Source organism: Chrysoperla carnea, chromosome 5 (genome assembly GCF_905475395.1).
Source record: "Chrysoperla carnea chromosome 5, inChrCarn1.1, whole genome shotgun sequence".
In the NCBI taxonomy this organism is placed as follows: Eukaryota; Metazoa; Arthropoda; class Insecta; order Neuroptera; family Chrysopidae; genus Chrysoperla; species Chrysoperla carnea.
The window spans coordinates 64,582,873-64,643,820 of NC_058341.1; the positions used below are offsets into that span (position 1 = coordinate 64,582,873).

General features: G+C 30.4%; 1 protein-coding gene across 1 annotated transcript; it reads left to right on the forward strand.

Annotated features, from left to right (window-relative positions):
• Positions 1 to 2,146: 2,146 nt before the first annotated feature.
• LOC123301299 lies at positions 2,147 to 39,684 on the forward strand. Its single transcript, XM_044884035.1, has 5 exons — positions 2,147 to 2,260; positions 15,626 to 15,704; positions 16,368 to 16,497; positions 16,756 to 17,072; positions 39,239 to 39,684. The coding sequence occupies exons 1-5, from the start codon at positions 2,210 to 2,212 to the stop codon at positions 39,640 to 39,642; spliced, it is 981 nt and encodes a 326-aa protein (XP_044739970.1). The 5' UTR covers positions 2,147 to 2,209; the 3' UTR covers positions 39,643 to 39,684.
• Positions 39,685 to 60,948: the final 21,264 nt, after the last annotated feature.

The following is a 60,948-nucleotide window of genomic DNA, read 5'->3' on the forward strand; positions in this document are numbered from 1 at the left end:
TTTATAAAAAAAAAAAAAAAAAAAACATACACACACACACACATTTAAAAATCATTCTGAATCGATTAACGAGGATTACCACTCCAGCATTCAAAGCAAATCCTCTCATCACAAATAATAACGCAATCCACATTGAGCCATTTGGAGTAGATACTGGATCTCTAGAAATGCAACTGATCGACTTAAAAAGTAAAGCTTTGTGGAGTGGAAAATTTAAATAGTTGAAAAGCAAGTTATTGAAATTAATACTACGATACTTGAAATAATACCATAATATTCGAAATTCTCACCATTTTAATCCTCAGCACAAAGAAGAAAGGGCAGGGGGTAATAAAAATTAAAAAAAAAAAATATGGCTTAAAAGAAGAAAGTTTAAGTTTTCGAATGAAATGAAAAAAATGCCAGTGCGATAATTATTTCAGATGATACAGGGTTTTAAATCCAAAGTGTCAATTTTGTTTAGAAAGCGAATATCATAGTCCAAAATGCTCCTACGGGAATTTTTATAGCTCATTTTCAAGAAAAACTAAACATTATAAACATCTTTCGACTGAAATTAACAAAGTTGTAAAATAATTTTTTCAAATTTTGGTACCAATCTGTTCTTCATATAAAATTTAGGGATAACATTTTTCACCCTTTCAACCCTTTTTGCAAAGCAGCAAGGGGTGATAAAAATTTTTGAGCAATAGATTCCAAAACTAGAAACTGCAAATTTCAAATAAGCTGTTGAGGATCCAAATTCGGTGCTTTTTCACGGAGGTATCAGGTTGAAATTTAGGTAAAATTTTGTGTAAAATTTTGTGTAAAAATGTGGTACCTTTATTAATTTTAGAGAATAGTTCGCATGAAAAATTTTTGTGGCTCTTTAAGAACTTTGAAATTTTGTTAATTGTAATTTTTGATTCTTCTGACTCAAAAGGTTGCCAACCCCTGCTCTAGGGAGTAAGAAACGCCTGCAGTGGCGGATCCACCTATACGGGCATGATGGGCATGCCCATAACCTGAAAAGATTTATGATTTAATAAAATGGAAAAAAAAAACAACAATGAATCGCTTTAAATAGTTAATCTTTTGTTCCTAATTTCAAACTAAACTCCTATCTGATAGTTTGTAGGGGAAACCTTTTGGGAGGGGGCATCTTAGCAAAATCGGTACAAGAGTACTTTCAGAAATCAATTTACATATCCCTATTTAGATTCTGTTAACAATGAACAAAATGTTGGTGGGGCAAGTACTTGAATATCGATATCCATAGAGTGAAAAAGTGGATGTATCGACGATTCACGAATGATAGTGAATTAACTATTTTTAATGAATGGCCAAATAGAAAACGGAATGAGAAAAGAAATCCGCCATACCAGAGTCGGTAGCTCATCTCATTGAAGCATGCAACCAAGATTTGTAGCGTAACACTTCTGGGCAGCGTAACTACTGCAGAAAGATCTTTTTCTACACTTCACGGAGTAAAATCTTGGTTGCGTGCCTTAATGGGACTGGAAAGATTACTCGAGCTTGCCCTCCTAAACATATGAAAATCGATGATATTATCAACTCTTCCCGAAAAAAACCAAAGCTTGACTTCGTTATTTAAGTTAAGAAACTAAATAAAATTATTTAATATAAAATTTATACTGGCGTTTAATTTAATTTGAAGTTAAAAATAGTTTAGAGTCTAAATGTGACACTGCGATGTGTAAACAATCTCACATTAACTTTTGTAATTTTTGTGAGCGAACAAACCAACATTTTACATGTTTATTAATTTATAAAAATACTGTACAAAATCTTGGTCAGGGCGTCATTTTGTAAGCATCTCCTTTGTAGGAATGCACTAGATCGATCATGAGCGAGTTCATACTCTGATTCGCATTTGGCCGATTTTCGAGTGCTGTTCCGTGCCCTTGATTGATGCTTTTGACACAAAATGATTGATGCTTTTGACACAATATGATTGATACAAAACAAGGAATCGCTGAATTCGAAAATTAAAATGCTAGTATAAAATAGCAAGTTAAATAACGAGTTCTAAAACCAAAATGATTGTGGTAATATTGTAAAATCGTTTTATATTTTTATATAAATATATTTATACAATGTTCATTTACGCTTAAGCGTTTAGTACAGAACAGCGTACAGTACGTGTGGTGGTTGTTTGTTTGTATGTAAAATAGTGAGTTGAGAACAGCAGCAGAGCAAGCGAAGAAACATGATCTGTATTAATAATTTGGGATTAGTTCTCATTTACACTTACATCATGGTGAATTTTTTTTTTTTTTTTTGTTATTCATTCTGCTTGCTTTTTTTTTAAGTTAAGAAAATATTAATTTCCTTATAAAATTGAATCTTTAATGAAAAGTTATTTTCGTTTTGTTTATTTTTAATTTATTTGTGAAAGTGGTTTTATTATGGTTTTTGTGCTTTTCTTTTGCAAAAATATTATATACAAGAAGGACTTGAGCTATTTATCTATACCGCCTTCTTCAGCAATATGATAAATTTAAAATTATTAGTTGGTACCTAAGTTGATACCTATTTTATTAAATTTAATGAGTTATTTTACAAAATCATTCTTGTTAATTCATGCTTAACTTTTGAAGTAAATTTACAAAATTATTAAATATGGTCTAAAATGGAAATCGACTGCTTGCATACTAGTTTGCAACTAAGAGTTGCGTCTGTGTTTTGGTTTTCATCTTGGTTATCGGGTATCGATAATTACCGGGGAGACAAGCATTATTGTATCCGGAAATTATTTCTGATATTCACGGTGACCCGTGAACCATTTAAATTCTTATTTTTGTTCGAAAATAGGGTTTGTGTCGGGCCGCCCTGCAACACGACCAAAGATAAATCAAGTTAAAATTTTTATAGCGTTGGTACTCAGGACGTCAAAAGTGAGATTGAGTACGTAATTGAGCAGCACAGGCCAAGGTCTTGGGTCCGGTAAACTCATCTTGTTTACCGTTCGTAAATTTTCGTTATACAAAAATTAACAACTTTTGTTTAAAACATTTTTTCGTAATCATCAATGTTTACACCTGAAGGTGTAAATTAGGACCAAACTGTGGCGCCCATGTTCTCAAAAACTTTTAAAGATAGAGAGTTGAAAATTTGTAGATAGCTTCAACTAGTGGTCTTGTAAAACGTGCTCGAAAAAAAATAGAAAACAATTTCGAAAATTATTGAAATTTCCCAAAATCAAATAATTGTGTTGGTTTTTTAAACTCTTCTACTTTTATAAAAAATAATGCAAGCACTGGCATTCAACAATTTCTATACAGGATATTTCCAAAATCAACTTCGTCAATTGTTTGTTTTCCCTTTTTTTTTATAAGTTTATTAACCAAAAGCTTTTCAGTGCAATTTAAATATAATATTTTTAGCTTTGGAGTTTTACTATGGTGGGCCATTTTAATCTCTGCATCTAAATATCTCGCCAGATTCACCACCTATTAAAAACTTACTTGAAAAAAAATTATAGAGTTTGATGGGAGGCATCATGTTCTGAGATTGAATTAAATTTAGCTCTGCAGGTTACTTTAATAGTCAATTTAGATTCTAAACGGAAAGAGATAGAATAAACCTTTAAATTAAGTTGTTTCTCATAAAAAAACAAATAATTTTTGTGATTTTTTCGAAAAATTGATAATTGTATGTCAAAGCCATGGACACAGATGAATGTCTTCTATTGCCCTTGGCCACAGCACTTTTCCGTAATTAGCGAGTTTTCTTTCGATTTAATGTAACAATGACATATTTTTAAGTCGGATTTCCTCCGAACGCTGACGATTTTTAAAAAAGATCGTTTATATGAAAAATATTAGTTTTTCTTATGATATCAGCTTTCTAATTTAAAGTATTATTCTATCTCTTACCGTTTAGGATCTAAATTGGCTATTGAAGAAACCCGAAGAACGTGGTCCAATCTGATGTCAGAACATTATGTCTCAAATCAAACTCAAACTTTATCAATATCCTCCTTCAAACTCTACAATTTTTTTTTTTTAGTTACCTTTTAATATGTGGAGCTTCTGGCGTGATACATAGATTATAAAAAAAACTTTTGACAAAAAAAACCGACTTCAAAAAAACAATTCAAAAACAAATTAATATGCACTAAAAAGTAAAAAATAACGAAAATATCATGTAGTTACACTCATTATTATTTTTGGAGTCGGCGTCATCCAAGGAAACAATTCTGACAGAACTGTTTGCTACATTTACTTGGCTGACACCGACTCCAAAAAATAACAATAATTGTAACTACATTATATTTTCGTTATTTTTACTTTTTAGTGCATATTAATTTTTTTGAATTGTTTTTTTTTTTTTTAAGTCGGTTTTTTTTTGTCAAAAGTTTTTTTATTTTATGATTTTTAGTGAATCTGATGTACATTAACTAATTTTTCACTAAAAAAAATAATCATCGAAATCGGTTGCGGTGATACTGAGTTATTCGTCGATTTGTCGCGCACATACTTAATGCAAATTTAAGACTTATATGGTTTTCATATGGATACCATTGTCAGAACTAGACCAAATTGAAATGGGACCACACGGGAAGCACGAGCTTTCCAATGGATCAAAATCGGTTCGCTCAGTCAAAAGTTCTGAGGTAACAAACATAAAAAAAAAATAAAGTTGAATTGAGAACCTCTTTCTTTTTGGTTTGAAGTCGGTTAAAAATGACCCACCCTGTATAATACAAAGACAATAAGCAGTCAATTTTTTGGTGAATTACTTTCTGAGAGCATATTTTTGGTTGATTTTATTATTATATAATATAGAAACATATAAATTTAAGAAATAATTATGTTTTACTAAATACCGGAAACGAAAAAACCACAGGAATGCGAAAACCCTAGTCTGTGTACGGAGGCCCTTAGTATGATTGGTATTAAAATAATTTGTACACTTATAGTCAGTGATTTTTAAAAATTAAGCATATTTTATATTTTATGTAAAAAAATTACATAGGTATTTTACTAAAAAATAAAACATTTTTAAATAAAACAAAATATATAGATATATATAGATAAAGCGTTAGTCTAGTGTGTCCAACATTTAAATAAAAAAAACAAACATAAGTTTTAAAAATATGTTGAACAACTTTTCAACTGAAAAACAATAAATTACCTACTAATGTTAATTTATCCACGTCCATGTCCATCTTACTACAACACTCCATGTAATGTATGTGTTACAGTCAAAACTCGTAATTAGTCAAAACTACTTGTAACTGGCAAAATCAATCAACAGTACTTTTGACTGCACAGGTTGGGCAATAGTAATTTTGGCTGAACTAACAGTAAAAAGTACTTTTGCCCAATGAAGTTGCTCAAAAGTTGTTTTAAATAGCGGGTTTTTGCTTACTTTTTTTCAATTACTTTAACTTCAAATAAAGTGAATACTCATTAAGAAAAACTGTAACGTAATTGTTTTTTTTTCGTCATATTAGTGTCAATTTTTTTAGTACTTGTTACTTTTTCTGCGCATCAGCTTTAATACCAAACCTTTGTAATAAACCATTTCGCAATATTAAATAAATAAAAAATTTAATTGCCATTCCAAACAATTAAAACTAAATTTGGTTGGCTCCTTAGCGAGGTTACATTCCAAAACAACTCGATTATTACAACTTTGGTAAAAACAACTCGGTACAAAAAAAAAACTCATTACATTATATTACGATTCCCAGATAGGTTAGTGAATGAAACAATCACAGGGTTAACCAAAAAGCCAAAAAACCCATAGACTCGTGCTAACTCGATCTCCTTAAAGATCTCCAACTTGTGGATCAGTGATTGAACGCAATCACAGGGTTAACCCATGGCCATCCTGACTCCAAGTTAACTCCATTAAAGGCATGCCATCCCGTGGATCAGTGAGTGAAGGCGGTCACAGAGTTGACGCAAGTTCTTTTGTACCGAATTGTTTTGACCAGAGTTGTTTTGGTATCGGGTCGTTTTTACCATAGTTGTAATGACCAAGTTGTTTAAATCATAAATATTAAATATCGAGTTATTCATAACGGTTACCCTCTAGTGATTACAACTAGTTTGGACCAGAAGCGTCAGTCAAAACCACTTTTGACCGCAAATTTACAGTCAAAAGCACTATTAACCAATGATTTTCAGGCAAAACTACTATTGACAAACCTGTGCAGTCGAAGGTACTTTTGCTTGTTATTTCAATCAACAGTACTTTTGACTGGCGAAGAGTTTTAACTGTGACATATGTATTTGATAAAAAAATTAAAAAGTGTAAAGTCAACAAAAATAAAAACACATAGCATTTAGAATAAATTTACATTAGTTACAAATTTTATGTTGTACTTGCGTATGTACCTACTAACTATACTACATAAAAGTGTATTACACTAATGAATAGAGGATTTTAACTTTCACTTAATCTTCCACAGCTAAAAGATCTTGGCTAAAAGATCCTCTGGGCTTAACTCTGGGATAAACTTATCTTGAGTACGGCGTATTACGGGTTATCAGAGTTTTCGGGGGCAAGAAGTATTTTATATAGGGTATAATTAATTTCCGATGATAACATGCATTTCTAGATGATAATGCGAATGATAACAGAATGATTCAATTCAAGACTTGTGGATAAAAATTCCCGATTTCATTAAGAAACTACTATGTTCCATTTTGTGGCCGAAATATTCGTCTTGGACTAAATTATTAAACATTGGACTCCCAGAGAACAAAAACAAAATTAATTTTTTGAGCTATTCCCAAACAGTGCAAAAAATATTACATTTCCAGAAAAATAATTAAAAATCAGTATGCCTATTTTAATCCTAAATATAACAATTTCACCAATTTTCTATTTCAAGTTAAAAGCTTGTCTTTTAGAGATATCAAAATGAAACATCAAACAATTGTTTTTGTTGTTTTCTGAAAATTTGTTATTTTGATAATTCAGTACAAAATGAAAATTTCGACTAGAAAATTGGAAAAATTGACAGATAGTTAAAAAAGCCATCCTAAATAGTATTGTCCATTTTTGGAAAAATTTTTTGTAGAATATGAAGAGACTTCAGACATATGCTTTTCCTCCAGCTTTCTGATTCATCGAGAAATTGCGAAAAATAAAATTAAAGCAAGAAAAAAAACTTAATTTCCATAATTACGTCTTAGTCTATATTCGTTTTATACTCATTAACGTTGCCGTCTTATACTCATTAACACACGTTTCGCTTTCCTAGCCATTCACTCAAAATGTTCACTCCACATTTACCTATCATTACTGAATACATTTACACCCAAATACTGAAAATTACGAACATTTTGAACCATGCAATCCGTGTACCACCATACTTCATTTGCCCTAGTCTCGCAATTAAAATTTTTGTTTTCTTTACATTCAAGAAATGTTTCCACTGATCACAATAAGACAGAGATCTTCGCACACCACCAACAGTCTTTGATATTGTTATCACATCATCTGCATGCATACAATAAAACCTTGATTTCCTTTCCTGTATTTTTTTTGTAAAATAACGAATTTGAAAACTTATCACCCTGTCAAACCTTTTTTCAACGATTAAAAAAAAACATATTTCTGCCAACATGCAAACAAAATTTAATTTAATTGTTTTTTGTTTATTGGAAATTATTACGCATTTCAAGTTAACATTTCAAGATATATAACGATACAATGTAAATATTGTTATTATTATGATCATGATTAGGTCATTAAATGTAATTTATAAAAGTTTAGGCATTTTTGTACGCCAAGAAAAGTAAGCCCTGTGTATATAGTGAAATAATCGTTATTTTAATATCTTTTTTTATAGATTCTTTGTAATTAATGGTACAATAATTGCTATACTCTTTTATAAACTTTTGTTTTGGTAATACGTGGTTGCCCATATTAATACATCAGGACCCTTTCAAATGGTATATAACGTTAAAACAATGTGCTTTTCTCAATACACTTAAAGTAGGGAAAGCACTCTCCTCTATATAGATGGTGTTTAGATAGGATAATTTTGTAAATTTCTGCCAAAATGCCTGCTTAGATACTTGATGGTATGAGCTTATATCCTTATCCTTCATGATTTCAGACTTTGATAAATTACAAAAACCAGCGGTATGATGTTACATGCTTCAATCATTGTTTATCATATTTCCAACTTTTCTAAGTAGCCTTTTTAGCAGTATTCCCAATAACAATAATATTTCCAGTCTTTTAACACATAGTACACTGAAACAAAATTAAAATAACTACAACCTCATCCCGAAGTTGGCCGTTTCATATTGAAAAAAAGTAAAAATACTTTTCAACAATTGCCTAACGATTGGAACAAGTACAGCTAAATATTTTTAAATACAATAGAATGGGATTGAATTTAAAATATGAATTCATTGATACAAAGTCACAAAAGTTAAATAAACAAAATCATTAATTCTATGAAAGAGATTGATTTTAGATTAAAGTCATGCATTTTATTGATGGAAAATTGTACTTAGTTGGATTATATAATCGTGTAAATAAAGCGAACGATGAGTTAAAATGTAATTTCTTTGCGCTTTACAGAAAGTTTGAAATAAACTTATTGATCATTTTTATAATATACACCATGTTTGTGTAACAACCCTTTTTATAATATCGCTGGTTCAAATCAGACTCGAAAAATCAAATTTTTTTGAAATAACCAATTAGCAGGTATACACTTTTTATTTTTTACCTGGTCATATAGTTGTGACAATCACATCAATACTTTGTTACAATATTTATAAGTGGTAGAATCAATAAAAAAAAAGATTGTTTAAAACTATGTTGCATTTCAAAACAACAATATTTGAAATTTTTTAGACAGTATATTACATTCATACAAAAAACTCATGCGTTTGTGTCAAATACACCACTCAATCCCGTACGGTAGTTGTATCACATTCGTGGCATCATTCGTCATATTTGATCTAGCGATGCCGTTGAAAAAACCTCTTAGCGGTTGGTATTAACTACTTTTTTTCCAGTGTATCTAAAAAAGTCCGGCTATAAGTGGCTATAACTTGGATCACCCTGTATACAAATATTTTAATAATCTTGAAAAAATACAAAATAATGAAATATGTAAGTTTTAACAATAAATAATCGAAACAGTGTGGTGAAGAATATAAAATACAGTATAACAAGTGAAAAAATTAAAAGATATATAGATATTTTACTACACATTTAAAAACAATCAGAAACAAATAATTAAAATAGTTTTTTTTTAAACAATAGTAAAATGAAATATCACGCATGGCACACACATATCACAGATAGAAACTAACTATTTATCACATATGATGGGGGCATAATGAAGCAGATGTTCGGGCCTTCCAATAACTGTGTGCGAAAATAGACTCACGGTCTAAAAATATGTTACAAATTTAAATAATTGTATTAGGAAAACATGTTTCGAAGGTTTTATATACTAGTTTTATATAAACTATTTAAGTAAAATGTTTGATCACCCCTTTTCTACGAAATTTGTTATTGACGGTGCGGAATTCCGCACGGGTTGCGCTCGTGGACACCTATTTGTTAACGATTTACAACAACTTTTATACATGAGCAAATACAGAAATATTTTTTCCTCACCTGTGTGCAGAAAGTGTCAACTTTCGTCTCACTGTACAAAACGAAGTCGTTGCTTTCTGCCTCCGTCCGTCAGAAAAATAGTATACACACCACTTGAGCAAATAAATAATGTCTCAAATATCACGTTCATTGTCGCCCGAGGCCAAGGCGACATCCTTGCATTTGTTCCCTAAATGTGTTATATACTATTAAACTAGGGTACTACCTTCAACCGCGGATCCAGTCATCAAAAATGGTGTTGGTTACGGCATCGCACTCGAAAATCGGCCAAATTCGAATCGAAGTACGAACTATGATCACTCATGATCTATATATTGTATTCCTACAAAGGAAATGTTATGACGACAAAATGACAAAATATATGACGCCCCGACCAAAATTTTGTACAGTGTATTTGTAAATTAATACACCTGTTAAATGTTAATTTGTTCGCTCACAAAAATTAAACAAGATTAAACAATTAAACAAAAGTAAATGTGCGTTCGTTATTTACACATCACAGTGTCACATTTAGACTCTAAACTACTGAATCAATTTGGATGAAATTTTTACAAATTCAAATGAAATTAAACGCCATGCCAGTATACATTTTACATTAAATAATTTTATTTAGGTTCTTTACTTAAATAAAAAGTTCAAGCTTTTTTTCCGCGAAAGCGTTGATAATATCATCGACTTCCAGATGTTTAGGAAAGGAAGCCCGAATAATCTTTCCCGTCCCATTGAGGCATGCAACCAAGCTTTTACCCCGTGAAGTGTAGAAAACTCTCTTCGAAAGCTACGCTGGCCGAAAGAGTTACGCTAAAAATCTTGGTCGCATGCTTCAATGAGATGAGCTACCGACTCTGGTATGGCGGAATTATTTTTCACATTATGTTTTCCATTTGGCCTTCCAGAGTCGGTGTTCATCTATAATAGTTGATTCAATATCATTAATGAATGGCCGGTACATCTGAACCACTTTTTTCCCTGCCTGGATATCGATATTCAAGTACTTGACACCAACATTCGGTTCATGGATAACGGAATCTTACATAGGGGTTTGCAAATTGATTTCCGAAAGTACTCTTTTATCGATTTTGCTAGGAATTTTTTTTTTCGATTATTGGAATCTACATGCTTTGAAACGAATTTTTAAAAAAAATATAAATGTTGCCCCCAAAAATTATCAGATGGGGGTTAAGTAGGAAATTAGGAACAATAGACTAACTATTTAAAGCCATTCATTGATGTTTTTAAAATTTTAGTAAATCATATGTCTATTTAGATGATGGGCATGCCCATCTTTGGGTGGATCCGCTACTGACTACCTTAATAAAATCTCCCAATTTATCAATCTTTGTTTTTTTTGTTATATTTTAATTGCATAACGCATTTTAATAATGGTACTTTATTGTTATATAAGTGTCAAATTTTAAATTTAAAGGTTATTTTATTGAATCGTAAGATAAATGGTATTAATTCTTGTGTTTATTAGTTTTTTATTTAACTCTGGAGAGAACTGGACCAGTGGCAGCTGGTGGGTAATGGAACTGGTGTTGCACTTTATTAGCTCACTATGCATTATTTATTGATTTGCATTCTTGGTTTGCAAATGTTTTGGAACAATTTTATTATTGTTCTTAAAACAGTTAATGCTTATTTTCACAACTATTAATAGTAGTATATTAAATAATTTCTAATTATTATTCATTTTTAATTAAATATTAATTTTTTTTTTGCTTTCGTTTTCGAAGAACATAAATTACTAATCGACGATAATTTCTGAACGATTTAATGTGCAATAAGTGTGAGAAAAAAACATCATTTTCCATTGTCATCAAGTGAAAACAAACAATAAACTGAGTTAATTGTTGAAATACCACGTATGGACAATGTTGATGACGCAATCGTTTGTTTTTTGACGTCGCATAAGTAAAGAAATATGCTCACTCTTAGATAGCCACACATTCATAGCTGATATTCCCATAGAATAAATACTATAAAATTTGCTCCTAATTTGCGACCTCGTAGGTAAACAGTGATGTTTACAAAAAAATTTTGCAAACAAAAGTTGTTAATTTTTTTATAAGGAACATTTTATACATCTAAACTTTTGTTGATTTGACTAGTAAGGTGATTTTATGAGCATCAACTATGCCAAAATTTTGTTGGTAGCATCAATATTTTTGAGCGTTGCAAACTTGGGACTAAACTAAATATACTATGAAATATTTCATATATATATATATATATACATGGTATACAAATTATAAGGAAAACACTGCGCTTGCATTTTTTAAACTTAGCCTAGCTTAGCATTTAGTTAAACATGTCTGTAAAGTAAAGTTGCTCTGTTTTGGTACTGATATGCTTTTGAATTTGCAATTCTGAAATCGTTTTACTTACATAACTTTAGAACGGATCGCGCGACTTTGATAAAATTTGGTGTGTTGAGAATGTTTTACACACAATTTTGGTGCTACCCCCTTCCCAAATCAAGACCGACTAGAATCTTCCCAATAATGGGTCCCGACTGCTAAAGTTGCTATGTAAACAACAGATTTTTTTTTCAGTTTTTATTCAACGCAATCGAGTTTTTTCATTTACAACCTATGTATGTATGTTTGGTCTTTTGTGGCGCTCTAGAGACCAAACGTGTTAGCCGATTTTAATGACTCTTACGTAAATCTATTTGTCTATTTAATAGCTTTTCAACGATACCTCACTAAACATAGATCGTCGACTGTCTTTTTTTTGAAAGTTAAAGACAAACCGATTGACGTAAGAATCATCAAAATTGTCCTACGCGTTTGGTCTCTAGTGTGCCACAGGAACAAACATTCATACGTATACAGTATGATCATTTCAAAAGTATCCACCCTTAATAACTTGACTAAGTGATTATTTTTTTGAGTGAAGACACGTTTATTTATTTATCGAGGGGGAAGTGCAAAAATGGTATCTAGAGAATTTTAAGTTTCACCCCTTCGCCCCTAGCCACTTCAACTTTGAAATTTTAAATGGCAGCCCCTTGGTAGGTATCATTTGAAAGGGCATAAAATTCTCTATTGACCATGATAAAAAAAATGAAATCGATCGGCTGGTTCTCAAGATTGACTACACAGAAGATGGAAGGCATCCACCCTTAATAACTCTTGCCTTATCCTGATGTGATTATTGTTTTGAGTGGAAACGCGTCGATTTGGGTATCGACGGGAAAGTTCAATAGTGGTACCTAGAAAATTTTAGTTTTCATTCTTTCACCCCCACTCACTCCAACTTTGAAATTTCAAATGACACTTCATACTTTGCGATACCTCATTGGAAAGAGAATAAAATTATCTCTTTAACCATGATAAAAAAAGAAACTTAAATCGATCGATTGGTTCTTAAAATAGACCACCCAGAAGATATAATTCATACCCTCCATTTTCTGTGTAGTCTATCTTAAGAACCAATCGATCGGTTTAATTTTTTTATCATGGTTAAGACAGAATTTTATACCCTTTCAAATGAGGTATCACAAAGTAGGAAATGCCATTTGAAATTTCAAAGTTCGGGTAGGTGGGGTGAAGAAATGAAACCTAAAATTCTCTAGGTACTACTTTTGAACTTCTACCGCGATATCTAAATCAACGTGTTTTCAGTCAAAACAATAATCATATCAGGTCAAGAGTTTTTAAGAGTGGATACTTTTGAAATGATAGCACTCTATAGACTATTAAAACATTATCACGACTTTTTTTTTCGCAGTCGCGTAAAAATAGACATCAACATAGTTATCAACACTAGCCTTCTCCCACAATAAAAACAAAATTTTCTGATTTGATTGTCAACATTGTGTAACAACATGAAATTACAACCAACAACCTACTCACAGATGTTAAACTTGGTTGTCTATGTAGCGTGTAGTCAATTAAGATGTAAACTAAGTTGAATGTGTGTGAGCCGTTTTTAATCGGCTTCAAACAAAAAAGGAGTAGGTTCTCAATTCGACTGTATTTAAAAAATTTTTTGTTTATGGTTGTTACCTCGAAACTTTGGACTGGGTGAACCGATTTTGATGATTTATTTTCTATTTGAAAGCTGGTTACTCCCGTGTGGTCCCTTTAATTTAGTCCAGTTCTAACAATGGCATCCATGAGAAATAAAAAAAAATATATAAACCATATAAGTCTTAAATTTGCATTTAGTATTTCCGCGACAAATGGACGAATAACTCAATATCACTATTAAGGATTTCGATGCTTTTTTTTCGGTTTTTAGTTTACTTCAGATCCAATAATAATAAAAAAAAAATTCTAACAAAAAAAAAAAACGACTTTAAAAACAAAACTATTCCGAAACCAATTCATAAGCGCTAAAAAGTAAATAAATAATTGCGTATTATTCTGAATATCAAACAATAAGCAAAATATTTTTTAGAGTTCTCCTAAGTAAAATGAAATGAAAAATATTAGACTACTTAATATATTAGACAATTTGGGGTCAGCCAAGTTAATTTAGCAAACTGTTCTGTCACAGTTTATTCCTTAGCTGACACAATTTCCAAAAATAGCTATAATTGTAACTACATTATACTATCGTAACAATTTTATTGACTTTTAAGTAGTCTAATATTTTTTATTTAATTTTACTTAGGTCAACTCTAAAAAATATTTTGATTATTATTTGTTATTCAGAAGAATACGGAATTATTTTTTTACTTTTTAGAGCTTATTAATTTGTTTTGGAATAGTTTTTTTTTTTTTTTTGGAGCCGGTTTTTTTTTTGTAAAAAGTTTTTTATTTCTTTTTTTTTATATATTTGTTTATTGAATATTATAGAAAAATGTAGGTAGGTACTTTATGTCAATCCAATTTAATTTTAATTGGTTCAATAAAAATCAATGAGAAATTCAAATTGGCTTTTGTTTGAGATTTCATATTTTCATTTTATAATGCAAATTCAATTTTTATCTACTCAATTTGCTTGAAGAAAAATAAATATACGTAAAAATTAAATTACCAATACTGAAATAGTGAAAAAAAAACAAACCTTTTCAACTAGAGAAAGTTCTTTTTCAATGTTCTTTAATTTATTTTTATCACAATTTTATTGCAACCTAAAGTACCGTTTAATTATTACATGTTCTTATGTAACTTGCAATGTAAGTATGTATGTATGAATGAATGTTGTCCAGGTGGAATCTTGCAACTTAATTTTAAAGCAGTTATCCTCAACCTATTGAGCTGAAATTTTGCATAGTCGCTTTTCCCATCGCTTCCACTATATTTTATATACATGCGGTTTTTAGTTTTACATACAAATTTTAATAAAAAAATTCTTTTTAGAACATTTTATCGTAGTAAAAAGTAGAAAATAATTTTTTCTATGGGTCGCTCCTATTCGTAAAAGCTTGATGCACTCAATATGAAGTATTTTCTAAACAACTTTTTTTCGTATTTTTTTTTCAAAATTTTTTTATGAAGCTCTTTAGTAGAAGCCTTGTACAAATTTTCAATTCTTTATCTTTTATTTTTTTGGAGGAAATGGATACCAAAGTTTTGCCCTAATTTGACCCCTGAAAAAACGATGTTTACAAAAATTGTTTGAAACAAAAGTACTTTATTTTTTCATAAGGAACGTTTTTTACAATTCAGCTTTTGTTTTATCTCTGACTGTTTAACGTAAGCAAAACTCAAAATTTTAACTTTTCTGAAAACCATGTAAAATTTTCAAGCACCATATCTCAAAGACTATTAGGCATACTGCGGTTTGGCGTTTTTCTTAATGTAATATACTTTCAAAATGATAGTAGCAACTAATGTCAAAAAATCATAATTTTTTTATTTAATCGCAAAAACTAAAAAATCTCCGAAAATTTAGCAGTTTTGCACGGATTACGCAGGTAGCACAATTTTTTTTTGCTTGCAAAACGTAGTTTGACACTCTCGTAAAGGGTCAAATGAACATACCACAACAGCAGCTTTATATCGCGTTTTGCGATTTTTTTTATACACTTGATGTTTAATTTTAAATTTTTTACTTTTAGTTATTCAAGTTAAATGTAGCTTGCAAATCTAGATTGTGTGATGATTATCAACTAAATAATTATAATTTAACGGAACAAAGTAAGTAATTTGAATTTTTATTTTACGCCCTTTTTTTTTTTAATATTACATACACATTTAGTTAATAATAAAGCTCGATATACACTGAGGTAGAAAAAATAACAAAACTGTACATTATAAAGCAAACCATCTTTGCTACTTTTTCATTAAATCGCCGTCTACTACGTTCAGAATGCTTCATAGAATCCAATTCCATTAATAAAAAAAATAATTAAAACAATAAAATCTGAAAAGAAAGAAACAAGTGTAGTAGTTTACATAGCCACTTTAACAGTCGGGTCCATTATTGGGAAGATTTGAACCGGTCGAGATTTGAAAACACCCACAACTACAAAATTAAAAGTAAAAATGTATACAAAAAAATTAAAGATGTACCCCCGCACCAGATAGATTTGCGTTAGGCACATTACGATTCCAAAAAGTTAGGCACATTACGATTCCATTATTCACAGGAAGGAACGATTACCCTAAATTTGCGATCAAAACGGTACAGCGTTAAAATCCAATGGTGCACAATAGCGTGACGCTGACATCCTATTGTAAACAAATAATACATACTTCTTAATGATGCACTTACTATAGCAAACTGTAATTTCAATTATATAAGCTTATCTATCGTAGATGACTGATGAAATAATTTATACAATATATATTTTTTTTTAGACAAACAACTCATATCCATAAATAAAACAGAATCATTACACATGGAAAAAAGTGATAAACATTTAAACGCTGAGTCATTTATTCACATCAAAGTTTTAAACAATGATAAAAATAATAAAACAGAATTGAGGCATAATCAATTAACAGTAATTAAAACAGATTTCAATCATAATAACACAATCAAAAATTTAAATGCAACACAAACATTTACTGTAAATCACATATTGGATAATTTAATGAATTTTTTTAATTATATGATTGTTAACAAAATTAATCAAACAAATCAATTAAATACAACAATACAACACCGTCTATCAACATTGCCATTGTTAAATAATTATGATAACCATAATAATTTTAAAACAGATGATGATTTAATATCTGTTAGACTCTTCCAAGATGATAATTCTACGTTAACAACAAAAGACAACTCGAACAGTACAAGTACAACATTAATAGTAAATTATAATAAAACTGTTGAACCAGAAGAAATAAGTACAACAACTGAAATAAATGAGTCTTCAACAGATAGTAGTAATCGTTCTTCTGTGAATATAGTTGCAGATGAAGTAACTAAACAAACAACTATACGACTACCAGTTAGTACTGATGAACAACTTGCAACTTATAGCACCACAACTGCAATGACATCATCTGTAGGACCAGTCACAACAATTGAACAAAATAATATTCTCACTGGATTAGGTAAATAAAAACAAACCTTACACAAAATATTTTAATAGATCGGTGGTTTAAGGTATGATTCTTATGCCGACGCAATTCTGCTACCATAGATTATTTTTTATTTATAGATAACGAGGGGGATATACTAGCCTGTAAGTATATGCAATATGAATGAGAGAGAAGACTGCCAGTTATTTCTTATGTGTCCTTGTCATAGTCATATGTCATAATCATATGATGCAATAGCTAGCCAATGACATATAGATTAGACAACGACACATAGGAACTAACTGGCAGTCCTTCTCTCTCATTCATCATATCGCAAATTTTGGGACATGTTTTCTATGACATCTTATGCAACCAAATCTAAAATTGTCTTCGCGTCACTGCGAGTGCTGCGGCTGCAGTTGAAACAGATACACCTATCTTGGAGCAGCACTGACGCAGCTTTAACCACATAAAAACATACACAGTTTGGCAATTATCTCGTTAGCGATTTATCATATATAAAGTTAGAAGAGTTCTTATGGACGTTCTCATGTATAAAACAAAGAAAGTGAGCAAGGTATGTACTTTGTTTGATGCGTGCGCAATCATACCATTTGATGTGTATACTTTCATTTGTTAGAACACTGCTTATGTGATAACAAAATTGGTGAATATTCATTCCTTCAATGTGTGTTCATTCATTCAATGTGTTCTCTTTCTTTATTTTATACAAAAGGACGCCCGATAATTAATTTCGATTTGAAATATTGCACGGTCTACAAGGTGTTGGATATTCTAAATATTTTGAGTGTTTCGATATCTCTAACCATCTCTGACGCTAGGCACAACATTACGAACCGGCGCTATATGTCAATTTGTAGTAAGCTGAGTTTAAAGTTTAGATTTCAGTTAAGAATATTAAAAAATCTGACCCATCACCCTGTATGACTGTGCAAAATTTCAAATCAATAACTCTATAAACAACAAAAATATGAAGGTCTCTTCATCTTTAATGCGTCGTACTATAATTATAAATGAATAACGAGATAGTTGCCAAACTGTAAACAACAATTTGTTTATACAACACAAAAGCAATTAATTACTTACTTAACACAAAAATGACTTCCACAGTAGTGGATTCAAGTGTTGATGACGAAAACTTCTTTAGGAGTGATAGGATACTGATATCGGTGTGAGCAATCTGTTCTAATATCATCTTTTATAAGATCTAAAACATAATTAAACTGAACGACGTTTATCTTGAATACTGCCAGGAACTTTTTGTCATCCTGGAGTAAATGTTGGTAGATAAGTTTTGCAAAGAAACCTGCGTCTTTCCTTGGTTTATACATATAAGTATAGACTTCAGCATTAGTCGCAATCATCATTTGTTCCAATAGAATTACTTAAATTTCCATAAGCATTGATAGGCGTAATAGAACATCGCGATTACTCATTTTACTTCAGTTTAGTTAACTTCACTTTGAAGGAACTCATACAGCTGATGCTTCAGAAAGAGTCAAGTACACATCATCAGTGCGCGTCAACGCTTACGTCAGCCGCAGCATGGAAATCATACCGGTATTCATTATTATGTCGATTGAATATATACTATTCAGAAAACCAAATAGGTTAGCTTAGATTAGAGTGGCTGTCCTGGGGTAGGACACACAATAGGGTCCGTTGTGATATCGAAAAGGATTGAAGCTGTTTAAGAATAGCACGAGTTCTTTTACATCAACAGACTATTGTAACGACATTGCGATTGCGTTTCTATCGAATGTATGTACATTCTATAGATACTATTTGCTTTGTAAGGCCGGAAAGGCCGTTAAAGAAACTCTGGCTCAAGTGAGTCTACTTCCTCATCAAGAGCTAGGCAGTGACAGAAAATATAAGACATCATTACTTTCTCCTCTCTACTATTGATAGTTCCTACGATAATCGTGAAACACTGTCATGCCCGTTTAGCGTACCTGCCGCCTAGCCAGTGTCCTGTAATAGCCGTTTTCTAATAGAGGCCCTTGGAAGCGATACAAAATCTTCGGAGCACCTACGATTTTACTCAGACCATATCGGTGTTGAAGTACCACAAGTACGTTCGTGCCTCTATCTCAGATTTGCCTTTTTTAAGATATCCTATTTAAGCATCAGCTTATTTGCAAACGTAACCTCGGGTACCCTTACTAGGTTTATTTTTATATGTTCTGCCAGCTCATTTAAGTACGTTTGGCAGTCTTGTGCTACTTTTATGGTTAGATAGACCAAAGATAGTTATGTCGCTGCACTTGAGAGTGTTCAGACTTCACATACCTCGTAAATAACCACAAATTCCGCTTAATGCACGCTACAGTTATCCGGCAGCTGGAATGATAGAGAAAATCCCATAACCTACCTTCCTCTGTAACTTAGGTCCATCAGTATGTAATACCACAATCTTTGGTTTAACCAAATTCCCTTCCCAATCCTGATACAGCCAGGGAAAAAGCTAAACAATTGTTTCCTGCACTGTCGACATGGAGACTTAATTCACAATTTCGAAAATGTGAAACAAATCTCAATACAACTAGTAAGCCCATAAAAGACGAAAGCAATTTGAAAATAAATTGACTGGTTGTCAAACGATTTTTGCGTATTACTAAGGAGGTTAACTACATAATAACTCGAGTAAAACTGTCGAGCTATGCTTTTATACTCTCAAAGCACATGTTCCAAGGTAAATTTTTAGAAGTGTTGACAACAACGGTGAAAACAAATTATTCATTATGATTTTTTACTTATTTATAACTGTTTTTTAGAAAGTAGGAAAAAACTTAAAAACATACATACAATTATGAGATTTTGAGTCTTTTACTTAAATGGCATTTTTTGGGTTGTACTTTCATGTTTTTGAAAACATAAAATTTCTACACAAAAGAGTGGGGAGTAGGTGTGGCGTTGAATTCACTAAAAGGCATTTCCTCAGCATTAACGCCATGCATATGAATATGTTAAACTCTCTAATTTGTTTAAGTGAAGTTTTGGAGATGCCCAAAGCCTTACATACCGCGATAAACACCATGATATATAAATATTCAACATAAAAAAGAGGAAAGTGGTTGAGAAGGTTACAAATCTATCAAAACCTACATACACAAATCACAAGCTCAAGTTTAAGGGGACACAAAAAAATTTTTAAAACAAATGGCGATGGGCTATGTTAGGAATATAGTTGCCCAAGGACGCTCGTTACATATAAACAACAAGCCGTGGATAGAGTCTGGTGCGGCTCTTGAGGTCCGCGAATAACTTCCCAGCATAATAAAAAGTTATAAAATTTAAAAAAATAAAGACTCGACCGACTCGAACGATTCGATCAAATGCTATGAAATTCTTTTCGAATCATATTGTCAAAAATACGCATCGATTGACACCTTAACTTAAGTCGATATGATTTTTTGTTCGCGCGATATCGATCGGGATAAAATTTAAGAAAAAGCTGGTTCTGCTCGAAACGGCTGGTCTGAATGTTATGAAATTTATTTCGGATCATATTGCCTTTAATACTCACCTCAACGAAGTCGATGTCATTTGTTGTTCGCGCGATATCGATGACAAAAAGAAATGTCTACGGACGTAAGTACGTGCACACACACACACACACAAGTTTGTGTGTACTCCTACAGAACAATGTTAATGCCTAGTCTTAACCATGAAACGTAAAGATATATTGAAAATTTCGTTTTCGAAATCGGACCCATTACAATACCTTCCTATAGTGGGAAGTTAAACAAAAAAAACTATGTAAACTTTTCGTTTGATGGCTGTGGATCTATCAAAACTTTCCAAAAATTGCTACAAAACATGAATTTTTTTCTTAAATCAAAAACATCACACATGATAAGATCTATCAAATTCATTTATAACAAAATATGAGGATAAAGTAGTTTAAATCAGTCATTTATTTTGAGTTATCATCAATCATGTTTCATTGTCTGGCAGGCAATCAAATACAATATGCATTATCTTAAAACGCCCGAGCCCGGGCCTTCCTAGAAAACTACGTATCGAGCCGCCATACGAAAGCTTACTCAGTTGTAACAAATTCCTGGTAAAAAAGCAATTATTAAATAAGAAACAATAAGTTTCCTGCCATTTAATGTCCCAACGTTATAATATGAAAATGTATGGCTTATAACAAAATAATTTTATATGTATATTTCAGCTATTTTTCTCTAATTATATTTCACATTTAAAGTTATAAAAATAAGGTCTCCATTTGTTATATCACTAAAACTAACACCCGTATTTGTGTTCGGGTGGGATTGCTTCTTTGTCTGTGATAGTTTTTACTACGCAAGCCCAAGAAATATGAAATGAATTTATCATTGACTACTTATATATTTTTTTTAATGTGAACTATCATTAAGGGTGCGATTTTACCGGTAAAATAAATATTTTACTTAATTTACCAACAAACTAGAAATAAATTGATCGGACAACTAACCAATACGTTTTTAATGTCATCTAGCATATCTACGACGTATCACCGGAGCTATTAAGCATAACGCGCGATATATAAATTATAAATATTAAATGAAATTTTGTATTCCCAATTTTAGCATCATTATTCAAAATTGATTGGAATAAATAATTTCAATAATCAGTTGGAAGTTATTAAAAAGGTCTTTGTATTTGTGACATATTTAATGCCACAATAATTACATTTTCCATGTATTGGTTTCTTATCACATAATACTTCAGTGAAATGAATCTAAATTGACGATTTAGGTTTTGGAAAATTTAAATTTTTAATTTCTCACTAGTTTATTGTCTTCAACCTTAAAAGTTTTAGAAAGAATGCGTATAAGCCATTTGCATTTTGTGTTTGACGTTTAACAAAAAAGTTAATCAGCCAGCAATCTGCTATATCGACTGTATAAAAATGTTTGGTTAATTATCATTCAGAACTTTCACAGAATCACAAGCTATCATAGGAACCTGGCTTATCACTGGTTCTAAACGTAGGGTAAACCACTTATCCTACTAAATGTAGGATAAGTGAACCACCGGCCTATAAATAAACACCACAAAAATAAAACACAAAAAGTTTTTAACACATTGCAACAAAATTTTTTTAATTAAAAACATGTATACAAATATTATAGTTTTGCTTTTGTGTTATAACATACTAAAACTAACTCGCTGAATAGCACACATACACACACACCAAGTAATAACTGTCTTCTTCTCTGGAGGTTTGGGGTTTTTTTTATTATTATTGTGAATTTTACATTATTAATTTTTGTTTAAAACTTTTCTCATTTAATTATTTTCATGTTTTTATAAGTATTCTTCATATGAGCTTTTATCAAATAATTTGAATTTTTAAATTTAATAATCTATCTCATATGTTTATGTACCATGTTTAGTATACATATGTTTATATAAGATCTACGTTTAGTCCCAAGTTTGCATCTCTTAAACATATTGATGCTACGAACAAAATTTTCGTACAGGTGATAAAATCACCTAAAAGTCCATTCCCGGTTTTCTTTCTGTCCGTCAACACGATAACTCAAAAAAGAATAGAGATATCAAGCTAAAATTTTTATAACGTGCTGAGGACGTAAAAAGTGAGTTCATAAATGAGCAACATTTGTCAATCAGGTCTTTGGATCATAGGGATGGGTCCGTAGAACCCATGTTGTAAAGCGTTAGAGATAGAAAAAACACTTGAATGTAAAAAGTGTTCGTTATAAAAAAATTAACTTTTTTTTATCATCTTTTCGTAAACATCACTGTTTACACAGGAGGACGAAAATGCGGTTAGAACATTATTTAATCCGTATACATGTATTGTATTAAATCAAGTATACACTTATTGTATATATGTACGTGTTTGTTAATATATTCACTGAAGACGTGAGAAGAAAGATACTCTTATTACTTTGTGAGTAAGAGTAGCTATCTTTCTTTACTTGCATGGCGTTAACAACAAACGGGGTCAAAATGTGATGTTAAATCCCTGTTTTTCAATAAGTTAATTCTGCGAGGTACAGAAAAAACTTTACCAAAACTCTGTGTGCATCGACCTCTACACCGCCATCTATACTGAGCGATTTTAAACCGTTTAGCCGAGCTTCAGACATTGCCGGACTAAGTTATGTTTTAAGACGACGCAAAGTTGAAAAGGACCGTTCATTCGTTGCTGTTGTGACAGGCAAAACTACTAGAACTCGAAGCATTTAGTAGACATTCGGAAACGCATCTTTATGACAAAAATCGAGTGCTTCAAGTGATGTTTTGGCACCTCGCCTAACAATGCGTTTTCGCCAAAGTTGAACTTTGTCGACCCAGGTGTTACGGGAATCATCGTGTAAAATTGAATATTCTAGTTTAAAAAGTCGAGCAAGTGTTCTCATCAAAATTTTTAAAAGACAAGCTAAATTTGATAAAATATTGCGATGGTTCAAAATTCGATCTTTAATCTTCAACTAAATCAGTCTGTATATTCGATAGTTGAATCTGTTACGACGCGAAACTTAGCTTCCGTACTTCTATGTCGTATTCATCGCAGATATCGCTCATGGTTTTCTGATTTTCCTGAACTCTTTTACAGTGTTTCCTCTTCTTTCAATCAAAATATGTTTTGCAGCATCAGCTAGTGCGATAGCCTCGTCAAGGGCAATGCTTTCTATTTGAAGTAATCGATTCAAGCACAAAATCAAAGAATGTATTTCGAGCACAAAATATGCATGGATATCTGATTCGTCAGTGAAAATGTACCTCATAAATGGTGCATTTACAGGACTTTTATGTTAGTTCAAAATTGATGTGGACAGATTCTCAATGCCTTGCGCAACGGTCCTGCAATATCATAAACTATAAAGGCAATTATTTAATCAGCAAGTTATTTGTTTTTATAATTTACGATATTGTATTATATATGAAGAATATTGTAATACCTTCTTCTTAACTCTTCTAATTTATAAAAAATAATGCAAGCATAGATACTCCACACTTTCTATAGAGGGTATTTATCAAATAACTCAGTCAGTTGTTAGATTTCACTTGTTTATCACCATATTATCTTAATACATCATCCACTGCTTTTGCCTTCTTTGTTATATTGCATGTATGTCATTAGTATCTCACAAAACTTACAAATACTCACGAAAAATAATAACAAATATCTACTGCCAAATATTTGGTGGTATTTTCATCTTAAATGCGACAGACTGTATAAAAAATGTTATGTATTAAAAATAATTATTAAAAAACAATAATTTATTACGGAAAATTACAGTTAAAATTTAGGAAAAACTGCAAGAAAAAATCATTTTTTATTAATTCCCATAAGAACTAATGGTAATTTGCGATTACTCATCTTCTTTCTGAAAACTTGCATAATTATCAGGCAATCTTAAAAAAATTTAATTGTGGCTTCTTCACATGTTTAAGAACTATTTCTCAAAATTGTAGATAAATGGTATTTTTCTTTAGTGTTAAATAATTATTAATAAAGCACCTTTCAGACAGCATTCTGGACTTACTCAAAGAAACGTTGTCTGTATGTGAAATTTTTGCGTCACCAAAAGACTCGCTAATAATTTCTGGTGCCATCTATAGTAAACATATTGAACTAATATTTATTTCGATGGTGGCGCGATCTATGGTGAACTTGTTGAACTAACATTAATTTCGATGGTGATGCCATCTATGGTAAACATATTGAACTAACATTTATTTCGATGGTGGCGCAATCTATGGTAAACTTATCGAACTAACATTTATTTCGGCGGTGGTGCCATATATGATGAACTTATTGGCCAATCCTTATCCTTAACCAATGGCCAATCCTTAAAAGTTTGTGGTTTAAATCTAGAACATTCATGTTTTTCCCATGGTCAATTATACGTGGCATGTTCACGGGTCGGAAGACCATCTGCGTTGTTTGTTTTTTTGTATTTTTTTCAATTAAAAAAAAAAAAAAAATTGCTTATTTATTGCCATTAAGGCGGAACAAAGTTCGCCGGGTCAGCTAGTTCTATATATAATAGAATAAAGAAATTATTCTAAAAAGCGCTAATTAACATTTTGCGAGTTCTTACAACAAATTCGAAATGAATAAATAATTAACCGTATATAATTATAGTGTAAGCTTATTAACCGTATATAATTAAAGTGTAGCGTTATAATTAAATTTTCTAAATATAATGAAAAAAAACATACTTTTGCATTCAATTTGCCCGTTTGTTACTTTTGAAAGCGGTGTTTTATTTTCAAATTGACAAACCTAGCGTATGGAGTACCTATCGTGGATGGATGTACATTACGTTACCTGCAGTCTAATAAAGTGTACCGTTTTTAAATTATAATATAACAACGATGGGCAATATTGAAAACATATTAGCATACATATTAGCATTTTTACTCCTGCGATTTTCCAAATCGTTCTACGCACTCGTTGGTGCTACGCATAGGCTACGCCTCGGTACGTTAATAATGCTGTTATCTCACTAGTATCGTAAGTAGCTATTGCACGAAAAATCCCAAATATGTAGTTTTCAACGATATAAAGCTGCTGTTATTAAGAACATTGAATGTCTCTGTTAACTGCTATAAATTTTCAAAGTTATGTATATTTAACATGTAAAGAATAGGAATTTATACTATTTTGAGCATTTTTATTTCGCGTTTTTTGTGTTTTATTCTGTGCGGTTTGCGGAATAATGTTTCGAACAAAAAATGTAAACCTTTTAATAAATAACAACTTTATTGAGCTGTTCATTGAGCTTGAAAACCTGGGTTTTCTTTATATAGATTAGAATTATATATATTTTTGTGTATAGAATTTTAATATCTACGTAAAATGGCCCTGAACATAGACAATCACATGAGAGTTTCAACAACATGAGTACCAAATTTTGTCGCTGAAACCCAAAACGTATGCTTCGATTGAATACATTTTCACAGCTAATTTCTATGTTGTACAGTAAATAGAAAAGAAACTCCCACATTTTTAAGTCCCACTTTAATTTCCTTAAAGTATACAGAAAATTATTACTATCGAAACAACTGAGTAATAAATATCCATGTAATAAATAAGTGTTCTTTAGTTTCTTATTTAATAAAAAAAATGAATAATAAGGTAAACGTACCATATTACGGAATGTTTAGACATAATGCACTTTGAAGTTGATTATAGAAATACATATAAATATTTCCACTATAAAAATTTGTTTGCCGAACAAAATGGTTGTTTATTAAGAATTACTTGTGATCATTTTTTCACGCCTTATCTTTAATGTATACTATTAAACGTTATTATTCTGGACTTCGAGTTTGTTTCTAATTCCGTGAAAAAATTTAAATTTGGTAAAAGTTCAGTTTAAGCACTTTTTCTTAAAAATCATCCTGGAACATCAGGAAAAAAACATTTTCAAGCATTTTTTACGTAGATTACGAGTCCGTATGCGGAGATACCAAAAAACTTACAGTTGTTCTTTAATTCAGGAAAATATGCTTTTTGAAAATATGAATTTTCTTGGTTAATACAAGTTATATTTCAAGCCTAAAATGGAATATATGGGTTAAGTTAATTAAACATATGTTTTAATTTACCTTATTTATTATTAAATATGTTAAAATTATACAAAATATTTAAGTATTAAGTAGGTATCAAAACAAATATGGCGTCAACAAGTGACATCTGCCTTATTTGTGTATAGATGTATAGAATAGGGTTGACGACACATAAAATGGATAGTATGAAACGCTAAAAAAATAATAATCCACAATACTCATGCTAACTCGATCCCATTCTAAACATAATTAAAGTAAAATCATAGAGTGAACGCAAGGATAAAAAAAACCCGCAGACCCGTACTAACTCGACCCCATTAAAGGCATGGCCAACCCGTAGATCACGGGGTGAATTCAATCACAGAATGAACGCAAGGGCCAAAAAACCTGCAAACCCGTCCTAACTCGAACCCGTTAAAGGCATGGCCAACCTGTAGATCGCAGGGTGAATTCAACCACAAAGTGAACGCAAGGGCCAAAAATCCGCAGACCTGGACTAACTCGACTCGCAAATGGCTGCGTTCATCTTGTGTACCACAGGCCACCGTCATGCCTTAAGGAGGTCTAGTTAGCACGAGCCCGCAAGATTTTTGGTCTTTGCGTTCACCATATAATTGAATTCACCCTGCGATCTACAGATTGGCCATGTCTTTAATGGGGTCGAGCTAGGACGGGTTTGCGGTTTTTTGGCCCTTGCGTTCATTCTGTGATTGAATTCACCCTGTGATCTACGAGTTGGCCAGGCCAATGGGGTCGAGTTAATACAGATTTGCGGCTGTTTTGGCCCTTGCGTTCACTCTGTGATTGAATTAACCCAGTGAACAACAGGTTGTGCATGTCTTTAATGGGGTCGAGTCAGGACGGGTCTGCATGTTTTTTGATCTTGGGTTCACTCTATGATTTAATGTTAATCATACTTTTAACGAGCATGAGTATCGTAGATTAATAGTTTTTTTTAGGGTTTCGTACTGTCCATAATTGTATCGTCAACCCTATTCTATACATGTATACACAAACAAGGTAGATGTCACTGTTGACGCTACATTTATTTTGATACTTACTTAATATTTAATACTTAAATATTTAAAATATTATTTTATTGAATATATTTTTATAATTTTTAAAACATATTTAATAATAAATAAGGTAAATAACGAAGCATTTTTAATTAATTTAAAACGTTTATTTATTTTTGGGCTTGAAAATATTAACCAAAAAAATTGAGCATATTTTCCTGAATTAAAGAAAAACTGTAAGTTTTTCTGTATCTCCGGATTCGTCCACGTAAATCTATGTAAAAAATGCTTGAAAATGATTTTTTTCCTGCTGTTCTAGGATGATTTTTAAGAAAAAATACTTAAACTGAACTTTTACCCAAAAATCTACGGTATCCACTGCTTTTATTCGTATAAAGTATTTTGTTAATAATAACACCAATTTAAAATGAAATAATTATTTCTTTTTTTTTCATTAATACGGTAGACTCCTGTAAAATGGTTCACTATCACTGATTTAAGAACATAATTCTGTAAATCATAATTTTAAGAAAACAATTAATTAAAATAATTTGAAAAAGCATTAAAACGATTTATTTAATCATTTCAATCAGTATTTTCACATATTTAAATATGATAAACTTCCCAGATAACTAAAAAACACTTAACAATGGAACACTATCACCTTACGAAAACAGGCAACATATTTGTAATAAAATCAGATTTTAACTGGTCGCTCACTTTTTTGGGATTAGTATGAGTATGTAATTGTCATAAGGTTTGTTCAAAAGTCGATTTTTTTAGTTAAAATTTTAGTTCTAGAGGCTCTGTTATTATTTTAAATTAAATATTTATTTAGTGTTTCTTATTTTTTGATTAAATTAAAAAAACTCCCGGAATAACGTATTACCCCGTAATAATGTACATTTACCTTATTTCAGTGAAAAAAAAATGTTGTTCTTCTTGAAAAACTTATTCTTAAAAAGTTTTTTCATATATTAATTACATCTTTAAGTATATAAAGTTCTATATAAAGCAAAAGTTCATTGAGTATTTGATAGATATATAAAAATATAATTATAGAACTTCAATTAAGTTTAAAATAAATAAAAAAAATAAAATCATAATACCATCATATACGTACGCGTTTCAATATGAACAGTAGCACACTGAATATAGTTTAATATTGTTAGCAAACAAGGAGTACCAACATACCGACCATGCAACGCAGATAATTAATTTTTCAAGTTAGTATAAATTGTAAAAGTTTGACATTTCAACAACATATAAAAATTATATCAATTATTTTTGCAACAAAAATCTTAATTTATTATTTTTAGACAGAAGAGTTCTTCACTTTATAAAATTACAGTATACAAGTGTATAATAATAATGTGAAAAGTGTGTTTTTAAGATAACTTGTATGAAAATTCTATATAAAAAAAAATGAAACAAACAAATTAACTTTCTTTGTTCTTTAAATAGATTAATGATTGTTCTTTATAAAACTGTATTTATTCTACTAGCTATATGTTTTTTACTAATATTTATTAGGGTTTTGTAACGTAGTATGTTTTGTCTCACAGAGTTAATTCTATTACACATAAATACCTACTGTTGATAGAAAAATTTAAGTTCCATTTATACACTGAAAATATCTCAACCTCATAGCGAGATCAAATATGGCGAATAGAGCCACGAATGTGATACAACTACCGTACGGGATTGATTGGTGAAGTTGACACAAACGCATGAGTTGTTTGTGTGAAATTAATAAACTGTCTAAAAAAGTTCAAATATTGTTGTTATGAAATGCAACACCGTTTTAAATATCTTTTTTTGATTGGTTCTACCACTTATAAATATTATAACAAAATACTGATGTGATTGTCACAATTACATGAGCAGGTAAAAAAAAAGATTTATATCTGCAAATAGGTTTATTTAAAAAAAAAAAAGATTTCTTCGAGTCTGATTTGAACCAGCAACATATCAAATACTCTATTTAAAGCAAACGCAAAGAAATTTTCTTTTGATTCATCGATTCGCTTTATTTACACAATTATATATTCCAACTAAGTACAATTTCATTTTTTATGAATAGAATGCATTACTTTAAAGTTTAAACTAAAATCAATCTCTTTCATAGAATTAATGATTTTGTTTATTTAACTTCAGTGATTTTGTATCAATGAATTCATATTTTAAATTCAACTCCATATTGTTTGAAAGTATTTTTACTTTTTTTCAATATGAAACGGCCAACTTCAGGATGAAGTTCTCATTTTTTTGTGTGTACATTTCAGTGCATGCACCATTGCTCTGTTCAGTGCCCTAAAAAATAATTGGATCTAATGTTTAGAGAGCACAATTATCGGTTTATTTACCGGTAAGTTACTTGGTTAATTAAACGGTAAAAGAAATTTCTGAATGATAACTAACCAAACACTTTTTTACAGACGATAATGCAGGCTGTTTTTTTTTTCATTAAAATGCAAATTTATTCCATTTATTTCATAAAGTTAATTGATGTTAATTGTTTACTGAGAGTATTTTTTTTAAAGGGAACTTACAAGTGATTTTCGAAATTATTTATTGAATTCACTTTTGAATAATAAAACTCGAGTAAGGAATACAAAATTTCATTTTATATTTATATATCCTGCGTTATGCTTAGTATCCTCCGGTAATACGTTGTACATATGCTAAATGGCATTAAAAATTGATTTGGTTAATTGTACGGCAATTTACCAGCAGTTTATTGCTAAACTAAGTAAAATATACATTTGACTGGCCAAATCGTATCCCTGGTTCACACACATGACACAAAGTGATGACACAAGCATTTGTATACAAAATAGATAGCTCCAGCTTTACTTCTAGCCCGTTTTGTTTTTAGACCAAGGATAAGGATCTAAAGATTAAACCTGTCTGAACTTTAAATCTCCGAGCGAGTAATTTGGTCATTTATAAATATAATTTTCATAACATAAACTGGGGATCGAAACCTATACTAGTCTTGAACGATTGAATCATTGAACGATTTAATTGAAAGATGTCACTACTGTATTGACCCTTGAGATGAATCTCAGAACGAGTAGGCACTCGGGGGTTAACTCAGAAAAAGTGAAATAAAGAAAATATTCTAATTGTTTAGCTCGTTTTGGGTTAGGTAAGGTTAGGTTATATTGGCTGTCCACGAAGGACTCACTTAGGCTATAGAGCCCATTGTGATACCATTATGTGTTTTACCACCTTTTTCGCTGATAATTTCATTTATCAGCTCCTCAATTATTTTGAGACGCTGTGTGCACCTTCTTCCATGCACTACACCAGCCCATCACAACTAATAATTTAATTAGTTTTTGTTATGATGGCGGGGATCGAACCCGCTATCCTAGGCATACCACGAACGCTGTGCCTTTTAAATTTTACCATAACGACATAATTGTACAAACTACCGTTTCGATTAATAAATTCATACTTTGAAGCCATTCTTATTATTTCGGGGCTTAAGAATTTATTTTCAGGAGAAGATTTATCTATCAAATACCCAAAAATCACATTTGATTCCTGTACTAGGAATGGAATTCAAGCAGATTTTTGTGTGATAATTATTCCAAGATATACAGCAGATTAATGTTAAAAGTTTTAATTTTGCTTTGGCAATGTTCCAATAATTTTAAAAACTTTTGCACGCTTCCAAACTTCATAACTAGTTAAGCCATAACATTTCTCATCCATTCATTCCTTGGTATAAAGCAATGGAGGTAATAATTTTTTTTTTGAGCTTTCTTTGGCCATAGCAAAATTTTCCGTGCATAGGAATCTGTCAGTATCTTTAACGTATAAATAAATTCACACTTGACTTAAATGTTTTTACTGCCATCTTTTTTTCGCTGTTTATATGCAGCTCGTACTCATACTCGTCCTTGTATATACGCTTTTACTAAAAATATCTGTTGAAAAGTGTTTTTACTAAAAATATCTGTTGAGATGTGCTCTTAGTTAGATACAAGTTCGTATAAAATCTAACGAAAAGAAGTAATCGATAAAAGTAGACGGATAACAAAACGAATCATGTACTTATTTATTTATCGAAGTAAACAAAATAAATAATATCAAAACCATTCATACAGTGTTGCCAATCAATTTAATTGAAGCACTCAGTATAAAAACATGCAAATACTTTTAAAGTTTGCACTGCTAAATATTTATATACTCCATTAACCCTTGCTGCTTTCTAATAATGCAAGAACATACGAATAAATTTATACCATGTATATGATATATGCAAGGTATACTAAGTTTAGTCCCAAGTTTGTAACGCTTAAAAATATTCATGCTACAAACAAAATTTGGATATAGGTATAGTTCATAAAATCACCTTATTAGTCTATTTCCGGTTGTCTGTCTGTCTATCTGTCGTCTGTCTACCCGTCTGTCAATCGCGATTACTCAAAAACGAAAAGAGATATCAAGCTGAAATTTTTATAGCGTGCTTAGGACGTAAAAAGTGAGGTCAAGTTCGTAAATGAGCAACATAGGTCAATTGGGTCTTGGGTCTGTAGGACCCATCTCTTGAACAGTAAGAGATGGGACAAATGTTTAAATGTAAAAAATGTTCCTTATAAAAAAATAAACAACTTTTTTTCGTGAACATCACTGTTACCCGTGAGAGCGCAAATTATGCGCAAATTGTATGGTATGTATTATATGGGAATATCAGTTATATATGTGTGACATGTATGTATGTGTAATGTGACACAGTAATCAACACTGTCTATGTATGGTATTTCAACAATTAACTCAGTAAATTGTTTTTCACTTGTTTAATGACTATTTGGTCGTGCAGTAGTGATGGCTAGTTATGTGCTGGATTAGGAAAAAAGAAAATCCGTGGATACGGATACGAATCCTCGAAGTCAGGATCTGCGAAAATTGATCTTTGATTTATAGCGACGTTCGTTTAATGCGTGGCGAAACTAGATCAGAAAGAAAGTAAACAATTAAATTTTCTTCGTTATTAGAAAACTAAAATAATGGGCTCGCAAAATAATTGTAAATCGTTTGTGTATTTAGTTTTGAACTTCTATTTGCTATAACATCCAAAAAAAAACCTACAAAAGATCCCCGTAATATCCGCTAAGAAATGGGCACCGATCTTTTTTTGGATGTTATAGCAAATAGAAAGAATATCCGAATATCCGTGGATACGGATACAGATATCTGGCACAACACACAGTGGTGTTTTCCTTCACGACCTGTCAACTGGAGTGAAGTTTGATATGCCCATATTTTTCCTTTTCTTTTTACGGCTTCTTTCTTCTATTATCTAGTATTTAGTAATTTCATAGTATTCGATGGTATATTTTTCAATTGACATATTCTAAACGATATTTTTCACATCTTTTGTAAAATTAATTGTAAAAATCTGGCCTTCACATTAGGATAGGTTATATTGTCTGTCCGCGAAGGGCACACTCAGACCATAGAGATCTTTGTGATACCATAATTAACTCCTAATTTATTATTAATTAATAATTTATTATTATTATTAATTATAAATTATTAATAATTTATCAACTCCTCAATTATTTTAAGAGGCTCAGTGCACCTCCTTCTTGCATATACCACGATAACTCAAAACCGAAAAGAGATATCAAGCTGAAATAGCGTGCTGAGGACGTAAAAAGTGAGGTAAACCATTTTGTAAACTGTTAAAGAAAAAACAAAAGTATAAATATAAAAATTTTTCCTTATAAAAAAATAAACAACTTTTGTTTGAAATATTTTTTCGTAAATGTCTGTTGATCCGTGAGGGCGCAAATTAGGACAAAACTTTAAAAATAATGCAAACGTGTATATTAACTTTCTAGTCAGGGTATTTCAATAACTTACTCGGTCAATTGTTTGTTTTCACTTGTACGTCAATTTTTCAATTGGCTGAAGCTCCTCATTCGTTAATCCTACAAACAAACACAATGCATACAGTTTATTGTTAATTTTGTTCATTATAACTTTGTATTGAAAAGTCATTTGAATAAAATGCCTTGTTTCAAAGTTTTAGGCAAAAGTCTTTGAAAAAATGCAATTATTTTGTTGTTTTTGCGAATATCGCGTGCCGCTTCAAGAAATAGTGTTGACAAACTTTAAATTTAAATTCAGCATCCCAAAAAGCAATTAAAACACAGAGAATATAACTTTTTGCAAATGTGAGGCTTTTGTATTACGAATTTATTGAGTAATTTTATATTAAAACGTATCTACTGTTTGTCGAGATACTTTCAAATAATACGTTTGACAACACTGCACAAAATAAATGCGTAAACCGAATTGTCGATATGAAAAAAACTATTTAATCAATGGTTTATAAATAAAACAACAATGCTTCAAAAAAAAAAAGCGAAGAAAATGAGGAAAAGAGCAAATTGCGTGCTAAAATGAATAAATGAAAATTGTGTGTGAAGGTAGATATTTAAACAGATTGATTGATTAGGCCATAGGATTTACATGGACAGAGAACAGAGACATGTTGTTTATAAAAAGTAGTAATATTTTTTTTTTTTTTTAAATAACATAAAAATACAACTTTTTGTTCATATTACTTGTTTGCTTTCACACACAAAATATCTCTTGTAAGCCCTTGGTAGAAAGATATTATTTTCATCTAGAAAATAGAATCAAAACAATCCAATCCAACGAATCCAACAATGTATTTATTTTTTGAGGTGTTCATACAAAATCTTTATCGGTAGTACAATCATCCTGGATTTTTAAATCGCCTTGTTTGGAGAAAGCCCGATGTTTAGGCAACGTTTAGGGTAGTCAAAGATAAGTTTAAAGAGACGGGATGCAACCCCTTGGAGGAAGGCCGCCATCTTGGCTTACAGTTGTTTTTTTGCAAAAAATGCTACACTATTGATTTTAGCGAAAAAAGTGCTGAGCCAAGTTTTGTAGTGAATAAATTCTCTACAAAAAATGTCCTATTCATTTAAAAAAAAAATAGTACAAAATTGGAAACAAATAATTTTTAAATTTTACGATGCTCACACTGTAATAATTCCATAACAGCAACATAAATGGATATTTTACTCTCAAATACCGTTATTAATGTTTTAATCTCTCTGTAATGCTTTGTTCAGGAGTGCGCAGCTTCTGCAACCTTTGGCGCGAGAAAACCGATTTTTCAGTAGATTGTTCATGTGTGACTTACGCAAAAAACGCGTGAGACCTTTTTTGCAGAGAATCAAATTCTCTACAAAAAAAATGCCGCCATTTTTTCCGCTAAAATCAATAGTGTAGCAGCTACAGCAAAAAAAAAAAGACCACCCCTTCAAACCAAGATGATTGCCTTCACCCAAGGGGTAGCATCCCGCATTTCAAAATTAAACCTATGTTTGACCATCCTAATCATAAGCAAAAAGTTGAGCTTCCCCCCAAAAAGACGATTTATTATATAGAATTTTGGCTAGAGTTTCTGTAGCGCGCCTCATAACTTCCAAATACATCATCGTATCAATTTGAAAGTTTTATTTATATTGGCGTTCTAAGTGAAATCGAGCTTGTTATATTGATCATTAAATTGGAACGAAACAAAGTACAGTTTCGAGGGGGAAAAGTACACTTTGAAAATTTTCGATATATGTTATAATTCAAACTGCAGAGAGTTTTTTCTTCATTGAATTACAGGAGTTATTTTTTTAATAGGTTCAGTAACATGTACTGAATGTAAATGCTTTAAATTCTTACAAATCGCTTGAGCTCAAATTTTTAACGCCCAGGAGGTGGAAATCAGGATGCAATTTTATGTCGATGAAATGTCGTATATATTTGTCGTATTACTAGATTTTTTTTTTAATTTTATGTAATTTATAATATTTACAAAAGATACTTCTACTTTTTATTCTCACTAGCAGTATGTTCAGAATGCCTCTTTTTATTCTCACTAGCAGTATGTTAAGAATATTTGATATAGAGCTTCTAATAGATACGGCTCTATAAAATATCTACTAAAAGTATTCTTTCCTGTCTCACGCATGTGTTTTCTATTCATGAATGATCGAATATTTTCAAATATACCCTCGCCTGCAGGTACCAAATAAAAGGGCATGATGTGTAAATTAAAAAACTGTAAGTTACATGATAATCAGTCCAGCCGTTTAAAAGTTGAGAACTCTTTTATAAAGGGTTTTTCAAATTTCATAAAATTTACTAGGTACTTTATCTATTCCCATATAACCATAATGTCCCACAGCGAAGTGTGACGGGATACAGCTAGTCATTAATATGTTTTTAATATATTTATTGAATTATCACCATTGCACTTAATATAAATATTATCGAAGATAATAAATGAGAACTCTAGGATATGTCGAAATAAATTTCGATTTTTGCCCCAATTCCTAGATCAGTTTTTTGTATTTTTAAAATACGTATTTTCGACTACCAAGTAGTCATCATCAGTAAGAATTAGCTAGTGAATGTTACTCTTTGCTAATTTGGTGGCGGACTGCACACTGTTACTTTCGTGTTTTTACAATTTATACTGTTCACAGTATCTGTCAAATTGTAGTGTCAGTGGCGCTAGCCAATCAACTGCCATCAGTTGACTAGTCTGGCCAATGAGCATGATACTTGTGCGCCACCATTGCACTTGCCTATTTTTTGTCAACCATGCACCCGGTAGGGCAACATTGAACGCATTATTTCTTCAAGAGTATCAATTTTGAAGAAAAGTTGTAAATGTATTAATTAGATGATTTTATGAACAACAATACCAAATTTTTTTTCTAACATCAATATTTCTAAGCGTTACAAACGTTACATACTAAATTGGAATGTAGATACTGATAATACATATAATGTGTTTTATAACACACATTCAGGATATTAAAAATTGTTGGTCTGAGCTCCAAAGTGCCTTATCCGGAACAGGTTGTTGCCTACTGTGGTGCACCCATCACATTCATAAACAACCCATGGCATAGAAATGGGTAACATTAATATTTTGTCAACAAATTTATTGACATTTTATTATTTTTTATAAACAAAACATAACAACAAAACATGTCATGTTATTTCAATGTACACACCAAGTGAGAAAACATTGAAACGACTAGGTCTGTAATATTCGGTTGAAACTTGGATGACATTTAAAACATTCAATTTTAAACTGTTATTAAATTTTATTAATTATTAAATTAACATATTATAATTAGCATATGAAGTTTATTCCCAAGTTTATAACGCTTAGAAATATTGATCCTACAAACAATATTTTGGTATAGGTGCTCATAAAATCACTGAATTCGCGTTTGTTCGGCTGCACGTTAGCTTACTCAGTACGGGTAGAGATTCGTGAGACCTATCTTGTAAACCGAAAGAAACAGAACACGTGGTGTTCTTAGACTTAAAATTTTCCTGGTTGTTTTATCTTTCATTGAAAATTTAAACAATTTGATCATAAATTCAAAATCAACAACGTTAAAAACCCCCTTAGATGCCTCAAAAAGGCTGAAATTTTCAAAAAAAATAGTATTATTTATGTAGGGGATCAAATTATGTAAGCTAAAAGAGGGAGAGGGTTAACTAATTAAACAATTTGACAAAAAATTCTAGATCCCAAAAATCCCCTTATGCGTCATGAAAAGTTTTAACTTCCTTTCGCACCTCGGAAGGTAAGAGAGAGGTGCATAAAGAAGTTTATAATTAAAAGTATCTTAAATTTCGTATTACTTTAGCATTGTGACCTTTATAAAATATTTTAAAAAGTTATCTGATTTACTTTACGGTATAAACCTCCTTCACCCCAATAGCGCGGTGGTTAAAAGTAAAAACTTCCGCTTTAAACCATATAGACTTTCTTTAGGATTATTTTCTGAAGCTAACGCAAAAAACTGCAAATCAATACACCCAGCAAACAATTTTTTCAAGGGAATCAAAAATTCTAGGTTTGTTTATCGTACTATCTTTGTTAGTTCAGTTTTTTTTATTAAACCTGTAGCAACCATAACAAAAAATCGAATGGCCTATATTAAAGCAAAGAAAAAACAAATGATTTTGCATATAATAGCAAACAAACAAACAAACAAACAAACAGAGAGCTTGTAGCTGGTAGCTGGTAGCTAAAGCTAGCTGTGTGTCCACGCATATCATGATTAATTAAAAAAAAGAACATAATTACAACAATAACTTTAAAACAAACATTCAAAAAAGCATCTGTAACCAAACTCATATGGCTGTGAGGTTAATTATATGAAAGGGCAAACAACATTTACTATATGAATACACCATAGACATTTTTATAGTTACTATCTACTGTGTACGTAGCATCACCGATGATAATAACTGACACTAACGATTGTCGCATAATTAATAGCTATTGTCTATTTTTATTATGCTATAATTTTTACCATAATATTATTCTGAAAAGCCACAAAATTTACTATTCCACGAACTTTACGATAATGCAGGTTGATCTGTAAATTGATACGAAATCTTTCAGATTATAAATCTTTGATAATTTTTAGGGGACGTTTTACCAGGGTGAGTAGAAAAAAATGAAAACTTTGAGTTTAAATTTAAAGAAATATATATCTAATAGTTATAAATATACAGGGAGGATGTTTCTGGCGACATCCAAAGGGGAAATGTGACATATGGATGTAGCGTTCAGATCAGAGTCTTGATTCACATTTTGGGCAAAACACTACTCTAAGTGGATGGAAATATTATATAGTAAATCGAATTTTTGGAGGGAAAACTTTTTGGTTACGATTAGAATGGTAAACCCCCTTGAGGAAAGTCCGCCATCTTGATTTGAACGGGTTAATTTGTTTTTTTGCAATAACTGCTACAGTATTGATTTTAGCGAAAAAAAATTCCGGAAGCATTTTTGTAGAGAATAACATTTTCTTGTGTAAGTCAGATAATGAACAATCTACTGAAAAGTGGGTGCAAAATTTGAGACAAATAAAATTCCTTTTTGCGACTTAAGCATTTCAGGTGAAAAGAATGGAAAAAAGTCTCAATGAAAGTTATAGATAATTGGAAATAACATTTTTCTAAGCAATTATTTACTATGACGCGTTGTTCTCGCGCCAGAGGTCGCCAAAATTCGCACTTCCGAAGAAAGCGCATACAGAGTTATTTAAAGCAGAAATTACGCGCTTCTAAAACATTAATAACGCTATTTGAGAGTAAAAATGCTCATATACATATATATGTTAAGGCAAAGATTGCTGTTATGGAATTTTTGCAATGTTAGCATCGTAAAATTTCAAAATTATTTTTTTCAAATTTTGTACTAATTTTTTAGTAGATTGTTTAATATGTGACTTACGCATAAAATGCATAGGACCTTTTCTAATGAGAATTTCTCTACAAAAATTCTCTCGAAACTTTTTTCGCTAAAATCAATATTTATTACAATAAAAACAAACTCACCCCTTTAACCCAAGATGACGGTCTTCTCCTAAGGGGTAGCATCATGTCTTTTCAAATTTTAACTTATCTTTAATCACCCTAACCGTAATCAAAAAGTGGGGCTTACACCGAAAAATGCAATTTAAAAATCTAAGATGATTGTAATATAATTAATCTTTGATTATTACATGTGAAAATTTTGTTTTACAGCACTTCAACATAAAAACTATACAGAAAATGTCGCACGCTTAAAACAAATCATTTTAAATTTGACTGAAAAACTTGATAAAGTCCATGACGATCTGAAATCAAGGCACATTTCTAATTCTACATACATGCTAGATAATCCATCTACCGAATCAACCACACCGAACCAAAACGTACTACAATCAACTTCTAACGAAAACGCAAACTATCCAAATAAATTCAAATCAAGATGTGGTGCGTCACAAAATATTTTAAATCTAAATAGTGCACGAAAAAGGTATTTAATGACCAGAAGAATTTTGCATACTTATCGAAATGTTGGGAATAGAAAAATGGAAGATGCTGAACAAGAGATTTTAAATAATATGAAACATCAGAAATTTGTACGAAATACTGATGATTGTTAATAATTGTACATAAAACGCTCCATTACCAAATAAAATTTTACAGACCAGACGAATTATGAAAATGTATATACCATACCCAGGCCCCAATTCATAACTACAAACGGTTTGCAGATCCAACTTCAGCAGGTCGAAAGCATGCATTTCAGATTATCTTCATTTTTTTTTTATATTTATTGCGTTTTGTAAATTTAATTAGTGTGAACATACAGTTAGATGTGAAGGACAAAATGGCCAATATTTTAAAAATATAAATAAGTTAATATTTAATAGTAAGATATGTTCATTTGTAAAATTTGTAAAAAGTTATTCATAGTGCTTCAATCAAGTACGTCAGAGGGAAGAAGGGAGGAATATATCGGAATTCTAACAACAGAATCGTGATTAGCGACCCCTAAAACCTCCAAGTATACTTTTTTGGTTCACCATGTTGAATATTTACAGGATATTGTTATTTTGGACCAGCGGGGCGGGGCTAATTACTTTAAGAGGGCATCGTAGTTTAAAATTCTGACTGCGAAATAGTTATCAGCGACACCGAAAGCCTCCGAGTATACGTTTCTGGTTTATTTGGTTAAATAGTTTCAAAATTTTCAAATTTTCAAAAATCCCTTCAGAAATGTTTTCTATTAATTGGCCTATTTGGCCCATAACAATGACCAAACTTTCTAGCGGCACCAAGTTAGATGTAGATTTTGATACAGGCACCTTCCTGAACATTGGAAGGTGCATGCACACACAGTAAGAATTGGCCCGTTAGGTCGGGGTACAAAAAAATTCCCTTTGAAATGCAAAAATGACATGAAAACTACATTAACCTGTCAGCACTCGTGTCAATCGTTCGGTACTTAATCTCTAGTCACGTGTTGAGAGATTTTCTCACGCGTTCTGCATATACGTCAAATATTTCGCGCGGTAAATATTCTTTATTTATAATAACCTCTACATAGTTTTATATAAATTTATTTTTAATGCACTAGATGATTAAAAATAAATTGATTACATGATAATTGAATTATGATTGAAAGTGAAAATATTGGAGCAGAGACATAATATAAATAATTAAATTCATTTTAACTAATTTCACCATATTTTTATGACAAGTTTTTTTTAATTTACTGAGTACGATTTATGTTAAACTAATGAAAGTACACGAATAGGCCCGAAAATTTCTCAAGATTTTTTTGCATACATATTCCTCTCGTGATGAGAGAAACTATCACAATTTCTAAAGAACTTGAAAAAAAACTGTAGATAGGTTGAAAAAATCTGAAAAGATTATAAATTCGAAAAAGGAAAATATTATATGAAGATTCAACCACATATACCATTTGAAAAATAAAAGTTGTTTATGTTTTAAATCGACCGTAAGGAAAATGATCATATGGCAAGTGCTGATGGGTTAAAATAAAAATGAATTCAATGATTATGGAACCTTGTGTATAAGTATAAAGTTTTTAACCATAGTTAAATATGTAATAAATACAGTCAAAAGTATATTAAATTTTTTTTTTAAATTTTTATATTCCTATTTTCTATTATCAGTTTTTAAAAATACTATAAATAGATCAGTGACTAAAAGGTTGACTTGAACGGTAATCTTCCCACTGCTGATCACCTTAATATGCTTAAACTAAGTATATGAATTGTTTTAATCTAATGATTATGTTAAATAAAGCTAAATTTTCAATCTAGCACATTTTGTTTGTTTAGTCTGTTTACAATGACTGTTAAAACCTAAATCTTAAATCTAGCACGTTTTGTCTGTTTTGTCTGTTCACAATGACTGTTAAATAAATCTAAATCTTAAATCTAGCACGTTTTGTTTGTTTAGTCTGTTCACACTGTCACACTTGTCCAAGAATTTAATCATGCATGCCAGGTATCTATCTATCACTGAAACGCGCCATTTCTTCACGCAATGTGGTCACTTCGAAAATTCGGTGAATATCGTCATTACGCACATACCACGAAGAATCACTAATTATTCGCAACATTTTTGATTGAGATCTTTGCAGGATTTTTATATTGCTATTGCTAGCAGTTCCGCTTAGCTGAATGCCTTATAGGTCCACACAGTTTTAACTATTGTTTTATACACGAACACTATATGTTCAATGATATTTTTTTAGCTGTTTTCTTTCCAACCAGATGTGTTTACGCCAAGTAAGCTTTCTATCAAGGTGTATACCCAGATATTTGACTTCATTTGCCTGTGGAAAACAGACACCGTTCATTATAACAGCTGTACACGTTTCTAGATATTTAAAATAAAAATGAATTCAAGACGATTTAACATTTCCTTTGCACCCATTCAGTCATGTGTCTGACTAGTTTGTAGGTCTTGTATTTTCTATATCCGTCGAATAATAGTATAATAGTAAATAAAGCCTTTGATTCTTTATCTAAAAAGTGAATAAAAGCTGTGTGTATATTTTTTTTAAATATTTATTTTACGACATCCTTTTATGTTGCTTACAATCCTCATTCTTCAATACACACTAACAGTAAGTATTAGATTTAGATGTTATCTGGATGGACAACACAACACTCAAAGTACAGTTAACTACACTCTATCTTTATTTCGGACAGCAAATAAGTAAAAATCAAATAATCATATTGATCATCCAAACATTGAAACGCCATTTCTAGTGTAGTAAAACGTATTCATCCTGTCCTATCGTAAGTTACTCTATAGTGCTATCGGTATACGACGAAGAACGCCCGTACGCTGCACTTTTGAGTATAGTTCTGAAACTTTGGAAATAAATCTTTCACCGGATGTGAACAGTTTGTTTTTTTATGAAAACATTTGTTTGGGTGCTCTTTATCCGAGTTCCAAGTATTCGAGTCGAAAAAAAATACCAACGGTCAAATCCAATTCTTAGTTTGGAAGATATACTCCATTTATGGTAAATTTTGACTTTTTTGGAGTAGAAATAATGCGAAATTCGTCATAGAAGTCATGAAACAAGGACGAATCGAAGAAAACCCTCCGTTTTTGGTGAGAGTCATAGTTTGGCCTAGGAATTTCATTGTTCTTTTTTTGCCACACGGTTAGAAATGAATGGCGTTTACTAAAATGCTGATATGGTATCGACACTATATGTTAGCATAAATAATATTACAGTATAGAATAGGGCTCTCTGTTAAAAGTACTGTAAGTATCGTCAACCAGTAAGGATCTGGCGCCCATACTGCTGCGACTTATCCGACATAACTATTCCTAATGTTCTGTTCCCTCAATACAGTAAATAGTATAGTGCTCACACCAATACTAAAATAGTGATATCGACAAAAAATTTATTACCGTGCAGGCCAAACTATGGCTCGAATATAGTAAGGCATGCTTTTATTAGACTGAGCATGGCCAATATTTTGGATTATTTCCGTTTTTCGAAAATTAACCAATATTTTCCGAAAAAATATCCCCCATACTTAACTAAACATACATGATCTGCCATGATCGAAACAAGGGGAAATAGTTTTTCGATCACAAAGCCTATTTCTGTCGAAAATAAATTGGATCTTATCACGTGAAATTTCATTATTATTTTGTTTCTGAAAACTTAATGCAAAGTTTCAAAGCTTTACTCAAGAATGCATTACCAAAAAGCATATTGACCACACTACAGTGTTGATTGTATAACAATTAAATTTCGGTTACATCTGAAAATTATACCTAATATCGTAGTTTAGTTAGTTTATCAAGGTTTTTTTTCCCAAAAAATCATTTTGAGTTGATAAATAAAAAAGGTATTGAGAATGATTCTTGCTCCCAACAGGTATGCAGTAGATGAGGTTAATATGAATTCAACATCTCGTTCATAGTCTGGTTTGTTAGACGTAACGGTCAAAACTAACTTTTTGGCGAAACTTGTGACAGGGTTGAACCTGGATAGTGAAGGTGTACGTTTTCGGCAACGCCTAAGAAGGCCTCGCATAAAAGTTTATCAAGTTAATTCATTATTCGTATTTATTTCATATTAAAAAATACTTACATGTAAAATTATAGACCTTCTGAAGCATTACAATATTTCTTTACCAAAAGAAAACCTCGCGTTATGTAATGATATAAGCAGGTACAATACCATTGCATTCAGTAAATTCTAATAACAATGCAAAACAACTTATGCTATGAAACCTACTTTAAAAGCACGTTGAATATGTGAGAAAATATGCAGTAAGAAGCCAATTTTTTTTGGGAAAAAAAATTTTTTCAGGTACACACTTCTTGACTATGGGGGATGGGTTCAAAATAGTATCAAAAAAACAAAAATCCAAAAAAGTTGCACAAAAATTTACCTCGGAACAAAAAAAGTTACTAAAAAGTTTTTAAGGACGTTGATGGTGCGCAAAACATTCCCAGATAGACCAAGGAATTAGTACGTCCGGGTTGAATGCTTCATCTAATTCGTTCCTTAGGATGCATATAGGATGCCTAAAATGTTCGTTGAGTTAGCCAGGAATTGAAGTTGGCCTGGTTGTAGAAATCCCCCTTTTCAATGTCTTTGATGATCAAGTTCCAATCTCATACATCTTTATTCAAACAATTTTCTGTATTTAACTTAGAAGAAAGATACCTACTATTAAAAGAATTCTTGGACATACGGTATAATTAAGTATACAAAATATTGGTTTAAATGACTTGAGTATTTCTATCCTCCGTATAATAGTAACTTTTTTTTAGTTTTTCCATTATCTTCACTGTGGGAATTGCAAATTACATCAGAACTACATTAACTTATCAATACGAGTATCAATCACATAATAATAAATTCATCAAAAAATAATACCACATCCTAATAGAAACTAATAATATTTGTTATAAATAAAGTCCTAAAGACCATTTATTAAAAGCTTGGTATTTAGCTTGGTCGAGTAAACTTTTTTATGTCAAAAAATTAAAGAGTCTAGTTTATTTACTATTTTGATGTAATAAAATGCGCTGAGTACGATGGTGACAAAAGAAATTGGTAAACCTTGGATTTCATTGGTAAAAATTATGATTTTTAGCAAGAATTTTTATTGTTTCGACGTTTTTCGAATTTTGAGAAAAAGTTTGCGCCGACAAAAAAAAAGTTAAGAGCCAAAAAATTAAAATTTTAACAAAATACGTCGTCCAATACTAGTTTTGACCTTTTACTTATGATCGTTCAATTGTTTTAAACAAATTAATGGTCAAAAATTAACAATTCTGATTTTTTTTTCTCCTCAACAAAAGGTCGTATGGATATTTTATTTTAATCAAAATGTTGTATTTTGCTTATAGAACACACATTTTTTTTTTTTTGTATTTTGCAATTGTTAAAACAAATAAACTAATTTTTGTATAGGAGATCTACGGCTTTCTATGATTATTTTTATGCCCCTCTCTTCTCTCGGAAAATAATCGGCTAGTAAATAAATTGAATATCTTGACTAAGAAAAGTCGTATCAAGATGAAACATACAAAGGCAAATGAAGATAAAAAGATAAAAAAATACAGAAAATTTTAAGCCTGTAAGTTAAGCCTGGAGGTTAAGTTGAACTCAACCTCATAAGTAGAACCGGAGATATCAACCATTTTGCGTTTGCCCGTCTCAATTCAATTGTTAACCATTTTTTTAAAATCTTTCATGAACATAAAGATTAATTTAACTTGGTTTAATTTTTTTACAAAAATTATTGGAGATTTTAATATATTTTCCCCTTAAAAAATTTACTTTTGACTGTGATTGAACGTTTTTATGGTGTTTTTGAGAACGAGTTTTATATGTATCTTTAAAGTTTGTATTAGCATATGTAGTAACGATTGCGTTTTTATATAAAACTGAGAGTGTGCATGCTAGTGATGGAGCGAATGTTTATTTCCAATATTCGCGAATGCAAATGTTAACTTTCAAATGCGCTCACAAATTATAATGTATTAATTAACTTAATTGATTCTTATATATTATTTCTCCAGCATGTTTTTTTCTGCTCATACCTTATCTTTCTTATTCCTTTATCAAATTCCATGATACACTCCTCATTTTCAAGCTTATCATGTTAGCTCCTGATGAAAAATATACTCACGGACTAAAATGATACCGCTTAGGAAAAAACTGGCTAGACAAATAATAATAAACTATATTTTAAATGAGTTAAATAATAAGTGTATCAGGCAAACATGATTGCAAAGTAACTGTTTTTATAAATGTTTTCCTAATACTGAAGACATCATTAAGAAGTGAATCGCAGCAACTGTAAAGATATTTCAAATGAAACTATTTTAAAAAAATATTCTCCTAATAATTAATTTAATAGCTTTTAATTTTTGTCACCACTTTTCTACGAAATTTTTTATTTTTTTTTTTTTATTCACGATCACAGAAGTACATGGGTTACGGTAGCCACGGGAGTGGAATTCCTAACGGGTCGAGCTAGTAGGTACATTTAATTCTTCATTAGCGTAAAAGAGCCCGTCGTATAAGTTCATTAAAAACAAGCCATATAAATCCATTAAAAGAAAAGTTTAGCCTTTTTTATTTGAGGTTAGTTAGTTTTCTATAATTGCATTTGTCCAGCATTCAAATGTTACAGTTATTAAAAAGTGATCTAATCACTTCTAAAGATCCTTCGCATCGTTTTTTGCCAATGCGTATGTTAAAAAATAAGCGAATATTCGCGAATGCGAATATTCGTCCCATCACTAGTGCATACACATACCTACCTTTAAGATTTTTACACATACATATAATACTCATTCATAAAAACGTTTAATCGCAGTCAAAAGTAAATGTTTTAAGGAGAAAAATATATGAAAATCTTTATTAATTTTGTAGAAAAATTGCAACAAGTTAAATTAAAGCATTAACTATATGTTCATGAAAGATTTAAAAAAATAATTAATTAATTATTTAACAATAGACCTTTTTCATGAAAAACAGAAATGCTATTTGATAATTTTTTATGAAAATATTGGGAACTGACATGGAGGCGTGGCTTAAAAAACATGTCGGAAAGTAACTTACACTTTTAAATGTTTAACCCATGTGATCAGTCAAAAAACGTTAAAAAAACCTTTTTCGTTTTCTATTCGTCGTTTGTTGATAAAAATTTATTTATAATTAATATAGACTTTAATGAAAATTACGTAAAAATTATGCTCAAAGCTTTAAAGTTGGCGTTTTTTGAACGATTATTATATGAGGCGTGTTTACTCAAAAACAAAAATCCATCAATTTCAGAATAATTATAATATCCACATAATACCTGGCAGTTACATTGAATGTTATGTAAGCAGCAGACAGAATTCGTTGCGAAATAAAATATAAACTAAAGTGTTTGCAGTCTGGAAACTGGAAAAACAAAATTTTTTATAGATCTTACTTATGCCCAAAGTATTACAATGTCGATAAAATATTTAATTAATTTATTATTATTATTATTATTATTATTATTATTATTATTATACAAATTTAACTTCAAAATAATTATTATAATATTTGTAGTAATAAAAAATTGTTATTAAAAAAATTTTCTAATAACACTGTACGATCGCTTGCTTTTGGAAATTAATGGGAAAACTACGTTTAAATTTTTATTTACTTTACTCTTACTGCACAAGTTACTCTATTTTTTGTTTTAACACGTTCTGTAAAAATTCCAACTTCCATTTAAATTTTATTTATCGAGAATTTATTATAAACAATTTATTGCTAATATAAACAGTATGTATTTACTCGACAATTGTAATCCATTAATAGTTTATTTTTCTACCACCAGACTGCGTGCCTCGATTTGAAAGTTATCAATAGGTCGAGTAAAGCCTGTAACTCAAAAATTAAGCATTTTTAACAATAAAAACACTATGAAAAAAATTCACAATATTTTAAATAATTTAAAACGATTTTTTTTTTTGCTCCACCGCACATGTGATCTGTGATGTCAATCCGACAAGCACAATAAAACAGTGTCAAAAGTCGTATTAATGATATATTATCAAGTTTAAATGACGTCAAACCAACTTTCGTGTAACATGTTCAACTTCGTGTGTTTCCGGATCGTTTTCGCCAATTTGAATTTTAATGATTTTCATTGTTTTTTCGGTCATATGGCTCGAAAAAAATCGGGGAAAAAAATTAACCCATTTATCAAGACATTTACTTTCATTTAAAAAAAAAAAAAAATTGTGAAAAAGGTCTATTGAGGCAGGCAAACGCAAAGTGATCAACTTAAATTTTCCTTATTTTTTTATCTTTCATTTGCCGTATGTTTCATCTTTTGTTGAGCAGAAAAAAATCCAAAAAAAATTGTGTGAAAATGTTAATTTTTGACCCTTAATTTGTTTATTACAATTGAACGGTCAAAGGTAATTCGCAATCACTTTTAAACGACGTATTTTGATCAAATTTTAATTTTTTGGCTCTTTTTAACTTTTTTTTTTTTTTGTTACTTTAGTATATTTACTGTTAATTTAAAATGCATATTATTTTTACAAATTGCATATTTTTAATTTCTTATGAATCAATTATGGTCACAAAATTTCGTGACGCTCTAACAAATCAAATTTTACGAACTTTGAACGTATTTAGTATTTCGTTTTTGCGACTTGTTATTGACTGTACATTTTAAAATTATTTTCGTAATATACAGGTGACCGTAAACACGGAATACATCAGTTCAGAAAAAATACAGTTGTATTTTTTTTAAATTACTTATTTTTTTCATGAGTTATTTTTTTATTAGTTAATTACAAAACGAGCTTTTAGCCGTTATAGATTAAAATAACCCATCCTGTATAAGCATATTTTTTTGAACTATAACGGGCATTCTACCTTAATAATGTAAAACTTAAATCAAATAACGTTGAATGTATAAAAAGAGCAAACAATAATTTTTTTCCAACCAGATGAAACCAGACACATTTATTATTATACTCTTCACTACGCTATTTATTTTTACTTATGCAGGATAAATACTGTCTTTCTGCACAGTTTTTCGTGCGGCAAATTGTATCAGTAAGATCAGTTGATTGACGACTACTGGTACAACCCATATGAACAATAGTTAATCAAATAGTCATGGTCACAATGTAAACATACAATAATGGTACCTATATATGATATGACACACGTGGTACCCCAACCATAATAATCCAATCAATCTACGGAAATGCTCCAGACAATTGAAGGTAGAAAACACAAGTGTAACAAGAGTATAGGAGAATTGATTTCAAGAATAATCGCGTTTTTTTTCCCCAATTTCGTTGGCCAACCTAACCTAAATAAATTGGCAGTACATAGTCGGTGTGGTACTGAAGTCGAGTGAGTGCAACCCGCGTATTCCACACGACTAACTTCCCAGAGGAGAAAAACATTAAAAAAAGGTCTTGTTAGCCTTCATAGATTATTCTCCGAACGTGTACTGCAGCTTATGCTGGAATGATCATTAGATAAATCCATAGATAAATCATGTGTTTTATCCACTTTTCAGATTCTGTTTATTCAGTTTTTCCAGTTTTATTAGTTTTGTCGAGCGTTAATTTGTGGAATTCCATTATCAATAAATAAAAACTAATTTTTTTTTATTTTTTGCCAAGTCCACTAAATTATATTTATTTTAAACAAATAAAAACAAATAATTATATATTTGTGACAATTTTTTCAACCTGTACGGCCATTATCAAACAATCGAAGTTCTAAACAAACAAGTGAAAACAAACAATTGACTGAGTTAATTGTTGAAATACCATGTATAGGCAGTGTTGATAACTCTGTCACATTTCACATACATACATATCTGACATATTTAACTGATATTCTCATATAATGCGCAAGTGTTGATGCGCAATCGTTTGTTTTTTTGACGTCACGTAAATAACAAAGGATATTCACTTTGATATTCCTATATTAATACATACTATAAAATTGCACCTAATTAACGCCCTCGTGGGTAAACAGTGATGTTTACAAAAAAATGTTTCAAACAAAAGTTTTTTATTTTTTTATAAGCAACATTTTTTACATTTAAACTTTTGTTCTATCTCTAACGGTTTACAAGATGGGTCCTACGAATCCAAGACCCAATTGACCTATGATGCTCATTTACGAACTTGACCTGACTTTTTACATCCTGAGTACGCTGTAAAAATTTCAGATCGATATCTCTTTTTGTTTTTGAGTTATCGTGTCCACAGACGGACGGACGGACGGACAACCGGAAATGGATTAATTAGGTGATTCTATGAATACCTATACCAAAATTTTGTTCGTAGCATCAATATTTTTAAGCGTTACAAACTTGGGACGAAACTTAATATACTATGTATATTTCATATATGCATGGTATAAAAACAGCTGTTTATATACAATATTTTTTTGTGCCAGGTTCAAACAAAACAAGTTAAACACAGGTATTAAGAACGCAATAAATGATTACTTAACATAAAAATTATGAAGATCAAGATTTTAAAAAAAAATTACATTTTAATAATAAAATAAAGTCGAAATTTCTTAATACCAATAAGTGAACATTTTGATCCAGTCTGGTCGTACGTGCGAAGAATAAGTTGTTCCTGAAGTTTTCTAATGCCTCCAACCAATTAAGCCTTGAACTCTTACTTGTTACGTGTAAAATTTCGAACCCTTTCTTGGGTTTATGTCATGTATCAATAAGATGAGTAGCAAAGGCTGCATGGTTTTTTTTTTTGTTGGCATAAGATCGGAGGTGATCTTTTATATGTTTCCCAAAATCTATCCCTGTCTGGCCAATATATGAACTTGAGCACTCGCAGGATAATTTTTATACTCCTGATTTTCTGTCGTCTTCCAATTTGCTTTTATTGTTCAAGAGAATACCTCCGAGAGTTAATGGTGGTTTGAACGCTGATTGAACATTTTGTTTATTTAAAATATTGCCGATGACTTCTGAAACATGACCATAGTACGTGATAATATGATATGGTCCCTTTATGCTGATGTTATCACCATAAATCGCGTTTAGTGCCATTTTTTGCTGTTTCTTAGTCACCATTTCCTTAATTGTCTCAACGTTATAACCATTATTAACGGCAATCTGTTGAATGATGCCGATCTCTTTCTCTGATTCTTGTTTGACAGAGGTAAATTCAAAGCTGTATCATAGAGCTGTATGCTGACAGTTTCTAGTTCTAGGGATGAAGTGAGTCACTTGGGATAGTGGTGTCCATAAACGTCGGTTTCCGGTATATTTTCCAGTTTTTTTTATTACCATTAAAAAACGGCTCAAACAGCATGATTTAATGAAATTTTGTCCGCATCGGGCGCTATGATCGATTCAGACAATGGACCATACGGTGTGCTCTCTACAAATTCATAATTGAATAAAAGAATAATTCGTCTAAAGTATATTTCAGTAATTTATTTTAAATATTAAATTTCAATAATTAATTGGTATTAAAAAATAGTTATATTTTTGAATAACAAAGAAACTACTTATTATTGGTTGTAACGTATATATAAGCGTTGAGGCTGTGAGCCAATCGTAATTACGCTAAATTCATCTTTTTCGTCTTGGTTCTATGAAAAATTACGTTATAATATAGTGAAAGCGAGTTGATATACAAACCATTTATTATTCTGCATACTATTTTATCATTTCTCCGTGCAGTAACGATATTAAAGCGATGATTAGTGAGGACACAAATTTAAAAAAAAAATATTTTTTCAATTTTGATAGAGAATTATGTTACTTCACAATATAAGACGAAAAGTAAGAATAAAATTTTTCGATGCCTGGAGTAATTTTCAAAACATCGAAAATTTTGTTTAATTATTGAGCTTTCGATATTTCGAAAACCATGGGAGATATCGAAAACTTTGTTCTTATTTTTCGTCTGCGTTCATGAAGTTGAAAATAAGGTCGTACAAAACAAATAATTAATAATGGCACCGTGCATTAATTTTATTTTCATGGTTACGATACACTACTTTCTTAATATAATTGTATGGGTGGATATGTAATTCTGTGAATTGTTAATTTACGTATAAAATATATTTTTTATGGCATTTCGTCTCTTATTTTCCGATTTTAAATGCAACAAGTATAATTTACATGTTGTAAGTCGCATGATTCATTGAAAATTTTTTAAGATGACAGCGATGCGGTCGACTCAGTTTAAACGGAAAAACCTTATAAAATCTAAATCTGCTTTCGTGTAAGTTTGTCAATATTTGAACTTGTTATCCAATTTACTATTCCATTCAATTATAATTTCTAGAAAATCATTATTATCATTCTGTTTAAACATAAATAAAAATTTTGTTAATGAACAGATGGCAAAAGCGAACAAATAATTTAATGATATTCATTTCCTTTTATATTATATCTAATTATTCACTTTATTTAATATTATACACATAATGGTATTCATCGAATACCGCGCTTAAAATTTAATAATGCTTATGTTTGTCGATGTTAACGCATCCACTTGTGTTAATTTTTTCTATTTTAATTAACATTTTTGCGTATTCATATTAAAAAAAAATGGGAAAAACGATCCGATTTTTTGGTTAAAAAATGAACAAGATGGACTACTTTAATCTATGATAGCTAATAGCTGGTTTTGCAGCTGACCTATCAAATGATAACTTAAGTAAAAGTTGCAGAGTAAGATAGGGGCATCATGTTTTGAACTCAGATTTGATCTAGTTCTCTTCTTAATATACAATAACTCTTTATATTAGAAAGTTTATCCTCCTTAAAAAGTAACATTTTTTTTTAAACACTTAAAGCACTGTGTGTCCATGACTTTGACATGAAATTTTAGTTACAAGGTCATTTGACTTGACCTTGATTTTCAAATGATCTTGAAATTTGATCTGGCCTTAAAAGTTATTAACACAGACGAATGATCTTTATTATCATTGATAAGTTTTCTTCCGAAAGCTAACGATTTTCGAAAAAAAGTTAGTTTTTTTTAATGAAAATCAACTTTCTAATATAAAGTGTTATTATAAAGTGTCATTTGACCTTGATTTTCAAATGATCTTGAAATTTGATCTGGCCTTAAAGGTTGTTAACACAGACGAATGATCTTTATTATCATTGATAAGTTTTCTTCCGAAAGCTAACGATTTTCGAAAAAATGTTAGTTTTCTTTAATGAAAATCAACTTTCTAATATAAAGTGTTATTATATCTTTTGGAAATATGCGTTTCTATAATATGTGATAACACATTGACAGATAATGTTGATTGAATACTTTATTAACCCCCGAACCAAAAAAAAGGGGTGTTATAAGTTTGACCAGTATGTGTGTGTCTGTCTGTCTGTGGCATCGTACCGCTTAAAAGGATAAGCCGATTTGGATTTGTTTGAAGGATAATTTATTGAGTGTTCTTAGCTATGTTTCAAGTGCGAATTTAAGGTTCCGTACCTGAAAAAACTAAAAATTGGCAATCTTCCAAATCGGCTCAGTTTGGAAAAGGCTTTAAGGAAAAAGGCAATTTAATAGAGAGTGTTCTTAGATATGTTTCAAATGCGAGTTTTGGGTTCCGTACTCGAAAAATTTGTCGTGGGTTTTTTAAATTTCACTTGTTTTAATACAATAATTTGTAACAAACAAATTTGGTATACATTTGGTACAAATTTAGTATAACGGTTTCTATGTTAACACTAAAAAATTTCCAAGTGTAACTAATTTAAAAACCAACAATATTTCTTACCTTTTATCCAAATTGATTATTAAAGTAAAACGTAGAACTAGGTTTAATCTGATGTTAGATGATTATGTACTCCATCTAACTCTGCAACTTTTTTTAAAGTTATTTTTTAACTATACAAAACCAGATATTTTTTAATGATCAATGCAAAATAGATTAATTTGGTCCACCGTATATATATAAATTGCAGTAATTGAGCCTTTTAGGTAAACCAAGGATTATCTTAATGATGGAAACTTGAACTTGTAGAGGACCTCAAGTGTCGTTCAAGGAACCGTAAGTTTAGATCCATACGGAAAATAATCATGTTTCATATTCCAGTTATACAAAGTGTATCACAAATAGGTACAGCAAATTGCAAAACATATCTTTGAGCCAATATGGTGAAGAAAAGTTCATACCAACATATGCCCGTTGTACAAATCAATTAATACCTATAATTTTGTTTTCTCATTGCATGTCAGCAGATGTAAAAGATTTTAGTAGGCATTTCATTACATACATATTTATTACTTGATATAGAAATACATTTAAAATTGAAAACGAATAATAATAACATTTTTATGAATATGTTTAACGGTTGTACGTCATTACCATTTTTAACAGACTTCAAACAAAAAAGGAGGAAGTTATCAATTCGACTGTATTTTTTTTTAATGTGTGTTACCTCGGCACTTTTTACTTTTTATCTATTATCTATTTGAAAGCTGGTGCTTTCCGTGTGGTCATATTTCAATTTTGTCCAGTTCTGACAAAGCCATCAATTAGAAAACCATAAATGTCTTAAATTTGCATTAAGTATGCACGACAAGACAATCTTTTTTTAGTGAAAAGTTAGTTAGTGTACTTCAGATTCACTAAAAATCACAAAATAAAAAAAAAACTTTTAACAACAAGAAAACCGACTTCAAAAGAAAAACCTCCAAAACTAATTAAAATGCACTAAAAAGTAAAAAAATTACGATAATATAATGTAGTTAAAATAATTATTGTTTTTTTTGTAGTCGGTGTCAGCTAAGGTAATGTAGCAAACTGTTCTGTCAGAGTTGTTTCTTGGTTGACACCGACTACATTATATTATCGTTATTTTTTTACGTTTTAGTGCATATTAATTTGTTTTGGAAAAGTTTTTCTTTTGAAGTTAGTTTTCTTTTTGTTAAAAGTTTTTTTATTTTATATTTTCTTATGGTTCTGAACTTCTTCTTGTTACAATGATATTTCTGATCAGGAAGATAAGAAAAGACAATCATCTTCAACTTAACTTCCGAACCTTTAAAATGAGCCCTGATAAAGGATAAAACCAAGTACATACTAACTAATTATTATCTTCAAGCCCGCCCGCTATACAAAAATTTTCCTCGTATTTCTTGGACAGGTCTTCGGCCTGGTTGTAGCTTTCGACGATGGAGTTCGGCTGGAACAAATACCTATTGACAATACCTGAATAATAATTAATAATACCACAATACTATTTAAATACTTGTTCACAATAAATTCTAGATAAATATGATGCGAGCGTAAATAATTCAACAATCAAACGAACTTACCTTTGTTATGAAGTTCGATTGGAATTATATTTCGAGCTCTTTTTCGAGATGATTACAATGTAATACCGCTACGTTTCCAATATGCCACACTTTAGAGTATATATTTTTTACCTATACACACATAGATCCACTTATCTTCATACAGTTTAAAGCTAAAACTTTTTAAAATTTACGCAAGAATAGTTTGTTGCTACTAATTTTTTAGTTTTGGGTGGGGTCACTCTTAGTGACCAGGGAGGGATTATAATCATCTCGAGAAAGAACTCTCATATAATTCCAATCGAATCTCATTACCTAGGTAAGTTCGTTTGATTGTTGAATTATATTTCGAGCTCTTTTTCTCGAAATTACAATGTAGCTATTGAAGACAAACTAATCTTTCTCAATTTTTATTATCAATTACTTAAAACATTTTATAAAAATTGAATACCAATGAATCAATTATATAATAATTTATTCTTATTTATAATTTATTCTTATTTATTTATTTAAATAAAGCGAGTAGTTTTAATCATCATGAGTTTTTCTCAGTAATGGCAACCCTCAAATCGATTCTTTTCAATTCTTCGGCTAATTTCGCAGAATGTTTGATACTTTGTACCATGAACTGTTCGACTATTCTGAAAAGTTCTTTATTTTCCTAAATATAATACCTCAAGAATCGAATAGCATAGTGTTGTTGAAAGTTATGGAACTTACGCGAACAATGCCGGAAATTGTAGCTGTTTATATCTAAAGCTAATATAATTTAGATATTCAGTTTTATGCTAAAATAATAACAGATTTCAACTTCAACACACAATATAAATACCTATATTGTTTGTCTGTGAGTATGTGTATCTTAGCATGTATTTGATTAAAACGAAATATGGTCCGTTTTAATCAAATACATGCCTAAGGTATGTGATATTCGCACGATAGGTTGCGTACACAACCTAATTTACAAAGAAAGGGAGTGTGGTTTTTATCGGTTAATTTTTATAATAATATAAGTAGCCAAATAGAGATTTTTTGTAATATTTTTTTCATTTAGAGGCGCCTTCCACAATGATACAGCACATCATCTGTTTAAGTAGTGTTTTATTGGATGAATTTGATTTTTATTGATTGATTATAATAACAGTAGGATAATTAACTCATAAATTAGGCCTCAGATCCATATTTGGATATTCAGGAGGCAATAGTTCTGCAGTCAATAATAGAAAACCCTGTATGTATATTAATGTTTTGTTCGTTTATGTGTGTTTTAAAAACTTAATAAGTTCTGCATCGATTGAGCTCAAATTTTGATGCGATACACATTTTTAACCTTCGAGGGGTGGAAATGTGGAGCGTCAAAGTAGGGATGAACAATCGGAAATTTTCAAATGAACGTAAGTCTGATATCAAATAAATCGGTATGAATTTCATCTTCTTCGTCTATTTCCATGAATTTATCCTCATATAATTCCATGCAACCATAGTGTCCCACAGCGAAGCGTGGCAGGGTACAGTTAGCACATTTATAAGAAAATAAAAAAGTTTAAAAAAAAAAACCCATGTCGGTATTATATATGGTGTTTTGAACTTGAAACTTATTTCCTACGTTATATTTTATATATTTTATAGGCATAGGATAAAAACCTTTTTGCCATAAAAAAATAATTTATGAATCCTTCTGATTGAATGCGTCTTTCAATATATAAAATACTAAATATTATTTTCATGTCTCAGTGAGTACTTCTGTAACTGTAACCATGAATTTATTTGTAATGGCGTATGATAAAATGTTTGTTACCAATGTTATGCCATGTCACGAAGAATGTATTTTCTGTTTGAATAATCCGATCATGATATAAATACAAATAAACACTTTCTGACTACATAACTACTATAATTAAATACAATGATACGTGGCTGATTAATGGCTAAATGCAAGAATAGAAATTAATACAAACAAGTGAAAATTATTGAAATACAGTTAATTATTGAAATACCCTATACTTTTAATTTATAAAAAATAGTTCAAGCATAGCCATTCAATTTCCGTGAATTTTCAACGATCCCCCTTTGTTGTTAAAATTCTCTAAATACAACCTTTTGTCACCATTTGTTTGCTACTTGACAAAATAAAGGGCTTTTTGCTGTCTCTTTAGTTACTTTTATTCCATCGGTAGTCAATGGATTATCACATAAAATGTTTTTCATTTTGCGTTACAATTTAGTCTCCTGAAAAATTTTTTGCACGATTTAAATAAAACTTATTGAGTTATCAAATCTTGCAATACCGAGAAAAAAAAAAGAAAAAAAACGAAATTGTCGTAGCCTTGTTCCAAACCCTAGCGAGGTCTATTTCGTTTAAATTCTTCTTTTTGATTCACTTTTCGAAGCATTAATTGTTGTTAATATTGAATATGGGTATGGGCAACAAAATTGCTAATTAAAAATGAAATTTCACCTTTTCGTCCCGTCAAGGAGATTGCAATCGCATAAAAAATCAGACCTTGCGGTCTGCTCAAAGTCAATTATTTTTTTCCAGACATCTAGAGCAAAATGGAATTGTTCAAAAACAATTAGACCAAATGTAACGTTCCAAAGCTTATTTTGTTCTTTTAGGTATCAGCTATAAGATATGGGGGTCAATTATTTGCAAATAAATAAATTCATTTGAAAAATAGCCTTTTTTAAGCATTTTCTCGCCAATTTTCGCAAAAATCAGCAGCAAAAAATTTTTTTTTCTAGTTTCTAGAAAAGTTCTAGTAAGTTCTAGAAAAACATTTAAGGAACAAAATTTTCAACGCACCGGTATTCTAAAGTGCATCATTTACGAGTTATATCGCTTTCAAGGAAGCAAAATAAAATCTTCAGCCGAATTTGTTTAATAACTCCAGTCCACAGGTTCCGGGCGAGTGTACTCGGCAGGTCCATTATGTGAGTACCCTCTTTAGAGATTAAAACCACTTCTGACATGTAACCAACAACAACACGTACAATCCGTAATTCTATTGGCCTAGATTGCTTTCGTGTGTTGTTGATATTTGTAATTTTTTTAGAAGTGCTTTTCTTGTAAAATTTGTACTTTTTCTTTTTCTACAGTCATTTCTTTTACTTTTTGTTCCGTCTTAGGAAATTACATTCAGCTACACAGCAATATTTATTAGAAGAAATTTTTATTTGACATTTTTTTTAAAAATTTGGTTGTCAAACAAATCAAAAATAATTCCCTCAAATATAGCAAACCAAAATTATTTAATCGTAAGTAATTTAAATAGCATATTGTAACGCTTAAAAATATTGATGCTGCGAACAAAATTTTGGTACATGTATTCATGATATCACAACACCCACACATTGAACAAAAATAAATCATGATTGGCCTAAAAAGCGCTATCTCAAATTATCAAAAAAATAATTTCTTCCCCGCCTCTCATACAAATTCGACACAACAGTTCGATTTATATAAAATGACAGCACTGAATTAAAATGATATGAAACATATTTTTATGAATTATGGTAAACGATTTAAATTGATTATATAGGCAAACAGGCAATACGATGACATTCGTGATAAAGTAACGTTAAGGTATATTTATTGAAAACCAAATGGTATTTTAGTTTAGTTGCGTATACTTTACGAATTGTAAAGAACCAGATAAACTTTTTTTTTCTGTTAGAACGTGCTCTGGATCATAAATATGAACAAATGATCTTTAAAAGTTTATTTAGAAATTCATAAATTATATAAAAGCGACCCTTTAATGTTTTTACATAGACAAAAACGGCCTTACCCTTAGCTTACGTATTTTCTAAACGTTCAGTTGACCCCGCCGTTTTTAATATTGTATTTAAGGTAAATGTACCATGTTATGCACTTTAAAGCTGATTATAGGAATAAATATAAATATTTCCACTTTGAAAATAGGTTTGTCGCACTAAATGATTTATTGGCAATTAGTTTTGATCATTTTCTTGAGTATTAAACGTTAATTTTCTGTACTTCAAGTTAGTCTCTAATTCCGTAATAAAATTTGGCTATTGTACCTAATTCGGGGAATGGAATTACATAATTCGGGGATACACACTTAACATAGGTAAAAAATAGTTGTTTTGTTTAACATAATTAAGTTTATTGAGTATTTTTATATAAAATTTGATTGAAAAACAGAAAATTTAAATTTTTATTAAATAAACAGAAATCATGATATATTTATTATTTCTAAATACTACTGGTAAAAAATTACAGGTATTATAAATCACAAATCATTGTCTTGATAATAATTCTAAAAAAAATAGAAGAATTAGCTCATATGATTTAGTTTAAATCAGGAATTGAAAATACCTCCTCTCTCTTGGTCACTGGAACGGGGAGATTAATCTTTTTTATAATATCGTCATCATCGTAATCAAAAAAATTTTCTTTATCGAGCCAATGCCAATTCACTCTCCCGTTGAAGAAAGCAATTTTGACCATAAACGTTTTGTTTTTTTCTATTTCCAACATAATTGCAAATTACAAAATCCTCGATAAATTAATAGAAAATTAAATTATTTTCTGATTCTTTTTATAATAGTGAAAATAATAGTAAAAACTAATTTAAATTACAAAATTTTACTTAAATTTCAATTTTCTACTTTACAATTTGATACTCCCGGAATTACATACATATAGGAGGTTAAAACTCTTCTCACTATTCCAGGAGTTAAAAAGCATATTAAATAGCTATTATAAAAAGCATGTCTTTTGGAATTCGACGAATAAAACAAACAAAAAAAAACGTAAATCATAGTAATAATAATAATTAATTTAACCTCCGTTTTTCAGATATCTATCTATAATAGAGGCCCTTCACATCATTATTTTTTAATCTTTATTTATTTTATTTTAAAATAAAATAAAATATCTTGCAATTACCTCACGATAGTCTATGGTATTTTTACTGCTTCTATTGGTATGAAATATTTTAATAATTTTAACACGAATATTAAAATAAAAGTTAAAAATAATAATACTACTTCTTATTTTCCCTTATTACGATAGACTCCCAATATGGTTCACTATCACTGATTTAAGAACATAATTACGGGAATCATAAAAACAATAACTTAAAGCTAATAATTAATTAAAATTATTTGAAAAACCTTTAAAACGATTTATTTATTTATTACAATCAAACTTTTAAATATCCAATCAAAATATAATAATCTTACCAGAAAATTTAAATTTTCTTAACAATGTATGAGTATAACCTTACATACATAAATAAAATATTTGCAATAAAGCCGGGTGTTAACTGAACACTCAGTTTTTTTATCGGAACGGGTATTGATTAGGTTCGTTCAAAAGTGGATTTTCCTGTTAATATTTTAGTTCTAGAGGCTGTATTATTATGTAAAATTAAAAATTTTTTTAGTGTTTCCTATCTTTCGATCAAAATATAAAACTAATGGAATAACGTACTATCCCGTAATAATGTACATTTACCTTAGGTATTAGATATGAAAATGGTGTTAATATTATGTTATACAATGAATTCTGTTTATAATGTGTAAAAGAGTTGTTTTGTAGAAAAGTAGGTAGGTATTAAAGCAGAAATATTATGGATTAACTAATCCAAGTTATAAATGATAGTTATTAATATTTGTTACTTTACCTTCATTATGCTTTTCGTTAATTTACAATAATAACAGTTTTATGGTTGCGATGATGCCATTTTCTACTTAAATAAATTTTGCAACATTGTTACAATATTATAGAGAAGAGTCATACCTAGGATCATACTTTTCCTTTGTATATTTTTATACCCTGTATATATGAAATATATACCAAGGTATACTAATTTTAATTCCAAGTTTGCAACGATTAGAAATATTGATGCTACAAAATTTGGGTTAGGTGTTCATAAAATCATCTAATTAGTTAATTTCCGTCTTATGGTCCGCCCGCACGTGATCACGATACCTCAAAAACGAAAAGGCATATCAAACTAAATTTTTACAGCGTGTTAAAGACGTAAAAAGTAGGTTATAATGATTTTTTTAAGTTTCATTTCTTCGCCCCTATCCACCCCAACTTTAAAATTTCAACTGGCACCCCCTACCTTGTTATACATAGTTTG

Bases quoted from the DNA above. Each gene is read 5' to 3' on its own strand.
- LOC123301299 (XM_044884035.1), top strand. From the start codon at position 2,210: ATGATCTGTATTAATAATTTGGGATTAGTTCTCATTTACACTTACATC. The intron at 2,261-15,625 runs GTGAATTTTTTT...TTTTACTTTTAG, and splicing joins TCATTTACACTTACATCATG to TTATTCAAGTTAAATGTAGC. The intron at 17,073-39,238 runs GTAAATAAAAAC...TTTGTTTTACAG, and splicing joins TAATATTCTCACTGGATTAG to CACTTCAACATAAAAACTAT.